This window comes from Notolepis coatsorum (genome assembly GCF_963971535.1).
Source record: "Notolepis coatsorum genome assembly, chromosome: 3".
Classification (NCBI taxonomy): domain Eukaryota; kingdom Metazoa; phylum Chordata; class Actinopteri; order Aulopiformes; family Paralepididae; genus Notolepis; species Notolepis coatsorum.
The window spans coordinates 14,439,068-14,502,172 of NC_140167.1; the positions used below are offsets into that span (position 1 = coordinate 14,439,068).

Consider the following 63,105-nt stretch of genomic DNA (forward strand, 5'->3'; position numbering starts at 1 on the left):
TGCCGAATCTGGGTTGCACATGATTTGTGGAACTCCCTCTGGTGTTGTGGGCGTGGTATTCACTGACCTTTGGGAAGTATTTCGACATGTACATGGGTACCTGTGTGGTGTAGTGTATCTTGTAGACCATTGCAAGTTGCTGTACTCTGTCGTCTACTCTAAGCCATCCTAGGTTGTCAAAGTGGGCAGGGGTGAGGTGGGTTCTAAGAGTAAGGTCAAGCAGTAGTCTGACCAGTTTGTTTTGTGATGTTTGTAATTTTGTTTTTAGCGCCTTTGAGGTGCTTTGGTACCATGAGGTGCAAGTAGTGATGCACGATATATCGGCCGCCGATATAATATCGGCCGATATGGCCGTTTTTTTACACATCGGTATCGGTCCGATATCAATATAGGACCGATATAAAAAAAAAAAAAAAAACCTTTTTTTAATATTTTTTTTTTTTTTTTTATCTTTTTTTCCTTCTTTTTACATGTTTTGGCCTTAAATAGTTTCAAAATATCAGTAATTTCTGAAAATAAGTTACAAAAGTAAAAAAAAGTATGCGTTTTGGAAAATAGCTCTTTATTTGATTATCATAAAAAAGTGTTTTCTATACAGAGATATCGACATCGGTAAATATCGGTATCGGCCAGAACAGCAATATTAATATCGGTTATCGGTATCAGCCACAATTTTCACATCGGTGCATCACTAGGTGCAAGCATAGTCGTAGTACCCTTGAATGAGTGCTCCTGCCAGAGTCTTTAGGGTATTCTTGTTTACCAGAGAGGAGATCCAGTACAGGAATCTAGTTTGTTGGTTGACTTTTTTGATTACATTGGATGCCATTTTGTCACAGGAAAGATTTGCCTCTAGGATGGAACCCAGGTATGTAATTTCATCTTTCCTTGTGACAATATTGTCACCCACTGTAACTGAGAAGCCGTCGGTCTTGCTGAGTTTGTTATTTGAACCAAAGAGAATGGACTCTGTTTTACCCAGGTGTAATGATAGTTTGTTATCAGCGAGCCAGGTGCAGATTCTGCCTAGTTCCGAGCTGAGGGTTTTTTCAACCTGTAACTTGTTCTTGTCAGAGACCAGCAGGGCTGAGTCGTCTGCGAACAGGAACAAGTTGCAGTCACAAGCTGACGACCCCTGTGCAGTACTTCAACCATCAGCCTGTGTTTCTGCATGAGTAAGGCATAGAAAGCACCCATGGTCTGACACACACACACATTCATGGTCTCTTTGTTGAGCTGAACATACGCACACACCCATGGACTGTATTCCAAGTGGAAAGTACACCCATACAAACATACCCAGTCATCGACTCTTGGAGATAAGCATGATACAGTAACAGTACACTTATGTGGTTACACTACAACAGAAGATACTATGTGGATTGTTGAAATGTTGAAATGGTGTTTTGATACAGAATTTGTTGAGAAATGGGCGGCTGGGTGGCGCAGCGGACATTGCACTCGTCACCAACGCAAGAGACACCGGGTTCAAATCCGGCTGTCGGTGTTGCCTCCGGCTTGGGCCGGCCGTCATACTGGCTCAATTGGCAGAGTCAGCGGGTGGAAGTCGATGGGTGGTAATCTGGACGTTGTGGACAGCAACTCCTACAGGTCGGTTGGAGGACGCCTGCACAGCAGAGACAGGAAATAGCGGGGGTAGTGTGAGCCTCCCACACGCCACACCTCGCCAATGAGAGTGAAAAGATGCGACAGGCTGCCTCCTCGTGTACCGGAAGGGACACGTGATGCAAGGCTTCTATCCTCCCTATGACCGACCTGTGGGGGGCATATGCGAGCAACGTTCAAGACAGGGGAGGGGGAAATTGGAAACAGCGAAATTGGGATGGGAGAAAAATAGAAAATAAGGAGAAAAAGTGGATAAAAAAAAGATTATTTGTTGTGAAATACAAACGTTTCTGTAGTTATTAGAATAACCTAAATTGCTTATGTCAGGACGAGTTCTATTTTTGAAGGGGAGTGTGTAGTACTCATGAAGGAGAGTAATGTAGAAAGACATATTTCATGCATGTGCTTTGTTGTGTTTGGAGTTCAACACGTTATTCTGTGTACAATGGAAGTGACAAGGGTTTTCTATTGTTATTTTCTATTGTTATTAATGTATAAGAAGTATATTATTATTTTCAAATGCTTTGTTTACATTTATGCTGTTTTCTATTGCTTGGGTCTCTGCCGAAGACTTCGCAATCTTCTTTGAGGAAAAATTGGAGAACATCCGCAGCTCCTTTCCCCCACCCATTCCAAATGCTGAATCGAGAACCTCATCCTTCACTCTGTCATCTTTCTCTCCCATTACAGAAGCCGAGACCCTGACACTGGTAACGTCGAACCGCCCGACAACATGCCAGCTGGACCAGCTACCCTCCCCACTCCTCCAGACCATAGCACCAGACATCCTCCCATTCCTAACTGCAACCATCAACTCCTCACTCAACTCAGGGGTGGTCCCAACCTCCCTAAAACAAGCCAGAGTCACGCCACTCATAATAAAAAAAAAAACTGAACCCCACCGCCATAGGCAACTATCGTCCTGTCTCACTTCTCTCCTTCCTTTCTAAAACACTTGAACGTGCTGTATCCAACCAACTTACTGCTTATCTCTTACAGAATGACCTCCGACTTAGACCCTAATCAGTCTGGCTTCCGGACTGGCCACTCCACAGAAACGGCCCTCATTGCGGTCACAGAGGCACTTCACTTAGCAAAAGCGAAAGGCCTCTCCTCTGTCCTGATTAGCCTAGAATCAGATCTATCTGCAGCCTTCGACACAGTCAACCATCAGATCCTCCTCGCAGGAATGGGAGTGGCCGGCTCTGCGCTGACATGGCTGACATCATACCTCAATGACCGCTCCTAACAAGTGTCATGGAGAGGGACCCTGTCGGCCACCCGCCCCCTGCGGACGGGTGTCCCCCAGGGCTCGGTTCTAGGACCCCTTCTCTTCTCCCTCTACACTAAATCACTGGGTAACATTATCACGTCTCATGGCTTCTCATATCATTGTTATGCCGACAATACTCAACTCTTCCTCTCCTTCCCTCCCTCAGATATCCACGTCTCTGAGCGGATCTCGGCCTGTCTGTCGGACATCTCCGCCTGGATGACGACCAACCACCTCAAACTGAACCTAAGCAAAACAGAATTGCTCCATCTGCCGGCCAAATCCTCCCCCCTGACCGACATTTCCATCACAGTCGAGAATGCAGCTGTGACCGCGTCCCCGACCGCCAAGAACCTTATTGGTGTTGTCCTCGACGACCAGTTGAACTTCTCTGCTCACATCGCAGCGACAACCAGAACCTGCAGATTCCTCCTGAGCAACGTCAGAAGGATCCGCCCCTTCCTGACAAAAGAAGCCACCCAACTCCTCGTCCAATCAACAGTCATCTCCCGCCTCGACTACTGCAACGCACTGCTAGCTGGCCTCCCGGCCACTGCCACCAAGCCTCTTCAACTCATTCAGAACGCAGCGGCCCGCCTGATCTCAAACCTACCGAAGTCGGCCCATGTCACCCCACTTCTTAGGGACCTGCACTGGCTCCCAATTGCTGCACGAATCCGCTTCAAGGCCCTCGACCTAGCATACCGTGTGGCAAAGGGAACCGCTCCCGCCTACCTCTGTTCAATGGTCTCTCTACACACCCTCAAGACCCCTACGCTCTGCATCTTCTGGCCGCCTCAGACCTACTCCTATCCAAGCCCCGGGAGGGTCATCAAAGAGAAGTCGCCTATTCTCAGTCCTTGCCCCACAATGGTGGAATGAACTACCCACCCGTTAGGACAGCCGAAACCCGTCCAATCTTTCGCCGTCGACTAAAGACGCACTTCTTCAACCATTATCTGAATAAAAAAAATTATTATAATAAAAATATCTAACCCTAACTAACCTTACTGTCATGCACTTGTCCTAATAAACTAACCTACACTGCACTCAACACTTTGATGAACATTGTTACTCAGCTGATAGAGTTGTGCCCTTCCTGATGACTTGTTGTCGTACAGAACTTGTAAGTCGCTTTGGATAAAAGCGTCAGCTAAATGACTAAATGTAAATGTGAGAAGAGGTGATCCATGAATAGGTGCTCGATTGTACTTGCCTTGCAAGAGACTGACTACTTGGAGGGGGAGCACACACCTGCTTCTCATTCATTACACAAATGAGAACAGCATGTGTTTGTGTGGTTTTTCACTCTCCCCTATGCAGGTAAGAATGTGAACAATTGTGTTTTCGTTTGGTTGCTTGCTACTGTTATTGCAAATTTTTTTGGTCCACTTTTTCTCCTTATTTTCTATTTTTCTCCCATCCCAATTTTGTATTGCCAATTCTCCCCTCCCGTCTTGAACGTTGCTAGACTATGCCCCCCACTGGCCGGTTGTAGTGAGGATAGAGGCCTTGCATCATGTGTCCCCTCCGGTACGCGTGAATATTAAAGGCAACCAACGCGTGAATATTAAAGGCAACCAACTTGTGTTCGGCTTTTCTCTGATTGGCCGCGCCCCCCCGCCCCCACGCGCAGGCAAGCGCAGCCGTCCCACGTCCCAAATGAAATCCAAAGAGCAAGCGCGGCAGCGCGGCAGCGCGGGCAACCAACTTTGTGTAGTGTTGGGCTGCTGTTCCAACGCACTTGTGTTGGGCTGCGGTAGCAGTGGAGCGCTGCTGACTGATTATTATGTTTCGCGTTTTTAACAACCAACGGTAGATTCACTCGTCACTGTACATGTATAAACAAAGCCCATACAGTTATGAAATAATAAACACTGTTGTGTTGGGCTGCGGTAGCAGTGGAGCGCTGCTGACTGATTATTATGTTTCGCGTTTTTAACAACCAACGGTAGATTCACTCGTCACTGTACATGTATAAACAAAGCCCATACAGTTATGAAATAATAAACACTGTTGTGTTGGGCTGCGGTAGCAGTGGAGCGCTGCTGACTGATTATTATGTTTCGCGTTTTTAACAACCAACGGTAGATTCACTCGTCACTGTACATGTATAAACAAAGCCCATACAGTTATGAAATAATAAACACTGTTGTGTTGGGCTGCGGTAGCAGTGGAGCGCTGCTGACTGATTATTATGTTTCGCGTTTTTAACAACCAACGGTAGATTCACTCGTCACTGTACATGTATAAACAAAGCCCATACAGTTATGAAATAATAAACACTGTTAGGACTCGCAATAATAAACACTGTTACGACTATCTGACTCTTAATAATAAACACTAGTGTTAGGACTATCTGACTCTTACTAATAAACACTGTGTTAGGACTATAAACACTGTTAGGACTATCTGACTCTTAATAATAAACACTGTTACAGTGTTAGGACTATCTCGAGTCACGCGTCACTACTGTAACTAGAAACTCTGGGTGTCACTGTACATCAGTAACGTTATTTCGCGTTTTTAACGTCAGCGGGGCGATGCGGTGGTTTGTCGCCGGCTTCCGTGCACCGCCGCCGGCTCTACTCGGTCCAGCTCCAGCAGCAGCGGCCGTTCCTCCGTTGTAGAACGAAGCCCTTCAATGACAGAGCTCTCATATTTTGCGAATGCATAAACTATGTCTTAAATTATGGCTATGTGTCTAATATGGCTGTCGCTTATCGGTGGCAGCTTACTAATAGTAGCGATTTTTATTGTTTTGTCATGACCAAACATAATCCCAACATAGATAGGAGGTGTACTGTATGTCAAATGTCGGTCATGTGGTGGAAGTGTTTAGTACAGTCACACAACAGAACACCGCTGGTTCGACCAGCGCTTTTGCCGCGTCTCTCTTTGCGCGAGGGCGTGTGCTAGTGGATTGATTGATTGGCCGTGTGGCCAATCAGACAAACGCTGAACGAAAAGCTGAACACAAGTTGGTTGCCTTTAATATTCACGCCTCCGGCACACGAGGAGGCAGCCTGTCGCATCTTTTCACCAGACAGCGCGGCGAGGAGTAACGCGTGGGAGGCTCACGCTGCCCCCGATGCTTCCCGTCTCTGCTTTGCAGACGTCACCCAACCGACCTATAGGAGTCACTGTCCACAACGTCCAATCCCCACCCATCGACTTCCACCGCTACCTCTGCCAATTGAGATAGTATGCCGACACCGGGATTCGAGACCGGAGTCTCTTGCATTGGTGACGAGCACAATCTCCGCTACACCACCCAGCCGCCCCTACTGTTATTGCTTTGTACAGTACATGTTGCAGTTTGTGAACATGCTAAGTTCAATGTATGTAATTTACTGTTTTCTTATCAATTATACTTGTCCTATGGATAAAAATTGTCCTTTCAAGGAAATTGGTTAAAGGGAAATGTCATATATGTGGTTATTTGGTGAAGGAATTAGTTGAAAGGAAAGTCATATTTGTGGTTATTTAGTGAATACTACTGAGGAAAAAAGGCTAGATATATATAGAGAATGTTATGTGACCGTGACATTGACTTTATTTATGTGAATTTTGGTATTTGTAGATTCTGCCTTGACTGAACAGATTTGTATTTGATATTGGCATTATTGTGTTTAATTCATTACACAAATGAGAACAGCAGCATGTGTTTGTGGTTTTTCACTCTCGCCTATGCAGGGGGTGCAACAGAGGTGGTACACGGGCTGGAGGCGGTAAAGTACTTGTACATCGTTACAATACTTAAGTACTGTTTTGGGGATTTGTACTTTACTCAAGTATTATTAGGTTTGTATACTTTTACTCAATTGCATTTCAGAGGGGGAAAAAAACACTTTTTACTCCTTACATTTAAAATGCAGACCTACAAAGTACAAATCTCACAGGTCCAACTATTTTAATTAGTATATTTGTTTATCTGGCCGAAGTCTAGGGTGACCAAATCCGTATGATCCAAATGCAGGACAGCATGTCGATTTGGGGACAGTTTGTTGAAATTGCAGGACAGTACTGAATATGTATGCAAGAATCATGTTTACATAATGTATTCATCATTTTGATCAAAATATAAGCATTTAATGTATTAAAAACAAAATATTGTTGTGTCTTAATTGCTTATTATACTATTAATTATATAGAAGACCATACCATGCACTCCAACATGCTGTTAAATTACCTACCAATGTACCGACCTCTAGAGGTTCCAGAGTCCTATGGCTATAAGATGTACATGTCCTGTGAGCTCTCTTGTAATGTGATACTGAAGTGCATACATTGTCACACTGGCTTCCTTGATTCTAAACCTGTCCAGAACACTAAAGTAAAAAATTGTCATTCAATGATAATCTGACAAATTTTTTTACAATTATTCAAATAAAAATAAGAATTCAATTTTATTAACATTTGAAGTGTAAATATATATATATATATGTACAGGATGTATAATAACATGAGTATAGGCCTACAAAGAGTGTTATCCTGCATAAGTGAAATACATATAATATACAAATTAAAACAGCAGTGAACAATAGGAAACAACTCATCTAAGTAGCCTATGGGGCTAAGCAAATGGCTGTAATACTATGTAGCACCCTGAATATTCGACTATTATTCAGAAGTGCTGACTTGCCTTCTATCTCCCCTTTGTGCACAAGGACATCTTAACTAGTTTCCATTGATATTCTCTCAAACAATGACGCGGGTTTCTCCTTCTCTCACCGGCTGGAATATGGATTATAAACAGTAAACTGACTCATATTCAATCCACCCAGTTCTTCCTGTGGGGCTAGTTGGCGGTACCAGCAGGGGGCGGCGGTGGCAGGCGGAGCGCACGAGAGAGGCATGGAGAAGCAAGTCAACTGAAACGGAAGTGGTCTCCTCCATTGCCTCCTCCTCACTCCAGCTGTTCAGCTGCTGTGCCGCATGCTCCTTCCTGCGGCCTTCTGGGCATTCAGGAGCTGCCTCTTGGCGGTCGCCTGGTCCACCGCCCGCTGCCTCCTGCGGGTCACCCGGGCCGCCGCCAGCTCCATCACCTGGCGCCCCTATCTGCCTCCAGCAACCCCTGGAGCTCCCTTCTGCGCAATGACAGACGACAGTCTCCATGAAACAAGAAAGCGATCTACAAACAAACATCCAGGGCTGCCTCCATCTCTTCTCCAGGGCTGCCGCCAGCTGCCTCGTGCGGTACATCTCCTTCAAGCGAGTCAGCATTTTCGCATCATCCACAATTCTTTCTGGGGTTAATGGGGGCTTCTGGATTTTCCCCAGGAAGACGATGCTGTGAAGAATCTGTTGTGACAAATACAAAAATGTATCAAGCCGATAAGGTGCCATACAAATTCCCTTAAATGGTTTCCTTACATGTTAAGACATTTACTGCAGTGAAAGAAAGAATATAAAGAGATTTTACAGTTTAAACATTCTACAGTTACAATGGAGACTGCACCTGTGACAGGGATTAAAGCAAAAAAAAGTCCGTCTATTTTGCCCGAAATAAGTGCCTGTTGTTTTTTTCCCCACAAGGGGTCAAATGCATCTAACATGCTTTCCATCCTCGCCATTCCTTTATGCCCACGTCGCGTTAAATACCGAAATTAACGTTGCGTTAGCGTGAGCTAACTAAGCTAAGCTGATAGAGCCATAGAGAGGTCCACTAGGGACTGGGAAGGAGGGGGGGGGTTACATTCTCAAGATAGCCCCACTAGCCGGTACTGCACCTTCTGACTCCCAATATGCCTTTTCCAGCCAAAATACAGCACTGTGATAGGATATTAATATCAAAAAAAAAAAAAAAACGAACCAAAAACAGTGAACAGGAGGTCTATTTGTATTAAAAACAATAGATTGTTTTTCATTTAAATGTCTGGAAGAGATCAAAAATTTAAATGTCAAATGATATTTCCATTGCCTTTTTTTTTGTTGATTTAAATGTTACTGATTGTGTTAAATGGGCATATAATATCGTCTCATATCGATCGCAGGCACCTGTATCGTATCGTATCGTGGCAGACTTTGTGATATCGAAAAATATCGTATCGTTGTCCAAAGAATCGATATCGTATCGTGATGAAACTGGTGATTCCCACCCCTAGTATTTACCACATGGAGAAACAAAAAATTATTGAATTCGACATTTACGTTTTCTAAGCAAATATACTCTGAACTATTTTTCGCCGAACCACTCCTCTCTGGGCTCAGTGATTTCACGTCACCAGTGCTACTTTCTAACGTGACGCCAGTGTTTGTTTACATTTTAATTTCATTCAAAGGATCCGAACCGATTGAAGTTTATGGATACCATGACTAGTTTTCATTCATGTTTTTAGATGGAAGGCTGTATTCCATCTGTCTACCGTTAGCGAATATTGTGAGATTGATGAATAGGACAGTCACAACGTTGTGACTATCGACCTACAGGGTTTAGGCGAGTGAATCCACACTCGTGGTATTATTATAACTAATTTATTGTGTAACGCTAGCCCCTTAACACTATGACGACCGGAGCCCCGCAGCGATTTAGGCCTGAGACAGAAGATTGTAAACAAACCGATGTACTTTCTAAGAGCTTTATATATCATTTATTGCTATCTGTCCATTCTCTGTGTCACTTGAGTGCATAAACCGTGCCTTCATAATGGCTTAAAGAAAATAAAAATCCATCGGTTGGTTGTCATTTTATAGCGTCGTGAATATAAGGTATATCGCGCTTTTCGTCTAGGCTTTTCTGCAGGAGGCTGCAAAAAAGGCTAAACGTTGGCGCCGTTATATCAAACGCCATTTCTGCTGTATATATACGAATGAAATAAAACAAACTGCGTAGCATCCGGACTATTACAGAGCATCTATGGATGAAACGGGGGCGGCGGGGAACGCCGATCAGTATTATTGATTAGCAATAGAGTGTGCGTTCCGGTAGCCAATGTCAGTAGTCTATAACCTATGTCCAATCCAGCTGTAATTTGGGGTAATATTATCCTACCGTCAGGCCATGTGATCACCGGCAGCATTTCCTCACCAGTCATCGGATTCTGGTAGATCGATATGCACATTGGCTAATCATAAATCCCATTATTCCACGTTGAAAAAAACGTTCGGCAAGCTGATCCAAGATGGAGGGTCTTCTTTTGGAATCAAGGATCTATGATCCGCCCACAGGACTGTAAAAGCATTTTTATTTTATTTTTTAAATCCCATCAATGATACTGCAGTGGAGCAATGGCGCCCCTAAGCGGATCTGGCCGGTACTGCATGTTTCGAAAATCAAATATGTGGAAAGATCCTGCTAGTGGATCGGGTACCTAATAAGCGTTATAAATATGGAATAAAACAATAACAACTCGTCACGAGTATACTCGTGGCTCTGGACCATAACGCATGGAATCGAAACACGTATATACTCGTGAACGGACGCCATAGTGTTAAAACTTACCACAGTCGGGCGGCTAGGTGGTGCAGTGGGCAAGGCGCTCACCACCAATGCAGGAGACGCTGGGTTCGAGCCCAGCTCTCCGCATTGCTATCAGCTTGGCTGGTCGTTCATACTAATACTATTGGCAGTATTAGGGGGTGGGAAGCTGATGGGTGGGGATCGGACGTTGTGGACAGCGACTCCTACAGGTCGGTTGGTGCGCCTGCGCAGCAGAATCAGGAAGCAACGGGGGCAGCGTGAGCCTCCCACGCGTTACTCCTCGCCGCTGAGAGATCGCGCTGTGCAGGTGAAAAGATGCGACAGCTGCCTCCTCGTGTACCGGAGGGGACACGTGATGCAAGGCTTGGTCCACATTGCAGCCGACCAGTGGGAGGCATGGTCTAACAACGTTCGAGACAGGGGAGGGTAGAATTGGATGATACGAAATTGGGATGGGAAAAAAATAGAAAAATGGGAGAAAAAGTAGATATATAAAAACAAAACAAAAAAATAACTTACCAGTCATGGTATCCATAAACTTCAATCGGTTCGGATCCTTTGAATGAAATGAAAATGTAAACAAACACTGGCGTCACGTTATAAAGTAGCACTGGTGACGTGAAATCAGAGCCCAGAGAGGAGTGGTTCGGCAAAAAATTGTTCAGAGTATATTTGCTTAGAAAACGTAAATGTCGAATTCAATTATTTTTTATTTATCCACGTGGTAAATACACAGGCCACAACATGTTTACAGGAACGTTTTGGAGTTGTATTTGGAATGTATCTTGTGACTGTAGGGGACTATAGGGACTTCAGGGTAAAGGTCTGACCCACTTCCAGTGATGAAGCTAAGCTACGCTAACGGTGCGGGCGTTCCCTAAGCAGAGAGACAAAAAAGGTATGTATCTTCTTGTCCGTTGCTGGGATAATACAGTGGAGATCAACTTTAGAGCGTTACCATTCTGTTGGTCCAAAAAGCTGTGGTAACGATAGCGTTAGCTTGGAGAACCGGAGAATAAGCACGCCTCGTCTGCCGCCAGCTCCCTCCCTTCCCTGCCTCCAGCACTCCCTCGAGCTCGCTCCTGCGCAATGACAGAATGACAGTCTCCATGAAACAAGAAAGCGATCTACAAACAAACATCCTGGCCTCTCTCTCACACGTCACACCCTGCAAATACACAAAACACGTGAGTTTAAAACCATAGCAGCGTAAAATTACGCTCTGGGAGCATTAGAATATGGTGTCAAGCCAGTTTATCTTTATTTAAGACTGATTGTACCGGGCAGCTCCTAGTGGCCAACAGTGTCAGACTGTGGTTGTACTGGGCAGCTCCTATGTGAATGTATGTAACAGAAGTGTGAGTGTGAAGCAGGGCATTGCTGAGAAAGAGCACCCAAGCTCTGTGAACCTACTCATTAAAAATAAATTTTTCTGTGTTTGTCCACAAGGCGGTGGTGCTGGACAGGATGAGGACCGAGAGAGGTGGAGAGATAGGGAGATGGAGAGAGGAGAGGGAGAGAGACAGGTTGGGGAGAGAGAGATGGAGATGGAGAGAGACAGGTTGGGGAGAGAGATTGAGAGAATTTTTTATTTATTTTTTACTTTGACGATTATCTCCCCCCCCTACCTCAATGGGTCTCCATGAGGGCCTCAAGCTTTGCCTCCTGATCTTCTCCAGCTCTGCCTTGTTCCCCTCCCTGATTATCACCTCAATTTTTTTGTCGCAAAGCACCCTCATGCCGGTCTCCAGGGAGACTGCCAGCTGCCTTGTGTCGTCTCCTCTCCTGGGCCCTCATTCATCAACGTGTCTTACGCACAGATATGTGCTTAACCTGTGCGTACGACCATTTCTAAGCAAAGAGTGGGATTCATCAATTTCAACTTGAACTTGACTTCGTGCTTATGTGTACGCACAGCTCGGAGCACACTTAGCTGACGCCCAGTGGTAGAATATCGTTACTACGGCACAAGCGCTCCTCAGTACATGCATTCGTTCCAACGCGGAAATAAAGACACTGGCGCGTGTTCTGTATGACCCCCGTAATTCATTATAGTTCATTGTGAAATAGCGATAGTAGTGTCATTATTGTCAAACCCTAAACAGCATCAATATCTGAATGTAGGATGCAGGATGGTTAACGTTGCATTTGGCCGATACGTTGTTGGCTGATAAGGAATGCATGACTCAGGCCTAATCTCATTTAATTAAATTGTAATGTTATTATATCGGTCATCAAAATATCACTTAAATGCAGGTGATCACGGTTATCCACTGAAGCCATGCGTGGCTAGAATCGTCCCTGACCAACAACGACCCAATTGGAGCGCAGATTGAAAGAAAATCAATCAAGAGTTTCAATATACCCAGGTGTTCTGTATGACCCGTAATTAAATTAGCGACATGAGTGTAATCGTCGGAAAACCCTATAAATTACATTTGGAACATGGATTTCAGAACGTATTCAGCATGGATAACGCAGTCCTTGCATTGTTGCATGATTTGGCAATGGGCCATGGTGCGCTCCGCAGGGAGCGCGTCTTCAGGGACAGGGCAGACCCGTTTGCCGAGAGCACAGAGTGGCTCATGAGCAGATTCCGCTTCCCCAGGGAAATCCTGCTCGACCTGTGCCAGAATCTGGGACCCGTATTGGAGCGCCAAACAAGGCGCACACATGCCATCCCCGTCCACATCCAAGTCCTCTCCACCCTGGGATTCTTGGCCACCGGGACGTTCCAGCGGGAGATCGCAGGAGATCGCGGGGGATCTCCCAACCCTCACTCAGCAGGATCATGCCCAGTGTTGGATGCCATCATGTCCCTAATCCCCGACTACATCAAATTCCCATACACACACGCACAGCAGGTTGAGGTCAAGAGGGCTTTCCACGCCATTGCCGGTTTCCCCAACATAATTGGAGCAATAGACTGCACACACATAGCCATCAAAACACCATCACAAAATTAATTCAATTATGTTAACAGGAAGGGGTTCCACTCGGTAAATGTCCAAGTGATCTGCGATGCCCGTTTGGCACTCCTAAATGTCGTTGCCCGGTGGCCAGGAGGAACCCACGACTCGTTTGTGGTGCAGAACAGCTCTGTGGGCATTAGTCTCCAGGCTGGGGTTGTTGAAGACGGGTGGCTTATTGGTGAGTGTTACACATTTAGGCCTATATTTAATTAAATTGTAATGTTATTACTGGTATCTGTAATCAAATTCTATCTCTTTTAATGCAGGGGATCGTGGCTATCCACTGAAGCCATGGCTGATGACGCCGCTGACCAACCCCACTACCGAACAGGAGCACACCTATAACCGGGCGCACGCACACGAGTCACCGTGGAGCGTGCAATTGGTCTCCTGAAGGGTCGGTGGCTCTGCCTGTCTGGCACGGGGGGCACACTGCAGTACCGGCCTGAAAAGGTTTGCAACATCATCGTGGCCTGCAGTGTGCTCCATAACATGGCCATCAGGCATGGCATCCCGCTGCTAAACCCAGAAATACCCGACGACCCCATGCCAGACGTGGAACAGCCACCTCCAAACGCCACTGGAATGCAGACAAGAGCTAGGATCATAGAGAAGTTTTGAGTGAGTCTACCCCATGCACTGTAAGAACTGCGATTTGGGTCAATTCATATTAATTAAGTAATCATTAGTAACCTATACATAAAAAGAAAAGACTGTCGTTCGAAATCGAATTGAGCTGATTTTTGAATTGCATTGTACAGTTATAGTTGAATAGAAGTAGCTGACAGTTTAAAAGTGACCAGATGACACTCAGTTTACCGTGCATGCAGGGTATCAATCAAACTTCAAAAGAACGGAACGAGAAAAGGCATTCATCCAGCTAATAATTATTTGATTATAATAATGACACCAACGCCAAAAGTGGTTACGGTCTTTATTCATCCTTGTTGTCGGCGAGTTTCCGGAGACTGTCGCCGATGCCCGACAGACTGTCGCCGATGCCAGTCAGGACCGCGACCAGCTGGGGCAGGTACTCGGTCAGAGTCTGGCGTGTGAGCCTCTGCTCGTCCCTCATGTCGCTCAGGAGGGTGATGGTGGTCCCCTGATTGTTGAGGACGGCCCCCGTAAGGACGACCGGGTCCGGGTGGGCCCTCTGCGCGCCGAAGGGGGTCGGCTGCAGGACGCCTCCTGCTCCTCCTGGGTGTCGACGGGATCGGGATCGATGGTCAACTCAGCCGAGTTGCCTGTGGAATGAATAGGCAATTTAATAATGTTTTATTTATTTGCTAGCAAGGTTCGGAACCATACGGTTGAATATTGTTTCAAATAAATGAAGAGATTCTTGTCATGTTCCTCAATAAAATCGTTGACGACAAAGTTATTTCTATGCCAGTCTTCTTTACTGATGTGACAATTCCTGTATGAAAGGTGCTATACAAATGAAGTGTATATTATATTATTACCTTCCACCTGTTGGCTGGATGGCCCAGCCACATCGTAGGTGTCGGTGGTGCGTTCAATGCCAACCACCGACTCGTCCCCGATTATGCTGGCTATCCTCATGTCCAGCGGGGACAGCTCACTCCGACTCTGAATTGAATTGATTGAAAGACTGTATTAACAGGTTGCAGAATGGGTACAATGCAGTACGGCTCAATACACACAATTGTTAAGGGGATGCAGACCAGATCAGGCAGACCTGCCTCCTCCTCACTCCAGCTGTTCAGCTGCTGTGCCGCATGCTCCTTCCTGGCGGCCTTCTGGGCATTCAGGAGCTGCCTCTTGGTGGTCACCTGGTCCACCGCCTGCTGCCTCCTGCGGGTTACCCGGGCCGCCGCCAGCTCCATCACCTGGCGCCCCTATCTGCCTCCAGCAACCCCTGGAGCTCCCTTCTGCGCAATGACAGACGACAGTCTCCATGAAACAAGAAAGCGATCTACAAACAAACATCCAGGGCTGCCTCCATCTCTTCTCCAGGGCTGCCGCCAGCTGCCTCGTGCGGTACTCCCTCCGTGTCTCCTGCTCACTCCTGATGGTCCAGCTGTGCCGCCAGCTCCTTCCTGGCGGTTGCCTGGTCTGCCGCCAGCTCCCTCGTGCGGCGCTCCCTCCCTGCCTCCAGCACTCCCTCGAGCTCGCTCCTGCGCAATGACAGACAGTCTCCATGAAACAAGAAAGCGATCATCTACAAACAAACATCCTGGCTTCTCTCTCATACCCTGCAAATACACAAAACAGTTTAAACCCATAGCAGCGTAAAATTACGCTCTGGGAGCATTAGAATATGGTGTCAAGCCAGTTTAGATAAATGTTTTATCTTTATTTAAGACTGATTGTACTGGGCAGCTCCTAGGTGTGAATGTATGTAACAGAAGTGTGAGTGTGAAGCAGGGCATTGCTGAGAAAGAGCACCCAAGCGCTGTGAACCTACTCATTAAAAATAAAATTTTGTGTTTGTCGACAAGGGGGTGGTGCTGGACAGGATGAGGACCGAGAGAGGTGGAGAGATAGGGAGATGGAGAGAGAAGGAGGGAGAGAGACAGGTTGGGGAGAGAGGGAGATAGAGAGATAGGTTGGGGGGAGAGAGAGGGAGATGGAGAGACAGGTTGGGGAGAGAGAGGGAGATGGAGAGAGGAGAGAGAGAAAACCCCTCCCTCAAATTGACTTTCACGATTATCTCCCCCCCCCCCCCTACCTCAATGGGTCTCCATGAGGGCCTCAAGCTTTGCCTCCAGGGCTGCCTCCGTCTCCCCCCTGATGGTCGCCTTATCTGCCTCAATTTTCTTCTGGACCAACGCCAGCTGCCTCTTGCCGTTCAACTGGACGACCTCCATCTCCTTCTTGGTGGTCTCCTCCACTGCCTCCTCCTCCCTCTAGCTGGTTGTCTCCTCTCCTAGTCTCCTCCTCCCTCCAGCTGTTCAGCTGCTGTGCCTCCAGGAGGCAGCTGGTGGTCTCCTCCACTGCCTCCTCCTCCCTCCAGCTGGTTGTCTCCTCCACTGCCTCCTATTACAATTAGCATTTTATAAAGTAGAACTGTAATGTGTACTTTCCCAGTCAGTGCTAAGTGCAGCATCACTTTTCACATCAAAACAAAAGTAGAACTGTAATGTGGACTCTCAGGGTAAGATCTATATATAAAAAAAAAAAAAAAAAAAAAAAAGATCAGGGAAAGATCTACAGGGACAGTCTCAAAGATCGACGGGTTGGTGACCACTGCTATAGATAGACCACCACTAGTCACTGCAAAGGAATCTTAGGGTTGTTAAACCTCTATGTGTGCTGATTAGTCAGAACGGTAGTCCACCAGCTGCCTTGTGTCATCTCCTTCTCCCTGGATGGGTCTCCCTGAATGCCACCAGCTTTGCCTCCAGGGCTGCCTCCGTCTCCCCCCTGATGGTCGCCTTATCTGCCTCAATTTTCTTCTGGACCAACGCCAGCTGCCTCTTGCCATTCTCCTGGACGACCTCCATCTCATTCCTGGTGGTCTCCAGCTCAGCCTCCTTCTCGCTCCTGCTGGTCACCCTCTCTTCCTCAAGTGCTGACCACGAGGGTAAATTTACCTCTGACAAAAAAGATGTGGCGGAGGGGCTGAACACGTACTTTACATCAGTGGCAAATAATCTAGTAAAAGATCGCTCCCTGCCTCCAGCTCTGCCTCCAGCACTCCCTCGAGCTCGCTCCTGCGCAATGACAGACGACAGTCTCCATGAAACAAGAAAGCGATCTACAAACAAACAGCTGGTGGTCTCCTCCACTGCCTCCTCCTCACTCCAGCTGTTCAGCTGCTGTGCCGCATGCTCCTTCCTGGCGGCCTTCTGGGCATTCAGGAGCTGCCTCTTGGCGGTCGCCTGGTCCACCGCCCGCTGCCTCCTGCGGGTCACCCGGGCCACCGCCATCTCCATCACCTGGCGCCCCTATCTGCCTCCAGCAACCCCTGGAGCTCCCTTCTGCGCAATGACAGACGACAGTCTCCATGAAACAAGAAAGTGATCTACAAACAAACATCCAGGGCTGCCGCCAGCTGCCTCGTGCGGTACTCCCTCCGTGTCTCCTGCTCACTCCTGATGGTCCAGCTGTGCCGCCAGCTCCTTCCTGGCGGTTACCTAGTCTGCCGCCAGCTCCCTCGTGCGGCGCTCCCTCCCTGCCTCCAGCACTCGCTCGAGCTCGCTCCTGCGCAATGACAGTCTCCATGAAACAAGAAAGCGATCTACAAACAAACATCCTGGCTTCTCTCTCATACCCTGCAAATACACAAAACACGCGAGTTTAAACCCATAGCAGTGTAAAATTTGGCTCTGGGAGCATTAGAATATGGTGTCAAGCCAGTTTAGATAAGTTATCTTTATTTAAGACTGATTGTACCGGGCGGCTCCTAGTGGTCAACAGTGTCAGACTGTGATTGTACCGGGCAGCTCCTAGGTGTGAATGTATGTAACAGAAGTGTGAGTGTGAAGCAGGGCATTGCTGAGAGAGCACCCAAGCTCTGTGAACCTATACCCTCATTAAAAATAAAATGTTCTGCGTTTGTCCACAAGGGGGTGGTGCTGGACAGGATGAGGACCGAGAGAGGTGGAGAGATAGGGAGATGGAGAGAGGAGAGGGACAGGTTGGGGAGAGAGGGAGATGGAGAGACAGGTTGGGGAGAGAGAGAGGGAGATGGAGAGACAGGTTGGGGAGAGAGGGAGATGGAGAGAGAGAGAAAACCCCTCCCTCAAATTGACTTTCACGATTATCTCCCCCCCCCCCTACCTCAATGGGTCTCCTTGAGGGCCTCAAGCTTTGCCTCCAGGGCTGCCTCCGTCTCCCCCCTGATGGTCGCCTTATCTGCCTCAATTTTCTTCTGGACCAACGCCAGCTGCCTCTTGCCGTTCAACTGGACGACCTCCATCTCCTTCTTGGTGGTCTCCTCCACTGCCTCCTCCTCCCTCCAGCTGGTTGTCTCCTCTCCACTGATCCCAAATAATGCTGATGGGTTTCTTTGTTTTTAATTCATTTGGCAAGCATTTCTATGAGGCCTAAAAAGTTACCATTGCTTTCATCATAAAGCTTAGAATTGGTTCCTCTAAATGCCAAATTATGTTCTGCCAGATATTGAACGGCTGCGACAATACGGGTTAGCGCGGCATGCCAATGCGCTTTCTCTGTTCCATTTCCCTTTGTTCCAACGCATATATGCCCGTATTCGTTTTCCAATCGTGTTGTTGCCTCTCTCCATTTTAATGCATTTGCGATATCATCTGGGGATGTTTCGTGGGATTTCAGTACAGCAGTTATATGAATCCAATCATTGATGCCCTTATCAGATAGTTGTGTTGCACTCTTCAAGGTGAAGAGTTTGCAGCAAAAACAAAATGCTTCGTCTAATTTCTGAGAATAGGTAAGCCACTTTCTTTAATTCGTTTCCCCATTTGCTAGTTTTCGGATGAACAAAGCCTCGCTAAAGTGTCTTGTTTTCCTTGTTCTTCGGATAACAAAATCCTGGTTTCGGCTTTTGGGGACCTCTTCAAACGATCAGACCTCTGTTCAATTTCACTGGCCAATTACCGACATAGTCATACGTCATGGCATCAGACACCATTTCACTCTCCGACCATCAACTTGGGCTGGCTGCTTGTGCAATTGCATCTTCCTCCTGAGGGGTTAATAAGTAAGTTAAGTTATTTATTTATTGTTTACCCAGGGACAGTGCACATTAACCAACATCTTCAGTTTCCACATCAATGTAAATGTGCCAGAATTAGCTAATGAGCTAGTTTTCATCTGTAGTCCCTGCCTACCATGATGCATGTCTTTATGGTCGCCTCGCCATCCTCCTCATCTTCACTGCTCGTTGTGACCATCGTTGTTGTCACCCGATGGGGCTGGGCAGCCCTGCTTGTGCTGCTGCTGCTGCTATTAATTGCATCTTCCTCCTGATGCTGAGGGGTTAAGTAAGTTAAATTATTCATTTATTTTTTACCCAGGGACAGTGCACATTAACCAACATCTTCACTTTCCACATCAATGTAAATGTGCCAGAATTAGCTCAATTCACTCTGGCTCACTAACACACGACAAGACTGGAGAAATAGACGTCACGTAATGATTTTTATAGGGGGGAGGAGAGGAACTCTCACTCAAAACCCTGCTTTATTGCATTATTTGCATAAGGGGCTTTCATGTTTTTCCAAAAACAAAACGTAATTACTTAGTTTCATATTCAGATGTGTTCTTAATTATATCTTCTATTTCATCATCCAAACAGCCAAATATGCATATTTATTGAAAATAGTAGCAGTTGTGTGGTAAATTAATTAAAGACTAAAATACTAGAAAATCTATTATTAGTTATTATTATTATTATTGGCATATTACTAAATTGTTATTATTATCACCATCATCAAATAAACGAACGAATGCTTCCCCAAATGTTGGCTATACTGAAAATTGCTTAACTTATATTAGGCCCGTCAATTGTGGTAATAAAGACTACGATATATATATATCCCAAATGAAAAAGAGAAACAAACAACAACTCAAGGATAAACAGCTCGAAGAGGACTTCGGAGATGGAGAAATCCGCATTTAGGAATAATGCTTTACAAATTCGACAAGCAATACGAGTCGCCATGCAGGCAGGACGTATATTTCCCAAAATGGTCCCCAAAAAAAGGTACACGAAATGGAGGATATATTCCAAGCGAAATGAAATACCTTTGATATCTTTCTGCCACCAGCACCGACATGTGGTTGAGTATCAATATGATTCCTTATGAACGATGCACAGCTCAAAGAGGACTTTGGAGATTAAAATGTAAGCTGGCTATGCTTCTCCAAAGCACATAATTCCCCGCGAGGCCCTGGCTTCGGTCGGGACCCGGGTCGCTGATTTTTGTGATAAATAAATTTATCAAATGAACCTCTCAGCGAGGTATATTGTATTGAACACTTTTTTTTTTATTTGCTTTCTTTCGTTAGATCATTCCCTGAGGCAAATTTCCGCCCTTTATCGCGTTCTCTCGTCGACATTGTGTTTAAACAAATGTACCACCACTCTGACTCAGTCACATCCCCCCTTCTACACACCTGTGACCACCAGTCCACGTGCCAGCGCTTAATGGCTGCTTTTTTATATAATATAGCATGCCGCTTGATAGATGACGCAGACAGCCCGCCCTAGGCTACCTACCATGCATGATGTCTTTATGGTCGCGGCGGCCTCGCCATCCTAGTCATCTTCACATTTGTGACCTGGGGCTGGGCAGCCCTGGTGCTGCTATAGCTTCGCTTGCTATAGCTTCTCCAAAGCATAATTCTTCCCATTTTCGGTTGTCCCGACGGCGAACATGTTCAGGAATGATCTTTTGAATGAAGAATGGAAGGGGGTCTATGTAGAAGACGTCAATGCTGCTTACAATACTTTTTTGAATATCTATCGGACACTTTACGATAGGCACTGCCCAATGGTTCAACATAAACAAAAAAGTAATGACAATAGAAAACCCTCTCTTCCTCGTGCAGTGCCTCCAGGAGGCAGCTGGTGGTCTCCTCCACTGCCTCCTCCTCCTCCTGGTGGTCTCCTCCACTGCCTCCTCCTCACTCCAGCTGTTCAGCTGCTGTGCCGCATGCTCCTTCCTGGCGGCCTTCTGGGCATTCAGGAGCTGCCTCTTGGCGGTCGCCTGGTCCACCGCCCGCTGCCTGCTGCGGGTCACCCGGGCCGCCGCCATCTCCATCACCTGGCGCCCCTATCTGCCTCCAGCAACCCCTGGAGCTCCCTTCTGCGCAATGACAGACGACAGTCTCCATGAAACAAGAAAGCGATCAACAAACAAACATCCAGGGCTGCCTCCATCTCTTCTCCAGGGCTGCCGCCAGCTGCCTCGTGCGGTACTCCCTCCGTGTCTCCTGCTCACTCCTGATGGTCCAGCTGTGCCGCCAGCTCCTTCCTGGCGGTTGCCTGGTCTGCCGCCAGCTCCCTCCCTGCCTCCAGCACTCCCTCGAGCTCGCTCCTGCGCAATGACAGACAGTCTCCATGAAACAAGAAAGCGATCTACAACATCCTGGCTTCTCTCTCATACCCTGCAAATACACAAAACACGTGAGTTTAAACCCATAGCAGCGTAAAATTAGGCTCTGGGAGCATTAGAATATGGTGTCAAGCCAGTTTAGATAAGTTCTATTTATTTAAGACTGATTGTACCGGGCGGCTCCTAGTGGTCAACAGTGTCATACTGTGATTGTACCGGGCAGCTCCTAGGTGTGAATGTAATGTAACAGAAGTGTGAGTGTGAAGCAGGGCGTTGCTGAGAAAGAGCACCCAAGCTCTGTGAACCTGCCCTCATTAAAAATAAAATGTTTTGTGTTTGTCCACAAGGGGGTGGTGCTGGACAGGATGAGGACAGAGAGAGGTGGAGAGATAGGGAGATGGAGAGAGAAGGAGAGGGAGAGAGACAGGTTGGGGAGAGATGGAGATGGAGAGAGGAGAGAGAGAGAAAACCCCTCCCTCAAATTGACTTTCACGATTATCTCCCCCCCCCTACCTCAATGGGTCTCCATGAGGGCCTCAAGCTTTGCCTCCAGGGCTGCCTCCGTCTCCCCCCTGATGGTCGCCTTATCTGCCTCAATTTTCTTCTGGACCAACGCCAGCTGCCTCTTGCCATTCAACTGGACAACCTCCATCTCCTTCTTGGTGGTCTCCTCCACTGCCTCCTCCTCCCTCCAGCTGGTTGTCTCCTCTCCTAGTCTCCTCCTCCCTCCAGCTGTTCAGCTGCTGTGCCTCCAGGAGGCACCTTTCTTTCATTCGTTTCCCCATTTGCTAGTTTTCGGATGAACAAAGCCTCGCTTAAAGTGTCTTTTGTTTTCCTTGTTCTTCGGATAACAAAATCCTGGTTTCGGCTTTTGGGGACCTCTTCGAACGATCAGACCTCTGTTCAATTTCACTGGCCAATTACCGACATCGTCATACGTCATGGCATCAGACACCATTTCACTCTCCGACCATCAACTTGGGCTGGCTGCTTGTGCAATTGCATCTTCCTCCTGAGGGGTTAATAAGTAAGTTAAGTTATTTATTTATTGTTTACCCAGGGACAGTGCACATTAACCAACATCATCAGTTTTTCCACACATCAATGTAAATGTGCCAGAATTAGCTAATGAGCTAGTTGTCATCTGTAGTCCCTGCCTACCATGATGCATGTCTTTATGGTCGCCTCGCCATCCTCCTCATCTTCACTGCTCGTTGTGACCATCGTTGTTGTCACCTGATGGGGCTGGGCAGCCCTGCTTGTGCTGCTGCTGCTGCTTTGCATCTTCCTCCTGAGGCTGAGGGGTTAAAAGTAAGTTAAGTTATTCATTTATTTTTTAACCAGGGACAGTGCACATTAACCAACATCTTCACTTTCCACATCAATGTAAATGTGCCAGAATTAGCTCAATTCACTCTGGCTCACTAAAACACGACAAGACTGGAGAAATAGACGTCACGTAATGATTTACATAGGGGGGGGGGGGGGGGGGACGCTCGCTCAAATTATTTGCATATAAGGGGCTTTCATGTTTTTCCAAAAACAAAACGTAATTACTATAGTTTCATATTCAGGTGTTCTTAATTATATCTTTTATTTCATCATCCAAACAGCCAAATATGCCTATTTATTGAAAATAGTAGCAGTTGTGTGGTAAATTAATTAAAGACTTTAGAAAATCTATTATTATTATTAGTTATTATTATTATTGGCATATTACTAAATTATTATTATCACCATCATCAAATAAACGAACGAATGCTTCCCCAAGTGTTGGCTATACTGAAAATTGCTTAACTTATATTAGGCCCGTCAATTGTGGTAATAAAGACTACGATATATATATATCCCAAATGAAAAAGAGAAACAAAGAACAACTCAAGGATAAACAGCTCGAAGATGACTTCGGAGATGGAGAAATCCGCATTTAGGAATAATGCTTTACAAATTCGACAAGCAATACGAGTTGCCATGCAGGCAGGACGTATTTCCCAAAATGGTCCCCAATTTTTTTTTACACGAAATGGAGGATATATAATTCAAGCGAAATGAAATACCTTGGATATCTTTCTGCCACCAGCACCGTGTACCTTGAATAAAAATTCAGTCTGTTGACGCTCCTACTCCCCCTAGTTACTTCAGCTTCTGTTTCGCAGCAGAGAACGAGAGAAGATGGCAGAAGTCGCCCCAGCTCCAGCTCCCGCCGCTCCGGCTAAGGCTGCCAAGAAGAAGGCAGCTCCCAAACCCAAGGCGGCAGGTCCCAGCGTCCGTGACCTGGTCGTCGAGGCAGTATCTGCTTCTAAGAGGAGTGGTGTGTCTCTGGCTGCCGTAAAGAAGGCTCTGGCTGCCGGTGGCTACGACGTGGACAAGAACAAGGCCCGCGTTAAGACGGCCATCAAGAGTCTGGTGACGAAAGGAACCCTGGTCCAGGTCAAAGGTACAGTTTCTACGTCAAATGTATATACTCCCTTTTCTTGACTCCTTCTGTATCACAAACAGTACTGTATTTGCAAATCTGGTATGTCATAAATGTATAGATGTAGCAGTACTGACTATCTGTATGTCATGTATGTCATATATGTCTATATGAATTGAAAATGGGGGACCCTGATGGAAACAAGACAAACGTCTTTCTCAGGTCTGCATCCCCTTAACAATTGTATGTATTGAGCCGTACTGTATTGTACCCATTCTGCAATCTGTTAAATAAAGTTCTCATTCATTCATTCATTCACCGACATGTGGTCGAGTATCAATATGATTCCTTATGAACGATGCACAGCTCAAAGATGACTTTGGAGATTAAAATGTAAGCTTGCTATATGCTTCTCCAAAGCACATAATTCCCCACGAGGCCCACTCTGACTCAGTCACATCCCCCCTTCTACACACCTGTGACCACCAGTCCACGTGCCAGCGCTTAATGGCTGCTTTTTTATATAATTAGCGTGCCGCTTGATAGATGACGCAGACAGGAGACAGCCCACTAGGCTACCTACCATGCATGATGTCTTTATGGTCGCGGCGGCCTCGCCATCCTCCTCATCTTCACACGTGTGACCGCCCTGGTGCTGCTAGCTTCGCTTGCTAGCTTCTCCAAAAGCATAATTCTTCCCATTTTCGGTTGTCCCGACGGCGCGAGGCCCCGTGGCTGTAGCTTCTCGGTCCTGTCGCTGATTTTTGTGATACATTTATCAAATGAACCTCTCAGCGAGGTATTGAACACTTATTTTCTTATTTGCTTTGTTTCGTTGATCATTCCCTGAGGCAAATTTCCGCCCTTTATCGCGTCGACACTGTGTTTTACCACCACGCCGTCGCTGACTCTAACATCCACCCTTCTACACACCTGCAGTGTGACCACCAGTCCACGTGGCGTTATTTCTTTCCTTAGCCGCATTTCTGGCAGACGCTCTCTGATTGGCCACTGACTGACGCTCTCTGATTGGCCACTGACATGTTTTCCCAATCGCGTGACGAGCTGTGTCTTTGCCCATTTCCGCCTCGAACAGCCTGCAAACTACCTGGCGTTCTATCGCCATGCTCTAATAGGATGTTTGAATGAGAGAGGTTATAGGGGGGACCCTGATGTAAACAAGACGAAAGTCTTTCTCTGGTCTGCATCCCCTTAACAATTGTGTGTATTGAGCTGTACTGTAACTGTACCCATTCTGCAATCTGTTAATAAAGTTTTCAATCAATCAAGCAATTGAGGTGTTGAAGCTTCATGGTGGTTCATTTGCTCTACTGTGCCATCAAGTGGGCAATAAATGTAGAACAGGCAAAGTGATTATAATGATACAATGGCTTTGGTGTGAAGCTTTGATGTGTTGATGTGATGATGATGCCAATAAACAAATAATATTGTGTCTGTTTTTCTAACAGAATGATGGCAGGGACAGAGGAGAAAGTGCTTGTGTTACTACAACATTCTATTCTTTAATATAGTGTGTTTTTCTAACAGAATGATGGCAGGGACAGAGGGGAAAGTGCTTGTGTTACTACAACATTCTATCCATTAACACATGCATATATACTGTATATATATATACTTAATTTTTTTTATATATATTTCAATGTATTATTACAATTATTTTATTTAATTGTCATGTCTTATTGTTTGTTATCCTCTCATCATCCTTATTGTTACTGTCTTGTTTCATGTGAAATAAATACAAAAAAAAAAAACATATCTATTAGTGTATGTATAACTGACAGTATATAGAGGTTGGTCATGCTGACATGGTAGAGGAGGATCATCAGTATATGAGAGGTTGGTCATGCTGACATGGTAGAGGAGGATCATCAGTATATAGAGGTTGGTCATGCTGACATGGTAGAGGAGGATCATCAGTATATAGAGGTTGGTCATGCTGACATGGTAGAGGAGGATCATCAGTATATAGAGGTTGATCATGCTGACATGGTAGAGGAGGATCATCAGTATATAGAGGTTGGTCATGCAGACATGGTAGAGGAGGATCATCAGTATATAGAGGTTGGTCATGCTGACATGGTAGAGGAGGATCATCAGTATATAGAGGTTGGTCATGCTGGTAGAGGAGGATCATCATTGTTTGTCTTGGCAAAAAAGCCATCGGGAGAGCCAAGTGCATGAGGCGAGAGAGGGTAATGCATTAGTTCTTGGAGGTTGCTGGGCAATGGCATATCCAGATCCAAAGTAGACCTTGAACATCTCCTCCCTCCTTCTCTTGTTGAGGTACTGGCCCAGAAAGCGGAGTCAGAAGAGCAAAAAGCTCTTAATAAGGAGGCAGATTATGCAAAACATAAAGTGGATGAGGAGGATGGAGAGTACGAGTGTGATGAGGATGGAGATTAGAGATAGACTTTGACGATCTATTTGATGATGATGATGATTAGTAGTTTAGGTTTTAATGTTGTGCCAACAGAGAAGATGTACTGTAATAGTACTTTGTTTGAACCTTAACAAAACATATTTCACTGGATTTCAAATTGTATAGGAAAATGTGTTAATTTGTCTATGTAGGACGAATTAGTCTTTTCACATTAGTCTTCCACTTTTGGCCTTGTTTACACAAAATCTACAATATTTAGGGCATAACAGCATGATACAATCTTTATTAACATTGTATTACCAATATTAACCTCAAATTGATCTCATCTGATGGACTACATTTGAGTAAAGTGGGAAAATAGCGATGTGATCTGTTAGATTCTGATCAAACTGGCCAGTATCACGTCTTCGTCTGTTTGGCTCTCCATCCAATTCCTCTGCGTTGTGTACTTTTAATGGTCCTGACGTCTCCGATACTGGTAGATAAGATCCTTATCTTCCCCCATTAGTGCAATCCATAAACCATAATACTCCTCCACTTCCGTAAGAATTCGACACTTCGACAACGTGAGATACCTTGTGAGGAAAAGCGTTGTTTTATTTCTCTAAACAGAAACCTCATAATCAGATGTTATCAGATGTTATCAAATTGTATCGTCCTTGAAGAGTCTATTCTAATGATCTTTCGGTGTGTTCAGATTGTCCTTTTGTGATTCAGTCCAATAGTGTTCAGGCCTGTTCGTTAGCCTAAGACCATCCTCGTGGTAGCCGAAGCTACTGATGTCGTGACATTCTTCCTCCCCCCCCCCCCCCCCCCTCTCTCGTGATGAGAGGAGAGAAGGTCCTCTGTGTGATCTCAGTCCTACTCGCTCTCGGTCAGATTCTAGTCTGCCCTACCCGGAAACACCGTTCGACTTATAGGTCTTCGTCGTAGCAACGACGGCCCCCCGCCCCTCTCCTGGTTGTCATGCGACGTGCTGTCATGACGACTGCTAACCTTTCACACCATTAAACGTTTCATCCACTGTTGCATTAAAGAGGTCACCCCTCTCCTCCTGCTCTGGGCCTACACTCTGTTATCTATGTTCTTACAAGGAATGTAAACATTCGGCTGGCTGCTAAACCTTCTGCAGTGATGGCTACTGCCTCTTCTTCTATCACCGTTTTCTAAAGCGAACCATGCACATTTCATTACCACCGTTTTTAGCTGTGGTCATCTCTCCCCAATCTATACATCACATACATTGAAAAAGCACAGTTTTCTCTCAATCCCCCCTTGATTCTTATCACCCCTTCAGAATCATAAATCATTATTTGGGTTTTCAATTAATTATGCCAAAAATAGCCTGTGGTTGAAGCAAACCAACCTCGTCTCTCGTGCACAAGAAACGAAGACGGCCCACGGTCAACCCAGTGATCCTGCTGCCTGATGTCTGTTTGCGCCCCCCTTCGTGCACAAAGGGAACCGAAACCGACCACCAAAACCAACAACATCCAACGACTCATAACCATTGGAGCCCCCCTGTCTGCTCCCAATAATTATATCCTGTTGTTCTACTGTTCTCAGTTATATCTACCTTCTATATATATATATCCTTCTATACATATATCTTATATATGAATCCTCCATTTATATCTCATACTCCTAATCAATGAACACAGGACTTCTCGCTGTTGTCTCGTCTCTCGATCTCCTGCTTGACTCTGAAAGGAAGTCCCTGTTTGTTCATGATTCACCGCCCGTGCTCTGTTGTTTCAAAACGCTCTCTAAACAGCATCTCCGCCGTGAAGGCCCCTCCGATGTCTGCCTCGTTCTCCCCTGGGCAACACCGCCTGCGACCGCTGGACTCCGCCTCGTCGGTCATCTCCGCCCTGTCGGTCATCTCCGCCCTGTCGGTCATCTTGGTTGAGGCTCATCTCCACCGCCGCCGTCTCCTCCCTCTCGTCGTGGATCATCTGTGTACCAGGCTGCTGTGCCTGGCCCCTGCGGCTTCCTCCTCCTCCAGTCTGTCTCCTGGCCATCTCCATCGCTGTCGGTGTCATTCCCCCCTTGAAAGCAGAAACACAACACCGGCAGTCTTTCTGTACACTCGACCCTGTGTTTTCTATTAGTCTACCGTGGCTTTGGGCCTGCAGCTCGTTCTCTATATATTTTTTTTCCCTCTGCAAGCCCCTGCCATGGCCACGCCCTTTCAGACTGTTGGACGGTGTGAGTGTCCTACAGCCCATGGCGCTATTTGTTCTCTATTAGTCCCCCACCTTCTCAACACCCATATCTAATCCTACAGGGCGGTTCCCTGTTTTGTTGTCTTCCGGCGTGACACCAGCAGCTAAACGATACCCACTCGGCGCTCTACGTTTGTCCCACGGTTGACCCCCAGCGCGCGCCAGTTCTTTCTGGTGACGTGTCCCCTCAAGACTCTGCCTATTTATTAGGTGTGAGAAGGCCCCACTGGAGATCGAACTCCCTCTTATTTCATAATTAAACTTATTTAATTAACCTGTATATCGATCTTATTATTATGATAATAACCTACAACCGAGCACACAACATAAGCCCTGTCCCCCTATCTTTTGGCATCCCACGCACTTGGTATCCTCACGCACGGACCCTCTTCCCGCCTCTTTGTGATAACCCAAAAACAGTGCAACAACCAAAAAACCCAAAATCAGGGCCTAAAACTATTTGCATCGCTCTAACATACAACAGAGCAGGTTGGTTCCCTGCTCCTAACTCACATACGTACTCGTACTATCATCTAACATACAACAGAGCTGTCCGTCGCCCTATACCCTACGGGGCTGTCTACCGTCGCCCTGGAGCTGTCACCGTTGCTCTATACCCTACGGGGCTGTCTACCATCGCCCTGGAGCTGTCACCGTCGCTCTATACCCTACGGGGCTGTCTACCATCGCCCTGGAGCTGTCACCGTCGCTCTATACCCTACGGGGCTGTCTACCATCGCCCTGGAGCTGTCCCGTCGCTCTATACCACACTTTGAGTTCCTTTACAAAGTTCTACATACACCACCGTGTATACACACAAGCAGTTGGTAATCTTGAAAAAATTAAACTCCTTAATTAACTTAAACTCTAAATATTCCCCTATGGGTAATGGAAACTCCCCAGCACTACCCCCCCTCCGCCACTAGGTGGCGACCTACTCCTCCTCCATGGTGTTTTAGTTGACGTGTCACTTCCTGGTTCTTTATCTGTTGTTATCTCCTCGTGGTGCTCACGGCCATTTTGACTCGCTCATAATGGCTACTCTCTCACAAAAAAAACGAACGCTGCCCCTCCTTCCAAGGCCTAAAAACACTGCTGTTTTCCTCTCTTTCCTATCCATTATCAGGGGACGCTTTCTCAGACTAATACTCTTGCCTGATCGGACATAATACACACTGGTACAATCTCCTTTCGACTTTCCTTCTGTTATGAAAACAGTCCCGCCATAACAATTTTTCGATCTGATTCAAGCGCCCCCCCCCCCCTTTCCTCATCTCGCATTTACCCTCCTTAAACCAAAACTGTGCAGCCTGCCTCGTTTGCTTTTCATTCTCTGTAGATAACACCCTCGATTTCCACCATGGCTCTCTGCTCATATTATCACAGCTGGCATTCTCTGTGTCGAACTAGAAATGTTTACGTTTACGGATTCACTATCTGTTCGTTTTTATTTGGCGTTAAAATCAAAACAACCGTGTGCACAGTGAACTCACATTTTTGATCGGAGCGCTGTTTCCCCTACAGTGCTGGTTCGCCTCCTGACCGCTCGACTCGCCGCTCTCTCCCAGGGCTGACCGGCCTTGCTTCGATCATGATTCTCCCACACATTGATGACTGTTGTCCACTGTCGCCCCATTATTGAAAAAGTCTTTATCCGTTGTTCTTATCTCTTGCTTTCTGGCTGTCATCAACAACCAACTGTTCCCGTTGTTTTAATCTCTTGCAAATCCGGGTCCCAACGGCATCATCTGTTAGATTCTGATCAAACTGGCCAGTATCACGTCTTCGTCTGTTTGGCTCTCCATCCAATTCCTCTGCGTTGTGTACTTTTAATGGTCCTGACGTCTCCGATACTGGTAGATAAGATCCTTATCTTCCCCCATTAGTGCAATCCATAAACCATAATACTCCTCCACTTCCGTAAGAATTCGACACTTCGACAACGTGAGATACCTTGTGAGGAAAAGCGTTGTTTTATTTCTCTAAACAGAAACCTCATAATCAGATGTTATCAGATGTTATCAAATTGTATCGTCCTTGAAGAGTCTATTCTAATGATCTTTCGGTGTGTTCAGATTGTCCTTTTGTGATTCAGTCCAATAGTGTTCAGGCCTGTTCGTTAGCCTAAGACCATCCTCGTGGTAGCCGAAGCTACTGATGTCGTGACATTCTTCCTCCCCCCCCCCCCCCCCCTCTCTCGTGATGAGAGGAGAGAAGGTCCTCTGTGTGATCTCAGTCCTACTCGCTCTCGGTCAGATTCTAGTCTGCCCTACCCGGAAACACCGTTCGACTTATAGGTCTTCGTCGTAGCAACGACGGCCCCCCGCCCCTCTCCTGGTTGTCATGCGACGTGCTGTCATGACGACTGCTAACCTTTCACACCATTAAACGTTTCATCCACTGTTGCATTAAAGAGGTCACCCCTCTCCTCCTGCTCTGGGCCTACACTCTGTTATCTATGTTCTTACAAGGAATGTAAACATTCGGCTGGCTGCTAAACCTTCTGCAGTGATGGCTACTGCCTCTTCTTCTATCACCGTTTTCTAAAGCGAACCATGCACATTTCATTACCACCGTTTTTAGCTGTGGTCATCTCTCCCCAATCTATACATCACATACATTGAAAAAGCACCGTTTTCTCTCAGATCTAAACATTTCCAGCTTTTTTCGCATTTTCTTGTCCTGAAATAGAATCAAGATGTGTTTGAATCTTAAAAATAAAAAGTTTACTGAATTCCTTGGGTCAATATTGTTTGGGGAAATGTTTTAATTTGTTGTTAACTTCAAAAGTTATGCTGTTTTCTTTTTCAGGTTTTCGTTCAGGATAGGTGTAATAAAGGGTTAAAAATAAACCCCATGGGACATTATTTCAACCTGTTACTTGTTAAAATCTTAAAATAGACACTTCAAGGATTAAGAAAAAACAGGTGGCGAAAAAAAATCCAGACCATGTAGGTGGACCTATGTTTCCATCTAGACTATTTCACATGTACTTTATACGTGACAAATAAAAACAAAACTTGAAACTTGAAACCAAGTGAAGCCCAATCTCAAGGTGATTTTGTTTTACAATGTTAATTGCCTGTTAACGTTTGTTAATGGCAATAAAATAAATTATAAATCGTATTAAGGGCTCTTCATGCTCGAGCAACTGCAACGCGACTGCGACACAAGTGAAGCATTGATTGATTGAACATTTTATTAACAGATTGCAGAATGGGTACAATACAGTACAGCTCAATACACACAATCGTTAAGGGTATGCAGACCAGAGAAAGACTTTCGTCTTGTTTACATCAGGGTCCCCCATGGGTGGGTGGGTGGGGTGGGGGAGGGGGATGGGTAGGCGGGGTGGGGGTAACTGTACATTGGATTATCGACGAAACCTTACTTGGTCCAAGAAGAGGGTCTCGTGTATTAGTGGGTTAGGACATTTACTGTACATTGGAGGGGGTTGGGTTAGGACATTTACAGGGCCCAGTTTCGAATTGCAGTCTCCCGTAGGTGCTCCTTGAGAGTGGTTTTAAAAGTGGGTAGTGATTCACATTCCTTTACAGCTGTGGGTAGGGCGTTCCACATTGATGTGGCATAATTGCGAAACGTGTTTAGTCCCTTGTTTGAGCCGAATCTGGGTTTAACATGATTTGTGGAGCTCCCTCTGGTGTTGTGGTCGTGGTATTCACTGACCTTTGGGAAGTATTTTGACATGTACATGGGTACCTTATCTTGTAGACCAGGCCCATTGCAAGTTGCTGTACTCTGTCGTCTACTCTAAGCCATCCTAGGTTGTCAAAGTGGGCAGGGGTGAGGTGGGTTCTAGGGGTAAGGTCAAGCAGTAGTCTGACCAGTTTGTTTTGTGATGTTTGTAATTTAGTTTTTAGCGCCTTTGAGGTGCTTTGGTACCATGAAGTGCAAGCATAGTCGTAGTACCCTTGAATGAGTGCTCCTGCCAGAGTCTTCAGGGTATTCTTGTTTACCAGAGAGGAGATCCGGTACCGGAATCTAGTTCGTTGGTTGACTTTTTTTATTACATTGGATGCCATTTTGTCACAGGAAAGATTTGCCTCTAGGATGGAACCTAGGTATGTAATTTCATCTTTCCTTGTGACAATATTGTCACCCACTGTAACTGAGAAGCTGTCGGCCTTGCTGAGTTTGTTATTTGAACAGAAGAGAATGGAATCTGTTTTACCCAGGTGTAATGATAGTGATGATAATGATAGCATAAAGGCAGAGTGTCTGCAACATTGTTGCGTTGTCGATGTTGTGTCGCAGTCGCGTCGCAGTTGCTCGAGCATGTAGAGCCCTTAAGGCCAGTGGTTCTCTATCTGGGGTCTGTGGAGGTTCCATGAGGTTCATTTATCCATTTTATTCGCTAGAAGTGAGAGTCTGTAACAGTGACTACGGTTTCACTTCCTCCACTGTCTCCTCAACTGAAGACAATTCTGAACTTGATTATATGGAACAACAGCATTCTGCCCTTTGACAAAATCTAATCAAATGCTCATCTTTTTCACAGGGGTCCTTGTCATGAAAAAGATTGGGAAAAACTGTATTAGGCTGTATGGAATTGTTGAAATGGGTGTATTTCCCCTTTAAGAAAATTCAAAGAGACATACAAAAAGAAATCCATGAAAGTTTTTATTCAACATTCTTTTTCATATTCATTCCAGATTTGTATAAATTCAAGTACATTCCAGGTGATGTTGAACCATTTCAGATTTCACAGAATGGTCTAGGTAGAAAGCGACAGGATGGCAGTCCCATTAGCGTGACGATAACACGCTTTATATTGCATTGTGTAATAATCTTGTTTAAAAAGAGAGAAATAAAATTCTAAAATCTTGTGTTTAAACCAAATTATGCGAGAAGGTGACATCATTGTGCACTACAATAAAAACATCAGGTCACACTTATAAAGGACATGCTCCCAGAGTCCCTTTTTTTTACCCTTTCAGGTGTATCTTGTTTGGAATGTCATTAGAATGTTCAATTATCAAAATTCTCATCAGATCTTTGCAAGCTTGTACACTCGAAGGGTTTAATTGAGTATTATCAACCTCTGAGGATAAACTCAGAATTCAGCAACATTTTCGTAATTATATAAAAACAGTGTACTGCAAAGGTGACATCAACACGTAGCCTACTAACCTTAAAGATCCCTCCACACATGTTTTAACACTTTAAAATGTTGTATATTGAATAACAATTAGTTTGGTGTGGTTTTTCCACTAAAATGTTTCAGTAAACTGCTTAAATGGGCTTAGCAGCATCTCTACACCCTTGCCCTCATTGAGAATGCAATGATCTATGAAGACCTTAAAGGGGAACTATTTTACTATTTCTTTCACTATTTGGGCACTTTTACACAATTCCTGTGAGTTTATGGAACACCTCTGTAATTTTTTTTTTAATTCATTGTTTTGTATTTCTAATCAAGTCCTCAAAAACAGCATTTTTCTACCTGAAGATCTTAAGCTGTTTTGAGACTGGGCTCCTAAACCACTGTGTGGCCTTCGAAGCATCTGGGACATTAACATGCAGTGGTGTCTCTCTGACATCACAAATCAGCACATTTTCAGATGACTCAGTTCAGTGAGGGTGAATATTGTGAGAGGAGAATTGGAAGAATGCGCCAATATGAGAATTAGAGACATAGATCATATTAATATAAGTCCACATAGCTAGGAAACAATGCTAAACACTGAAAAAGGCCATTTATAAGATAGTTCCCCTTTAAGCAGAGAAAGTGTTGATATGAAAATAACAGTCTATTCTTATTTCTGACCTGATATTACATCAAGGGTCAACATTTTAGTTAGCTATAGACTAGATGGATATCCAGGTGGCATCTCTCGCAGGGGGAACGAATCTAGGAGGACTGAGCTTGTGTGGAACTTTTAAGGTGCCAGAAAGGGAGATAAGTAAGGAGCGGTTGATAACAAATGGGCATATTATGCCAGAGAGAGAGAATATTGGTGTCTCTCCGGTATTTCAGCTTGGAGTAGAGAGGGATTTTTCGGTCTCCTTCTTCAGTGTTCAGCTCACACAGAGAGAACCTGAGAGCAACCTAATTGTAACAATTTAGCTGTTTATGCCAATAAACCTGTGTTATAAAGAGAATACCGGGAGCCTGTGTGTCTTATATATGATCTCAAGGGGTGACTTTACTTCAACATCCGACAACACAACGCAGAGTCCCATCCTGAAGGAAGACAGGATAAGTAACATGAATTAAAAGTCAATGAAATCTAACACTTGTGACAAAGTTTCAGCGTTCAATCTTGCTCTGTTTTTAGAGAAAACGAGTATAAAGAATGGCAGTAACTACAAAATCACTGGATAGTCAAATAAGAAGTTTTTCTCAGTTTCACTGTTTGCTTAACTGTGGTTAGCTTATGCAGGGCATTATAGTCCAAGTCATGCCTCCAAGAGGAGTTACCTGTAGAAAAAACACGTTTTTGAGTGGAGGGGACCTTTAAAGTTTGACACACTAATAAAAAAAAAAAAAAAAAAAATCTAAGGTCCCTTTACAACCTGAAACAGTTCCACAATTCAGCAACATTCTGACAAGATTTAACTTGTTTAGAGTTTTAGGCAAAGACCCACAGTGAAGATCTAATTCCCTTAAAGATGCACTCTAGTGTGCAATTATAACATTGATCGAAATACATTTTTGACCATTTAAAAAAAGGGCTGTGTAGCCTCGTCACATCCACCACTAAATGACATTCAGGTTACCTGTGCGTGGTTGAGACTAGACTACACAGTCCTCTTCACAAATGATTGAAACTCTCTTAGTGCATCTTTAACAAACAGCTCAAAACCCTCATTGCGCAAAGTTTCTCAAAGCCTTTAACGTTCAGCAACATTTTCATATGTGCGTATAAAGTACATTTTCCAGTCATACATAATAATAAACTAAACTTGCTATAATATAAAATAAGAAAAAATAAACATTGGCTCAATGAATCAATCATCGTGAATTTGACCTTTTTGTTAGAAATGGTTGAGACAACTTTATGAAGCTAACTTAAAATGCACAAAATATTTGCAAAAATTCAACTGATATCCAGCATAGGCCCATAATCCATGGCAATAATTGCTAAATGGTGCATGTAGTGATCCTACAATCATGATAATGCTCACAAAATAAATTCTTAAAAGCGCTGCCTAGACTTGGGCAATTTGGCAGTTGAAAAACAATTATGTCAGTAATGTAAATGTTCTTTCAGCTTATTTGGTTCAGTTCTCTTTCTTTGTTTCGCAGATGTCTCTTGCGCATCTTGATTATCCACTGAACGGTGAGTTTAGCGAAATTAGCAGCCTTGAAGAGAGCCATGAACACGCCACACAGAATGGCTATGGAGTTCCAGGGATTAGCAGTCACTATCTGTTAGAAATCAGAAAAATAATGCCACAGTGACTATGGATATACACCGTGAGGTTGGGATAGGTGGGTTCAAACTCCTCCCCTTCTCATTTCCCATATACAAATCACATATTATTAGTCTGTCTGTCAGTCAATACACTCTGAGCATTCAATTTGTAGACTACCTTTATCTTAAAGGAACACGCCAACGTTATGGGAAATGCGCTTACTGTCTTCTCCAGAGTCAGACAAGAAGATAGAGACCAATTTCCTCCCTGTGCGTTCAGTAGAAAGCTATCCGGCTGCAAGCTAGCCTAGCTTAGCACAAATGAATGGAAGCGGATAGGGATCAGCTAGCCTGGCGGCTACGTGGCGTAGTGGGCAAGGCGCTCGCCACGAAATGCTGGAAACGCTGGGCTCGTCAGTTCGAGCCCAGCGCTCCACATTTGCTTTCAGTTTAGCTGGTCGTCCGTACTAATACACATTGGCCGTATTAGGGGGTGGGAAACTGATGGGTGGGGATCGGGCGTTGTGGACAGCGACTCCTACAGGTCGGTTGGTGCGCCTGCGCAGTAGAATCAGGAAGTGTCGGGGGCAGCGTGAGCCTCCCTTCTCTGTACCCGCTCGGTGGTGAAGGAGGCTGGAGCTCTCTCTGCTGTCTCGCTGTCTCGCTGTCAACGCTTGTCAATGCTTGTCTGACTCTGCTACCGGAAGAACTCACAGCAATAAAGTCTATATCCTAGCAACGGCTGTGAGCCCATAGCAACGCCGCCCTATCTCTTAATTAAATGGAATGTTGGCGTTATTCCTAGCTATGAGTGACCTCGACTGGGCTTCTTATCTCGCTTCTAGCCACCCTGGCTCCCTGCCCAGAGTGCCCTGTCTGTCTCTATCATTTCAGAGTTTAACACACAGAGGATACGTTAAAAATAAATATCTGTGGCGGCTAGGTGGTGTAGTGGGCAAGGCACTCGCCACCAGTGTGGAGACGCTAGGATTCGCGTGTTCGAATCCAGCTCTCCACATTGTTTTCAGTTTAGCTGGTCGTCCGCAGTAATACACATTGGCCGTATTACGGGGAGGGAAAACTGAAGGGTGGGGATCGAACGTTGTGAACAAGCGACTCCTACAAGTCGGTTGGTGCGCCTGCGCAGTAGAATCAGGAAGTGTCGGGGGCAGCGTGAGCCTCCCACGCGTTACTCCTCGACACTGAGAGATCGAGCTGCGCAGGTGAAAAGATGCGACTGCTGTTACCTCAAGTACCGGAGGGGACTTGTGCTATGTATGACTTAGTCCACATTGCAGCCGGCTTGTGGGAGGCAAGAAACAGCGTTCGTGACAGGGGAGGGTTGAATTGGATGATACGAAATTGGGATGGGAGAAAATATAGAAAAATGGGAGAAAAAGTGGATAAAAAAAAAAAAAAAAAAATATCTGTATAGATTACATACACATATGAAAACCATCGATGTCTCTCACCATTGACATAGTCATTGACCATTGACCATATTCACACACAGTGGCAATATTGCTCTTTACTCATAAGAGAAAAATTGCCACTGTGTGTGTGAATATGGTCAATACCCAGTAAGTATCCATGGCAGGTCTGTACATAACATTGATCAATCTAGATACAATACAAGATCAATCTAACAGATAGATATTCTTTATTGTCTCTTTAGACAACGTTTGTGTCTTATCTACACATGTACTGTATATCGTGGACGTTGGTTTCCAGTCGGAGAACGTCGGTAAGAACCGAGAACTTACCAGTTTGATTTCTTGCGTATAAGGATCCCGCCATTCAAACACGACAAAGAACAGCTGATTCGTTCTCTCTGACTGGGGCCTTTTGTCGTTGAATTTCACCACACCGGACTGGAGAAGCCAACAAGATAAGATAAGTAAAACATATGGCCTAGTCATTGACCATTGTTAGATTATCGTGTTCTCGACTAAAGACGCACTTCTTCAACCATTATCTGAAATGAAAAAAAAAAATGAAAAAAAAAAATCTAACCCTAACTAACCTTACTGTCATGCACTTGTCCTAATAACCTAACCTACACTGTAGCACTCAACACTTTGATGAACATTGTTACTCGGCTAATAGAGTTGTGCCCTTCCTGATGACTTGTCGTACAGAACTTGTAAGTTGCTTTGGATAAAAGCGTCAGCTAAATGACTAAATGTAAATGTAATGTATATGGCATTAAATCCACATATGTACACAACGCTTACAAGGAATCTGCCATATATGGCTGGAGTAATGTTTATCTTTCTCCCATCTCCCATAACAATTTTGTTGTTATGCCAATTTCCTCCTGGTCATTGCGCTGGGGAGGGTGTAGACTATACCACATGCCTCCTCCGATACATGTGGAGTCACCAGCCGCTTCTTTTCACCTGACAGCTAGGAGTTTCACTGGGAGAGTTTCACCCTATCTCCCCCAGATTCCCCTCCTTGCTGAACAGGCGCCCCGACCAACTAGCAGGAATGGAACCCGGCTCTCTGCGGTGGTAGGCGAGTGCTTAGACCTCTACACTGCCCAGCCGCTCGCAACCAGTAATCTTAACATACAGTATAAAAAAAACATAGATGAGGTGAGTAAGATATGTGACACTATGGGCAGGATCCACAAAGAATGGATTCATTATGAATTGAAAATGGGGGACCCTGGTGTAAACAAGACGATGGTCTTTGTCTGGTCTGCATCCCCTTAACAAGTGTGTGTATTTGATTGATTGAACATTTTATTAACAGATTGCAGAATGGGTACAATACAGTAAGGCTCAATACACACAATTGTTAAGGGGATGCAGACCAGACAAAGACTTTCGTCTTGTTTACACCAGGGTCCCCCATTTTCAATTCATAATGAATTGTAAGTAGGGTGCAAATAGCACCATGCAATCCATTCTTTGTGGATCCCGCCCTATGTTTCTTATAAAACCTTCTGAAGGCAGAACTATATGTTTCTCATAAACATTTGACATATGGGATTTGTAAAAAGAATTGCCATCGCAGGTAAAAAAAAAAAAAAAAAAAAAAACACAGGTTAGCGGTACTGTACCTCTTGTCGAAACTCCACAGCTTCACTCTTTTTACCAGATGTCTTCACCAAAGACATCTTGACCCAGGTCCTGAACCCCCCGGAGAAGGTCCACATGGAGTAGTTCCTCTCAGAGTTCACCATGAAGTCGGACTGATCTCCGCTGGAGAGGGAGAAGGCAGAGCTGAAACCTTTCCCTATTTACCTGCATGTGAGTGTGCTGCTCGTCAGTGAGATTGACTTTTTCATCCCACCAATCAGAAATGACACCAATCGAGACAATCGATACTTCACAACAGTTTTTTACCTTTTCGTCAAATCGCTGTAGTTGGCGAAAAGCATGTAAGTGATGGCACTGAAATCCTGTTCCGTTTCATTCTGACTGAACTGCATGAAGATTAGCTCTTTGTTTCTGACATCAGACGGGCCTTTGACCACCAGGGCTTTTTTCTATGAAAGACAGTTAAGCATTGGCTGTGGTACAATGCTTTTTAAACAGAGTCATCACAATGGTCCGGTTTCAAAGGCACAAATAAAGACCATGCATGGTTGTCTTTACTGTAACTGGGTCCAATAAGTCCTAACCGTGTCTAATAAGTCCTAACAGTGTCTAATAAGTCTTAAGGGTATCTAATAAGTCCTGACAGTGTCTAATAAGTCTCAAGAGTGTCCTAATAGTTGTAAGAGTGTAATAAGTCGTAACAGTGCCGTCTAATAAGTCCTAACAGTGTCTAATAAGTCCTAACAGTGTCTAATAAGTCTTAAGAGTGTCTAATAAGTCTTAACAGTGTCTAATAAGTCCTGACAGTGTCTAATATGTCCAAACAGTGTCTAATAAGTCTTAAGAGTGTCTAATAAGTCCTAACAGTATCTAATAAGTCTTAAGAGTGTCTAATAAGTCCTAACAGTGTCTAATAAGTCTTAAGAGTGTCTAATAAGTCTTAACAGTGTCCAATAAGTCCTGACAGTGTCTAATATGTCCAAACAGTGTCTAATAAGTCTTAAGAGTGTCTAATAAGTCCTAACAGTATCTAATAAGTCTTAAGAGTGTCTAATAAGTCTTAACAGTGTCTAATAAGTCCTGACAGTGTCTAATATGTCCAAACAGTGTCTAATAAGTCTTAAGAGTGTCTAATAAGTCCTAACAGTATCTAATAAGTCTTAAGAGTGTCTAATAAGTCTTAAGAGTGTCTAATAAGTCCTAACCGTGTCTAATAAGTCCTGACAGTGTCTAATATGTCCAAATAGTATCTAATAAGACCCGACAGTATCTAATAAGTCCTAACAGTATCTAATAAGTCTTAACAGTGTCTAATAAGCCCTAACAGTATCTAATAAGTCTTAACAGTGTATCTAACCTCTGTTTGATTTGTGAACGGGCTGATGTAGGTCACTTCCTGAATCACACAGTCCACTTCTTGAGGTGTTCCTGGATCCACCAACGGTGGGATGTAGTCGTGGTAATGGTGGTTGCAACTCAACAGCTGAGCTTTCCCAGGGTACAGAGCAATCCCTGTGTACAAAAAAAGACAATACAGAGAATACACAATGCATGATGATATGAAATGACAATTTCAAAATGATTATGTGAGAGTATAGGGCTGTCTCGATTACCATTTTGGGCTTCAAAGCTTCAGCAGTAATTCATAATTAATTATCATTGAATAATCAAGCTTCATTATTCTCGCAGGAATGTTTAAATGCGGTAAATGAGAGCTGTGCGGGGTCGACAGGTTTTCTGAGAGTTCATATGATGTTGTGTTGTCTGACAATAATTGATTCTCAAAATGAATGTTGGATTATTATTTCTAGAAGCTGTTTCTTACACTGATGTAGGCACATTTTTAGAGGGGTAAAAAAACAACCAAAATAACCAGGGGGCGACAGTTGTTCAGGAGGTAGAGCGGTCGTCTGGTAATCGGAAGGTTCCCAGTTTGATTCCCGCTCCTCCCGGGCAGCTATCAAAGTGTCCTTGAGCAAGACACTTAACCCCTAACTGCTCCTGATGAGCAGGTTGGCACCTTGCATGGTCGCCTCCGCCGTCGGTGTTCGAATGTGGGTGAACGTGAGCAACAAAATTGTAAAGCGCTTTGGATAAAAGCTGCTATATAAATGCACCATTTACCATTTAAAAAACGATGCATTCAAATAGTGATTTCGACATTACGTAATTACCATGGCAGCGGTTGAAGCTGGGAAGCATTATGTAGCAGTAATCCCCCCTCTTTTAACATCGACAACTAGCTCAACTGGTAGCGCTGCCTTGCTGTCCATCCTGCGGTCCGTTGGTGACAAGTTCGATTCCCTTCAATTTTTTTTTAATTTTTTTTTTAACATGCATTCTTTCGCCGGTTAAGTTTAGGCATGTTAACTTTAAGCATTGTTTCGGAGTTGGTTAAGGTTAGAAGGGTTAAGTTTAGGCGCTGTTAAGGAGCTGGTTAAGGTTAGAGTTTGTCTTAGAGAATGGCAATATTCTTTCAGAGTTGATTAAGGTTTAAGGTTAAGGTTAGGCATTGTTTCGGAGTTGGTTAAGGTTAAGGTTAAGGTTAGGCATTGTTTCGGAGTTGGTTAAGGTTAGAAGGGTTAAGTTTAGGCGCTGTTAAAGAGCTGGTTAAGGTTAGAGTTTGTCTTAGAGAATGGCAATAGACAGCCTATTTCCGCGCTGCAGCTCTCTCGCGCTGGTCACATGGGCGTAGTGGCCAATCAGAGAAACGCTAAACACAAGTTGGTTGCCTAAAATATTCACGCCTCCTGTCTGGCAGCAGGTCTCCACGCCCTTATATGGGCTTCTTCCTGTTTCCACCTCATCACCACTCTGTCTACCTGGGCCGCGTCTACACACCCGAGACTCATCATCAACGAGCCAGGATAAGAGGCCTGCACCCCTGCCACTCCTCGTCTTGGTATATATATATATATACATGCTGCATAGCACCTGAGGAAGCAATAGCGAAACGCGTTGTGCAACAATAAAAAAGCAAAAACCAGTCCTGTGGAGTGTGCGGTCCCTTCTTTCCCTTGAAGGTATTCTCCTTTTAGTTTATATATATATACATGTGTATAGTGTAAGTCGTGACCTCTGTACCTGCCTCGTTCTAACCCCTGTTCTTCTGTGTGTAGGATCGCACACCTCCGGCCTATATACCCCCACCCGTGGACTTCACCAGCCTGGACGAGGCCCGGGATCTCATGGATATACCTCACTCACCTGTATTCCCTCACTACCTGCCTTGTCACCTGCCGGGTGTATCATTAAATACCCTAAACCGCCTCATTCTCCTGTGCCTTGTGTTCTGCTCCTGGGTTCCGAATAGACGCCACCCTAACTAACACACCTCTCTTAGTAACATCTGGCAGCACCGCCCCAGTCGGCAACACCTGCTGTTTTGCCTTATATTATCGCCCCGTTCAAAACCATAAATAATATCCAGCTTCCAGGGTTCTTACATATCTCGATGTGATTTATCTAGAAATATCTACAGCAAGAACTCTAGGTGTCAGTGAAACCAAAATTGCAATGTGGTTAGAAGTGGTGGAGAGAATAAAAGCTAGCATATGAATAGTAGTGCCTGGTTAGGAGTGAATGATAATGGATGGATTATCCAAGTGGGGGTCCGGGGGGGGGGGGGGAGCGAGCGAGAGCATATGTATGTAGGGTATTAGATAGCAAGTATTAGGTGTATATCTCATATGTTACATTTTTTTTAAATTGTGATTTCATTGGACGTGTACTGTTAATTAATGCTTGTATATCTAACTGTATGTTATGTTTAAAAAATAATAAAAAAAATAAAACACAAAAAAAAAAAATATCCAGCTTCTTACTGTCTGTCTTACTGTCATTTGACTATTATGTACCTTACTACTATGTTACTATACTTATACTACTACCTATCATGCTAATATGTCTATACTACTATACCAGGGGTGGGCAATTAACTTTTACAAGGGGCCACATGAGAAACCTGAACTGTGTTGGAGGGCCGAACCAATGATAACTTGAACTTAATTCTGCTCAATATTCATTATCTCCCATTGTAAAAATTTACCGCGGGCCGGACACGGACGCCCAAAGGGCCGGAAGTGGCCCGTGGGACGTAATTGCCCAGGTCTCAAGAGTGTAACACTCAAGTCTGACACTGTTTGACAAACAATGTTATTGACCCTTAGCTGCCAGAGTTGTACCCTTCCTGCTGACTTGTTGCACAGAACTTGTAAGTGGCTTTGGATAAAAGTGTCAGCTACATGAGCGAATGTGAATGTGAATGTGAATGTGTTCATTCATTTATACAAACCGGGGGCTGAAAAGCTGTCGACCTCTCTGTAAGTGATGGACGTGACCGGGTGGCTCAGCTTCACCATGAAGTCGGTGATGGTCTGATAGGCCAGGAATATAGCCACCGCGGTCAGCAGCAGGTAGATGAAGATGAGCGCCACAGTGAAGACGTTCCTCAAGCAGGCTCTGCTCAATCTCACCGAAGGACTCCTTGCCCTGATGTCATCCTCTACTAGGAGACACAACAAGGAAAAGGAAATAATGCGTAACATCTACGGCGTTAGCAGTGTCACACCTAAACACATCATTTTTATATTATACCGCGTCAATACTTCACAAGTATTGGGATTAGATGCAGTTTTCTTTCTCCCCATAGGTTATTCGTGGTGGTGGCAAGCTTGGACCAAGGAAACTATAAAAGAAGGAAGGGTCATCATCACGTCAGAATACCAGAGTTCTATGCTCTGCTTGCTTGGTGCCAGACGTTGTCAGTTCTATTGAAGCCTGTATCAAAATTCAAAATATACCAGCTATCTGAGGAAATATACATCAACCAATATTATGTTATATAAATGTTAGCTAGTTAACAATGCAACAAATTGCTGATGATTCTGACATCCGAGGTAATAACCTGTTTAAATGACATAAATGTCATAAACAAGGAGATGGCTGATCCCATTCAATGTTGGCTGAACTGAACATTTCCACACTTGGCACCAATGTGCGTTCACACGCTACACAGTATGTATGTAAGTAAGTAAATCAAGTTTATTTATATAGCACCTTTCACAGACCAGGGTCACAATAAAGTGCTTCACGTATAAAAACATCAGTAAAGTGCAAAGATAGCAGCAAGTTAAAAGAAAAAATATATAAAAAAACGTGAAAGAACACGAAAAACAAAACAGATAAAAAGACATAAAAGATTTACACAGACATAGTTAGCCAAAAGCCTGTTTGAATAGCACAGTATTTAGCTGCTTTTTAAAAGTATTTACAGAGACCACAGATCTTAGGTCCAAGGGCAGAGCATTCCATATAGCCTGGGGGCCACGATTTTGAAGACTCTGTCATCTTTTGTTTTTAATCTAGACCGAGGGACAGCCAACAAGCCCTGGTCAGACGACCTGAGAGATCTACTCGTGGTGTAAGGACGCAGTAGGGACAGCCAACAAGCCCTGGTCAGACGACCTGAGAGATCTACTCGTGGTGTAAGGACGCAGTAGGGACAGCCAACAAGCCCTGGTCAGACGACCTGAGAGATCTACTCGTGGTGTAAGGACGCAGTAGGGACAGCCAACAAGCCCTGGTCAGACGACCTGAGAGATCTACTCGTGGTGTAAGGACGCAGTAGGGACACCCAACAAGCCCTGGTCAGACGACCTGAGAGATCTACTGGTGGTGTAAGGACGCAGTAGGGACAGCCAACAAGCCCTGGTCAGACGACCTGAGAGATCTACTCGTGGTGTAGGGACGCAGTAGGTCGCAGATGTACGCAGGTGCCTGACTATGGAGTGCTCTGTATAGGTGATGACCAGAACCTTAAAGTGGATTCTACATTTGATGAATACACAGTGACGTGATGACCCTTCCTTCTTTTATAGTTTCCTTTTACTGGGACAGGTAATACACGGTACAGAATTTTGTAAATGTCATTTGAAAAATGTCAGTAGCCTATCATTTATTAATATTTTAGCATCTTTTCTGAATATTTCTTTTAGTTTTTATTGCAAAATATCATACGATTGTATCAAAACAAATATATTATTCTAGATTCAACTATAGCAACCTTTATCAGGGTAATCATTTGTAATAGTTTCTATAAGGAGAAATGAGCTGTTCTTCACTATCAGTTTGGGAAATGTATTTATGTTACAGTTAGACCCATATGGGAAATTAACTGTTTTCACCGTGTGAAATGCTGCCATTGGGCTCCTGCTCATCAACAGGTTCCTGGAAAAAGTCTGGGGTCTGTGCATCATCATCATCATCATCATCATCATCATCTTCTTCTTCTTCTTCACCATCATTAAACTGTAAAGATTGAAGATAGAAAAATGTTAGTGTTCCTGCCTATAGCACCAAAGATTAAATATAAATGGGTCCAAATGTAAATCTTCTCAAAAGACAGCGTTTTAGTTGCCATCAACGTCCACCCCAAATTAAGCGTGTCTTGTTATTTTCAATGGTTTCAATATTTGTGAAAACACATGTTTTGGACCGTCTGTCACAGACCAACATGTATTCAAACCAAGGGTGTGTTTGCTCCACACCCTTGTTGGTATGATATTATCTGGATGAAATTGGCTTGGAGAGAATGACATTTGTTTATTATAATAATGAATGAATGAATGAATGAATGAATGAATGAATGAATGAATGAATGAATGAATGAATGAATGAAAACTTTATTTAACAGATTGCAGAATGGGTACAATTTTACAGTACGGCTCAATACACACAATTGTTAAGGGGATGCAGACCAGAGAAAGACGTTTTGTCTTCTTTACATCAGGGTCCCCCATTTTCAATTCATAGTGACATTTATGACATACACAACATACATGACATTTATGGCATAGGGAGTAGGGACATAGTCATACATGACATACAGGTATTTAGTACTGTATAACGACATAATACTACTAAAAGTACCAAGTAGCCTATACGAAGTAAACGACATACAGACGGGTGTGACTCATATCTTTACGCAACAGCCTCAATATTGTCAGCTGTGCTGCAGTCACATGATAATAACTGCTCAACAGACACTTTTCTGTCTGTTTATCAGCCCTTTGTTTTTCACGTGAGATCAGACATTAGCGCGGTATCGGTTAATTGGTTATTATTAAGGCAAACTTCAAACGTATAACTTTCAGGATTCCACTTATAATTGCACTGTGGTGGAATAATCTTTAACCTGTTTACCTCTTGGTATGATGACAGCTCTCTCTCTCTCCTGATCATTCCGATGTTATTACTTCTTCCAATGGATTATCAATCAGATAGAGTCGGGGGCTCCTCTCTTCATTCAAAGTGACCAACAACAACAAGTATTATCCACACACATTTTCTCTGTTGTTGTGAGACTGAACACAATTATTTCCCATAGAAACGCAACCCAAGAAGAGACGCCGGGGTTTCGGTCAAAGTATCCTCCCTTGATAATTAACAAGCCTCCACTAGCAGCTACTGGCCGCGCTCCAATAACACCAACAGATTCCTTCCCTTCCTTCCGCCCTTGTTTCCTATCTCTCTGGTTACTTTACTTTACTGCTCGACCAAAACACCACAAGTTATAATGGACAAGACAAGACAAGCCTCTGGCCCCGCATGGCTATTCATCACAGGGGGTTATAAAACACATGTCACATGCATGTCCAACAAGTTACACTGGCAGCAGTTGTGGAAGAAGAAGTACACAGTTCCTCCTTTTTTTACATAAGTAAAAGTAGAAATACCCAGATAAATGTGTACTCTGGTAAAAGTCCTCCATTCAAATTCTACCTCAGTAAAAGTAGAGAAGTATTTGCTATTGGATTGTACATAAAGTATCTAAAGTAAAGGTACACATTCTTAAATTATGTTTGTTTATTCCAGTCAGTGCCTGGGGGCATTCAAACCTTGATTCATTGACCTCTATATGTTATGTTAAAGTGGTGTGTGGTCCAGTTATGCTGCTCTGATTAAAGGTTATATGTTAAAGTGGTATTGATTGATTGATTGATTGATTGATTGATTGATTGAAAACTTTATTAACAGATTGCAGAATGGGTTAATTAAGCTCAATACTTAAGGGGGTGCAGACAGTGGCGTCCTTTAAGTAAAAGGCAGGGCTGGCGAGGAGGGGGGGGGGGGTTGAAGGGTGGGTTTCCCCCCCTTGGTAGATTTTTTTTGTCAAATCAGTTGTGCAATAGTCACTTTTGGTGAGTTGTTTCTATACAATTCAGTTATATGACATTTAGGTATGACACAGGACTACACAAGCATTTTTAGTATAGAAATGTGTCAACAGACTAAAGCAGGGAACCACAATATTTTGCATACGAATTATGCAGAATGTAATATCTATTACTTTTCTTGCAATTGAGCCAGTTTTCCTTAGGTACGGTTTTGAGGTGTGTGTTCAACAGAATGTAGTATCAAAAACACATTCACAAAAAGTATGGGTTACTGAATGCTATTATACTATTATAATCATTATCATCAGTATGGGTTACTGAATGCTATTATACTATTATAATCATTAAGCCAGACCTTACCTGTGTCCCTGTATCACTTGTCTCTGCTGCCCTTTGATAAAAAAAAACGTCCCTATGTCCATTTTCCTTTTTTTTGGGCATATTTCAGTTAGTCACAGTAAAAGTCACCTAGTAAAAGTGAGATAATTGACAATATCAAAACATGCTATGGCTGTACCGAATAGTTCGAAGCTTTTTTTTTTTTTTTTTTTTTACATTTTTATTTGCCAAGGTATGGCGAGTGCCATACCAAATGGACGCCCCTGGATGCAGACCAGAGAAAGACTTTGTCTTGTTTAAATCAGGGTCCCCCATTTTCAATTCATCTTAACATATATGACATACACGACTTACAGATAGACAGTACTGCTACATCTATACATTTATGCCATACCAGATTTGCAAATACAGTACTGTTTGTGATACAAAAAGAGTCTAGAAAAGAGATATACAGTTGACGTAGAAACTGTACATTGGAGGAGGTTGGGTATAGGTGGGGGGGGGGGGGGGTTGGGTGGGTGGGTGGGGGGGGGGGACTGTACATTGGAGGTGGTTGGGTTGGTGGGGTGGGGGGTTGGGTAGGAGGGGTGGGTGGGGGACACTGTACAACTGTACAAGCAAAACTGTACATTGGAATATTGACAAAACCATACTTGGTCATTTACTGTACATTGGAGGGGGTTGGGTTAGGACATTTACAAGGGCCAGTTTCTAATTGCAGTCTCCCGTAGGTGTTTTTTGAGAGTGGTTTTGAAAGTGGGTAGTGATTCACATTCCTTTACAGCTTTGGGTAGGGCGTTCCACATTGATGTGGCATGCGAAACGTGTTTAGTCCCTTGTTTGAGCCGAATCTGGGTTTAACATGATTTGTGGAGCTCCCTCTGGTGTTGTGATCGTGGTATTCAGATCGTGTGGTCCAGTTATGCTGCTCTGATTAAAGGTTATATGTTAAAGTGGTATGTGGTCCAGTTAATTATGTTGCTCTGATTAAAGGTTATGTTAAAGTGGTATGTGGTCCAGTTATGCTGTCCTGATTACATCCTCTTGAAGTTGACACGCTTCAAATGTGAAAGTATTTAATCTTCACATTTCTGCCTTGTTTTCTATGCAAAATCTTTTCCTTCAAAGTAACTAGTAACTGATGGGTTCGAACTTCATATAAATAGTGGAGTTAAAAGTACAATATTTCCTTTGAAATGTAGTGGAGTAAAACTTAAAGTATAAAGTTCCCTAAAATGAAAATACTCATGTAAAGTACAAGTAGCTAAAATGTGTAAGTACTACAGTACTTGTAAAACACATCATATTTTTTGTTTATTTAAACGGATCCCCATTAGCTGATGCCTTAGCGGCAGCTATCCTGGGGTCCAACAACATACATACACAAGATAACATACACTATAAGAAAAGCATATATCACAAAGAAAATTAATCATAGAATAGAGTAAAAACATGTATCATATAGAAGAAAGGAAATGTAAAACAGGAGATGAAAAAACACGAGATAAAATCCAGTTATACCAAAATAAAACAATTTATCAGGGTGTGCATGCATTCCAGCTGCTGAAGAATTTTAGTGTGTGTGTGTGAGTGTAAATAGTGTTTAAGATTTCTTTTAAAACTAGCCTTTCCTTCATATTCCGACCATTGCTGGGAAGACAGTTCCAGGATACTATCGCCCTATAAAATACCGCCCTTTTCATCAAATTAGACTTAGGTAGAGGTAAATTAATTAATCAATATGCGTGTTCAACCAGTTACCCTGCCAGTGGGGATAGTAACATTGATTGATTGATTGAAAAGTTTATTAACAGATTGCAGAATGGGTACACTACAGTACAGCTCAAAACATACAATTGTTAAGGGGATGCAGACCAGAGAAATACTTTCGTCTTGTTTACATCAGGGTCCCCCATTTTCAATTCATCATATGACACACACGACATACAGATAGACAGTACTGCTACATCTATACATTTATGACATACCAGATTTGCAAATACAGTACTGTTTGTGATACTAAAAAAATCCAGAAAGAGTGTATATACATTTGACATTGGAGGTTGGGTAGGTGGGGTGGGGTTTGGTGGGGCTGTACATTGGAGGTGGGGGGGGGGGGGGGGGACACTGTACACTGTACATTGGAATACTGACATACATTTGACATAGAAACTGTACATTGGAGGAGGTTGGGTAGGTGGGGTGGGGTTGGGTGGGGCTGTACATTGGAGGTGGGGGGGCGGGGGGGCACTGTACATTGGAATACTGACAAGGCCATACTTGGTCTTCACTGTACAACTGGGTTAGGACATTTGTAGGGGCCAGTTTCGAATTGCAGTCTCCCATAGGTGTTCTTTGAGAGTGTTTTTGAAAGTGGGTAGTGATTCACATTCCTTTACAGCTTTGGGTAGGGCGTTCCACATTGATGTGGCATAATTGCGAAACGTGTTTAGTCCCTTGTTTGAGCCGAATCTGGGTTTTACATGATTTGTGGAGCTCCCTCTGGTGTTGTGATCATGGTATTCACTGACCGTTGGGAAGTATTTTGACATGTACATGGGTACATTGGTCGTGTAGCGTATCTTGTAGACCAGGCCCATTGCAAGTTGCTGTACTCTGTCGTCTACTCTAAGCCATCCTAGGTTGGCAAAGTGGGCAGGGGTGAGGTGGGTTCTAGGAGTCAGGTCAAGCAGTAGTCTGACCAGTTTGTTTTGAGATGTTTGTAATTTGGTTTTTAGTGCCTTTGAGGTGCTTTGGTAACAAACATGAGAGTAAAGAGCCATAACTCGAGGTAACTGACGTGTTGAGGTAAATGGAAAGGTATATCATTCTGCCATTAGTAGTTTAAAGTTTAGTTTTATTTGTCACATATAAGGTACTGTACATGTACATTACAGTGAAATGCTTGGTTCTGCATGAGCCCCCTGCGATTGTGCTTCATACAGTAAAAAGTAACAATAATAAGGCCAAACACTATACAAAATATATATTATACAAACTAAAGTACAACCTAAAGTACAAAATTACACAATGCAAACAATCACGTACAGAATGCAGCTTTTTTTTATGCAAAAATGAGGTAGGGAGGGATGTATTGGAAATCGTTTAGTGCACACCATTTGCGCAGCATTATGGACTAAACTCGACTGTATATGATCCCCGTGAACATATTTGCGAATCACATGCCATGTCGACTGGACTCTTCGAGGAAGTCATGCAAGGTTTCGTTTGAACGCTTGTTGTGAATGATCGCTGAGTGAGGCGAGGAGGGGAGACAGAGGGAAGAGAGGGTCAAGAAGAGGACACAGGAATTCAATGTCCCCTTCCTTATCAGCTTGTCCAAAAACAAACTACTGTCCCGTCGTCATGGCAACAGCGCAACTTTGTGTCCTCCTCACGTTGTTGACTGTTCTCTGTGCGACGTTGGCAGACGATATTAAATTAAAACACAAACCAGCCTCGACACCTGTCCGCTTGTTAACCGAGGAAGATCTGAAAAGACACGATGGGAGTGAGGTAGGTAGGCTGCTTTTCAGGTACAAGTTATTACAACCACAATTAAACCCTGCCATGTTTATAGTTGCGGTTTGCGTGTGAGAGCTGTAGTGATTTATCTCTTCCCCTTACTCTCCCTGTGATTGTTTCAGGAGGGACAACCCATTTACATGGCTATAAAAGGAGTGGTGTTTGATGTTACCATGGGAAAAGGTAAATAAGACAAACGGGTCCCCCACCCTCAAAAGGTTATCGCAGAAACTCTGGATTAGCTAAGAAGGTGTTCAAGGAGGGGCGCTAGTACTAGAACTAACCATCGCACTTGTTATGACAGATATAAATCTACTACAATCTTTTCTTATTTATATATTATATTCTTTTAATAATTTTTCATAGATTTTAATGACAGAAATCTATTTAACATTTTCAGGGAGGTTTTGATTCTGCTCATTTTGTGCCTGTATAATTGTGCCAACTTTATCATGTTATGGCTGCCCATGTCTATTTTGTGTCTACATAACTGCTGTGAAGCACTTTGGGCTGCAATTATTGTATGAAAGGTGCTATATAAATAGTTTATTATTAATATTATTATTACTGATAATAATTTATAATGTATTTAATGATGTGTACTATATTTATTGTTCAGTGAAATGTTTGTCTTTATATTCTATTATTATTATTATTATTATTATTATTATTATTATTATTATTATTATTATTATTATTATTATGGTCTTGTGTGGTGGTTTCACTCTCGGGGATTAATAAAGTGTATCAATCACTCATTCAATCAATCAATCAATCAATAAATAAATTGATGTTGTATTTTCAGAATTCTATGGGAAAGATGCACCTTACAATGGCTTGGTTGGTAAGGACTCTACAAGAGCTGTGGCCAAAATGTCCCTTGATCCAGAAGACTTGACATCCGACACAGTGAGTTGGCAACCAAGCACCAAAGGGGTGGGGTGTATAACATAAAATACCACATCATGGGGACTATTAGCTAGGATTAGGAACCTTTTCTTTTGAGGTATGTTGTTCCCTCACGTGAACTGAGTTTGGGGAGCATTTTTACCGTTTTCACAAGGTAATTTCATTAACATCCTTGTTGGAAAAGAGAACGACTGCCAGAATTGTGATACTTTTGATAGAAGCTGGGACTGGACTTCTTTTAAGGTCGCTTCATTGTACTATAGTAAATAACCCCATGTCTAGTGTCCCGCTATTGTCCTATGTGCTATATTGTACTTTGTGCTACACTATCCGTGTGTTGGCTTACTGTTGTCTTATTGTCTGATTGTACTGTCTTGTCCTGCTCTGCCTTTTTGTATTATACATCTTTTATGCTTTTGACTGTACAGCACTTTGGTTGGCTCTTGAGTTTTTAAATGTGCTTCATAAATAAATTACTTGACTTGAAATTACTTGAAAAATGTCTTCCCTTTTTCTGGCATTTTACGAGTCTTCGGGGACATTATGGACCCCGGGTTCTCTGTTTATGTCCTACTCTGGTGGGGACAGTGGTTTCTGAAGTATAGTTAATCATGCACATCATCTGATTAGGTGCTGGGTTGATGTGAGGATCGATGACAGAACAAAGCATCGAAACCCAAACACTAGGTGCTCCGATACGCCTGTATAGATGATTAACCGCTGAGACGTTTCGACCCGACTGGGTCTCCAGGAGCCACGCCTTTCCCCTTTAGGATTAAAAGGTCAAGCAGATCTTTTGTGATTTCACGAAGTCTGTCTCCAGTATAGGCTTTGCACAGAATGTCTGTGTAGTTCTATGTCTTCCAACATGGCTGCCTGTAACCATCAGTAACCACTTTCAAAAGAAAATACCAAATGTCCGTCCAGTGGTAGTGGTAGAGTAAGTAAAACACGGGAAAAGCATGATATTGCTGTTCCACTGTGACTTGTTTACAAGAGCCAGTAATAAGACACCCATTTAGTAAATCTTTGTTGATCTTATATATATATATATTATATATGTCAACACATAGCAACAGTTGTTTTGCACATAGCAACCATTGTTTCTTTCAACATGGAGGACAAACGGGTGTTCTAAACATTCAGTGAAAGGCCTTTTTTCATCATCAATTGAGCACTTTCATGCTTTTCGTTTCCCCCCGTAACAGATTAGATTCTTGGATCTATGGGACAGAATTGTTCATGTGAACACATATTGATTCAATATTCCAATAAAATTGTGTTTTTACAAGCATTTATTCAAATTGCCACTGAGCATATCCATCAAGTAAAAAAGAATATCCTTACAAAAAAATCATCATGGTAGGTTGATGGTATTTTTTGTTTCACCATGGTACCAGCTGTTGTAAAAATAATTGACCATGGTAAAAGTCATGGATCACCACGTTACCAATGTTGCACTTAAATAATACCATGATATAATCTCATTTGAATCATCATTATACTGATGGTAATATCATGGTATCCTGGTAAAGATGATGGAAATGCCAATGGAGTAACGAGAGCTCACCCCCCCCCCCCCCCCCCCCCCCCTCACAGACGGGCCTGACCGAGGAGCAGCTGGAGTCTCTGGACGGTGTATTTGAGGGGACGTACAAGACAAAGTATCCCATCGTGGGCTACACAGCGACGCGGATCCTCAACGAGGACGGAAGCCCCAACCCAGACTTCAAACCAGAAGACCAGCCTCACTTTCATATCAAAGATGAGTTTTGATATTTTTCGCCGACCTTTTGCGAAGGACAGTTTCTCTGTTGTCGTCTTTATCATGCAGACGGGTGGTCTGGTACTTCTTTGAGTTGATTCGTTATAGAATAGTTGATCGTTTTACAACGAAATGGCAGAGAGATGCGACAGCACAGTATAAACCAGAGGCATATGGGATTATTCTAGAAAATGTATTTTTTTCTTTTTTGCCTTTTCATCTTTTCTCCCATCCCCCAATTTTGTCGTTTTGCTAATTTCCTTCCTGGTCGTTGCGCTGCCCTACTGTTGGTCTGGGGAGGGTGTAGACTACCACGTGCGGCCCTACTGTCAGTCTGAGGAGGGTGTAGAGTAGACTACCACATGCTGCCCAACTGTCGGTCTGGGGAGGGTGTAGACTACCACATGCTGCCCTACTGTCGGTCTGGGGAGGGTGTGTAGACTACCACATGCTGCCCTACTGTCAGTCTGGGGAGGGCGTAGACTACCACATGCTGCCCTACTGTCAGTCTGGGGAGGGTATAGACTACCACATGCTGCCCTACTGTCAGTCTGGGGAGGGTGTAGACTACCACATGCTGCCCTACTGTCAGTCTGGGGAGGGTGTACTGTAGACTATCACATGCCTCCTCCGATACATGTGGAGTGCCAGCCACTTATTTTCACCTGACAGCGAGGAGTTTCACTGGGAGAGCGTAACACTCGTGGAGGCTCACGCTACTCCCGACCGACCAGTAAGAGTCACTGTTGCAACGACCAGGACTCACACCCCACCAGCTTCCCACCCGCGAACATTGCCAATTGTGTTTGTAGGGATGATTTACAAAGCCGGAGGTACCGCTGCCGGAATTGAACCCCAGGTCTCTGCGGTTGTAGGCGAGTGCTTAGACCTCTACACTACCCAGCTGCCCCAGAAAGGTTTTTATTTTTTATTTTATATTGACCTTCGCCCTATAGGCAGCTACAGTAGACTATGCGGTTGGATACAGAGGAGGAGAGTACTGATATACTTAAGTAAAAGTACCAATACCTCAGGGAAATATTTTACTTGTGGGTGTAGGAGTACTTGTGTAGAAAATGACAATCAAGTACTTATTTACTTTACGATAATAATTTTTTTGAGATTTTGTGCATTTTCTACAGTTGTTCCCCCAAAACTAACTGGGTACTTATTTTTGGCGTGGTCTTTACAAATGTTTTGTTTTGTCATTATACTGTAAGTCCAAGGTTTGGTCGAATTGTCCCTTTTTAAATCATATTAACAAAGCTAGCATCAATTATGAGAGGATCAAATCCATCTCAGTAGTAGTAGTGCGACAGTGGCTCAGGAGATAGAGTGGTCGTTGAGCAAGACACTTAACCCCTAACTGCTCCTGATGAGCAGGTTGGCACCTTGCATGGTCGCCTCCGCCGTCGGTGTGTGAATGTGTGAGTGAATGGGTTAAAAATGTGAGGAACAAAATTGTAAAGCGCTTTGGTTAAAAGCGCTGTATAAATGCACCATTTATTTGAAGACCACAATTATAACATATTCCAGTAAAAAGTAGAAGTAAATAAAAAGACGCAATTAGAAGTAAAAGTATAGTCTTTTAAATGTAATCAACAAGTTTTCATCACTTACAAAATTCCATTCAATTGCAGTAACTGAAACTATAGTACTTGTAATTAGTTACATCCCACCTCTGGTTGCATTATAGCTGACCTAGCAGTCACAGGCCCAGGTGTAAGAAGAACATTCTTCCTGGATATTCAAGACCAGATAGCACTCTATTGTACATAATTGACCTACAGTATATGTCAAACCCGCCCTCTTTTCCCGATCCTCCAATTGCAACCGTTGTGTCCCTCGGACAAGTTTGCGATTGGAGTTGTGATTGGAGGATCGATAAAAGAGGGCGGGGTTTGCAATAGGTCAATTCAAAAGTAGGCGGGACTAATGGACACAGTGATTGATGGGCTGAAACCAAGGTTACACTTGTTTGTTTTGTTTTACAATGTTATAGACACGTGTACATCTCTCTCCAGTCATGGCCATGGGTGAAGATACAATTGTTGATTTTCTAAAGGTAGACCTGCACAAAGTATTACTGCCCAGAACTGATAACAAATATTCTTTATTTTGGTATCCACTTTTTCTCCTTCTTTTTCTGTTTTTCTCCCATCCCAATTTTAGTCGTGCCAATTCCCCCCCTCCCCTGTCTTGATTGTTGCTCGCATGTGCCCCCCACTGGTCGGTCGTAGGGAGGGTTGAAGAATCTATCGCATGTCCCCTCCGATACATGCGGAGTCAGCCAGCCACTTCTTTTCACCTGCCAGCGCGGACTCTCATTGGCGAGGTGTAACGTGTGGGAGGCTCACACTACCCTCGACATCTCCAGTCCTTGCTGTGCAGGCGCCCTGACCGACCTGTAGGAGTCGCTGTTTACAACGACCAGATTACCACCCATCGACTCCCCTCCCGCTGACTCTGCCAATTGAGTCAGTATGACGGCCGGCCCAAGCCGGAGGCAACGCTGACAGTCTGTGTCTCACGCGTTGGTGACGAGCGCTTAGACCGCTGCGCCACCCAGCCGCCTTGATAACAAATATTCTGATACTAACAGATACTCTGTGCCGCCGGTCTATCTTTTGAAAGTCCACCCTTTTCATCTATTTTAAGAGTTCATAAACTGATGTTCTGCCAATGTTTAAATTATTAGAAGCCAACTTTTCTTTAGTTTCTGCTGGATTTCTTTTTGTTGTAACTTCTTCAAACAATGATTTAGTTATTAAAGTGTCTCAATCTTGAACCTCTCTGTTTTTGTCTCTCTATTCACCATTGTTATATTTTTTTTAAACAGCCCATATATACCTCTCTCCTGCCATGTCCAAATAGGATGTAGCCTATAAATAGTCCCTCTTGGGTTATATAGACTCTCTGCTCTGATCAAAGTTCACGTAGGTTATTGCGCCGGGGCAGGTGACAGGTGATAGTCCTGGGGTGGAACCCCACGGATACGAAAAATAAGAAGAAGAAAAAAGCGATCTCTCCGTCCACCTACCTGGTCGGACGGAGTCGTCATAGCGGGAGGTGGGGCTGTCGAATCTGCATCAGATAACCGTTTTAAGTCAAGCCCACCACGTAAGTGTTAAGTAATCTACAGCTCAGTTCAAAGGACGGAAGCTCTACCCTTGACTGTGGCAATCGAGTGCAGCAGTGCTGTGTTCTTTAACCAGGTCCCTCTGTGAGCTCAGTCAGGTCGGGGGAAACAATCGCTTGTCGGAGCCGGTTCACCGTTCACAGCAAAGATGCCCAAAACGGTAAGCTTTTCACACTTATTAATAATAATAACAACGTGAGTGGATGATTATTTTCCATCGCCAGCTTGGTTTTTACTTCTGGTTGAAAGGTGAACTGAATAGTGGGGGGAAACCAGTGTCTTAGGTCACCTCTGTGTACAAGTGTGTGTTCCAATCAAAAGGTTGAGGTTAGAAATTCACTCTTTTAAAAGGTTATTGCAGAGGAAATGTTGCACCTGTGGAGAATAGGAATTCATCACAGAACACAAGATCCACTGGCCATGGTTGTCAAATGTAATTTGTGCCATTTTCAGTACCTTATGATTGATTACTTCAGTTCCTAATATCTTCAATTCCCTACAGAATACGCTTTCTTCACTTCGCTTTCCTTCACAGGGTTTCATTCATTCTGTTCACAAGTAGGAGACGTTTTGAAGAGGGATCAAGCCTTCTTGGAACTTACTCATTAACTAAACGTCGAGGAGTTTGACCTTATGGACCACGTGCATTCACTGCCGTGTGATAGTTACTACATGGCTATAGGATTAGGCTGTGTGCTCTCCATCGGCAGATCGTAATCAATGGAACTTGCTTTCGGTGGCCAGGGTGGAACTACTTGTCACCGGCGAGAATGATATCCACAGTACAACAACTTATGACTACATGGTTCAATGGACTCTCAATTGGTTCATTCTTCCCTTTTTGAAGTCAGGCACTGATGATCCACTTTCCATAGTGTGACCTTTTCCGGTTTAGGAATCTGTTTAGGCTCTTGTTTGCTGTAGACATCCTGAATACCCCCCCAATCAGAGTTCCTGAAATATACGGAACTTACCTTTTATACAATACTTGGTGATAAGAAGCACCACAGTCGGCCACTCTGTAGATGAGGAGTGGAGCAGCACTCGATACTACTACTACTACTTCTCTTATCAACGTACCAAGGAGAGAGCCTGGCCTTAGGGGTCACACTGACATCTGACTCCGTTTCTTTGGCAGCTCCTCTGACGCGATTAAGCGCTGCAATTTATTAACGTCATTAAAACACATACAGCGTACCGGCAGGTCCTGAATGTAGCTGAATTCCAGTGGCATTGATGTGATTTCAGGCCTATTATAAGAATTGTTCTGTTTTAGTTTTTTTGACACAACTTGTGAACATTAAAGGAACACGCCAACATTTTGGGAAATTAGCTTATCGTCTTCTCCGGAGAGAGACAAGAAGATAGATACCAGTTTCCTCTCTGTGCGTTCAGTAGAAAGCTATCTGGCTGCACGTTAGCCTAGCTTAGCACAATGAATGGAAGCGGACATGGCCGGTTAGCCTTCGGCAGAGGTGTTAGTTGGACAATGCCTAGGCTAACCGGCCATGTCCGCTTCCATTCATTGTGCTAAGCTAGGCTAACGTGCAGCCAGATAGCTTTCTACTGAACGCACAGAGAGGAAACTGGTATCTATCTTCTTGTCTCTCTCTGGAGAAGACAATAAGCAAATTTCCCAAAATGTTTACGTGTTCCTTTAAGTGTACATACTGTGTACAGTAACAAGGCAACAGAGAAGTACGACAGTCAGTCTCAGCGAAAGACCAGAACCACCTCTGGTTATTGATCATGAAGCGACATGCATACTATTCCATTCCGGGAGTGTACATTGTAAGTCAACGAGTTCAAAACAAGAAAGGCCACAGTTGGGGCCGTGCATTCATCAGGGTTTTACGATGAGCGAGGTGTTTAGTGCATAATGGTCATGCGACGAAGAGGTGGACACTCTGCGGGTTTTGTAAATGGATGTTCAAGTTTTAGTTGCCCAAGTTTCAGTTATCTTTATAGCTCCCGGGGCGTGTTCTAGTGTAAGTTCATAAAAAGAAGACGTTGTGTAACCCGTCGCAAGCCCAAGCCTTCAATGCCGTCGGGGGTCATTGAGCACTTTGTGAAATTGTCACAGTGCACATTACAATTGTCATGTTTTCCATTCCGGGGAAAAAAAAAAATCAAACAATCAAAGGACATCTCGTATGACATTGATTGAATAAACACAGATTGAACGTATTTCCTTAAAGGGGAACTATCTTATAAATGGCCCTTTTCAGTGTTTAGCATTGTTTCCTAGCTATGTGGACTTATATTAATATGATCTATGTCTCTAATTCTCATATTGGCGCATTCTTTCAATTCTCCTCTCACAATATTCACCCTCACTGAACTGAGTCATCTGAAAATGTGCTGATTTGTGATGTCAGAGAGACACCGCTGCATGATAATGTTCAGGCGAGGCAGTGGTTTACCATTGTGGTTGGAGCCCAGGCTCAAAACGGAGAGGAGATCTTGAGGTAGAAAAATGCTGTTTTTGAGGACTTGATTAGAAATACAAAACAATGAATTAAAAAAAATAAAAAATTACAGAGGTGTTCCATAAACTCACAGGAATTGTGTAAAAGTGCCCAAATAGTGAAAGAAATAGTAAAATAGTTCCCCTTTAAATCGTAAGGAAGGTAGCAATACACTCGTAGATTAGTTAACCAAATACTTGGTCTTCTAAAGGGGGTTAAACTTATTTGTAATGCAGAGGTCTAAAGGCAACTTGGCAAACAGTGTGTATTTTGATATTTTAATCTGTTCCAGAGCAACCTTGTGGCACTTTGCAAGGGTGGTCCAAAGTCTAATGAGATAGCAAGCAATTACGGTTTATGAACAATCCACTTCACAGCCCCACATTAAAGGTTGAAACAAAACTAGTTGAGACAAATGGCAACATTATTTATAAGTCTCTGACCTTTGAAGTGTGAAGTGTCGAGGGATGATGTGCAACGTTTGAAAGATGTCGAACTGTTATAACTTGGTACAGGAATACAGGGTTGAGGTGTGTGTGTGTATGTATGGTTTGGAACATTACAAGCAAGGATCAGAGCAAAATGTATATTCTATATTTACTGCATATATATATATATATATATATATATATATATATATATATATATATATATATACTGTATATATATCCACTTGTCTGAATATAACTGCATATAACCCCTCTATATACTTACTTATATACCTGCAAATAACCCATAGCTCTGTATAAGCATGTACAAATGCTGTATACGGTATACATATATTAGGGCTGACCCCTATTAGTCGATTAGTCGACTAATCGGTCGAAAGGAGCCGTAGTCGACTAGCCAACCTCTTAGTCGAGGAAAGAAAAAAAAAGGTATAATATATTTATATATATATAGTATAAATCATTCTTTCCAAAAGAAAAGAGGCCTAGAAGCGTGGCTAACGCTAATGGCACGCATACCAGAGGCTAACTGCCTACGAAAACAGGCACAGAGGCACTGAAAGAGGATTTCACCCATCTAATGAACACACTAGAATAGAAAAATATCAAGATGTATCCATCAGTGGACCAATTGCATGCTTTTGCAGAGGACAAGAATCCTTCAGTCGACTCCTTCAGACATTAAGCACACAGCCCAAATGGAATATTTTTTATATTATATATATATATATATATATATTCTTTTGTCAAGCAATAGTCGACTAACAGCACATTTTGGCCAATCATAGTCGCCCATCCAAATCCTTAGTCGGGGACAGCCCTAACATATATATATATTTATTTATTCTCACCACCTATGTATACCTATCCACACCTGTCTGCGTTTACCTGCACATACAGTATAGTAGTCCTTTCTGTAATCTGTAGATACTATATCTATATTTGTACATATCCTACTTTTATTAGTTATGTTGCTGGACAGTATGACTACTACCAGAATGTCTTTACACCTGTATCACTGTACATATTAATACTACAATTATATACATACATCTGATTAGCACTACACTGAGTAGTACTAATTTGTATATTTTGCACCCAATTTAATTGTATATTGCTGTTGCACTTTACTGCTACATTTGCACTCTGGTTGGATGTCAAACATCTTTTTGTTGTATTTTATTGTATTCTAATCTATTCTAATCTAATCTAATCTAATCTAAATGTTTGGACCACAATCAAAAGGGGTAATAACAAGGGGAGGCCGGTGTGCATGGAAGCAGAGGTTCTCAGACGTTGTATGGCAACAGATTATATTCGTAATGACCTCTTTTCTACCCAGGTCAATGTTCGGGTCACCACCATGGATGCGGAGCTGGACTTCTCCTTCCATCCCAACACCACCGGGAAGCAGCTCTTTGACCAGGCGAGTGCTCCAGAATACAGAGGGATCGTATCCGTCAGGGCTGGCGCAAGGTTTTCGGTGGCCCTCTAAACGTAGTTCCTTTCGTTCCCCCCCCCCCCCCCCCCAAAACACTCCAACCACAACACCAACTAAGATGAGATAAGATATTCCTTTATTGATCCCCTTGGGGAAATTCAGGCATCATAGCAGCATCGGGAGGGGGGAGGGGTGGTACAGGTAGTAGAAGCCATGGTACAGGTCATAGAATTATAGTACAGTGGAGAAGTAAAAAATAGAATAAAAATAGAATAAAATAAAAAAGGCAGTGTAAACAATATGACAATATAATTAACACTGGACATGTGCATATGGGCAACAAGGTGCAGGATGAGGGTATGTATGCCCTCTCAGTTATATTTGCCCTACAATAAATATAGTTACAATATATATAATCTAATAATCTAAATCGAATCTAATATATAATAAAAAAATGCAAAATGCTAAATATATGCTCTGATGTATACACATAAGTATACACATAAGTATATGCATAAGGTGTGTATGCCGTGATATACATCATACGTTATATATTGCACATTGACTTATCGTGTGGCCCTGCTGGTTGGGTCCCTAAACAGTGGTCTAGACTGCTCTGATATTTGACGTCACATTGTCGGATGTCGGTGTGACTTTCTTCCGTTCTTCCCCTTCTCTCCTATAGGTGGTGAGAACCATCGGCTTGCGTGAAGTCTGGTACTTTGGGTTGCAGTTTGTCGACACCAAAGGATTCATCACTTGGCTGAAGTTTGATAAAAAGGTAAATTGCGGGTTTGAGTGAGTGAGTCTGTGTGGCACTTCCACCACGTTTGGTTAATGACAACATATAGATTACTCTCTTCTCTCTTCTCTTCTCTTCTCTTCTCTTCTCTTCTCTTCTCTTCTCTTCTCTTCTCTTCTCTTCTCTTCTCTTCTCTTCTCTTCTCTTCTCTTCTCTCCTCTTCTCTTCTCCGCTGAGGAACTTGATGTTTAAATGTATGTGTCGACTATTATTAGAGTAAAAAAAAACAGGATAATAGGTGCCATTACTGAACAAAGCGATACAATGTACTCCTCTGGTTTGTGGGAACATTGGAATCGATGCCTTTATGTATTTTAATCTACGTTGTTGTCCTTGTTTTTGTATAGTTTTTATATGTGTAATATGGACCTTGAGTCTGGAATAAAGTCTTCATCATCATCATCTTCTCTTCTCTTCTCCTCTCTTCTGTTCCTCTCTTCTGTTCCTCTCTTCTCTTCTCTTCTCTTCTCTTCTCTTCTCTTCTCTTCTCTTCTCTTCTCTTCTCTTCTCTTCTCCTCTCTTCTGTTCCTCTTGTCTCCTCTCATCTGTTCTTCTCTCTTCTCTTCTCTTCTCTTCTCTTCTCTTCTCTTCTCTTCTCCTCTCTTCTCCTCTGTTCCTCTCCTCTCTTCTCATCCCCATCCTGTCCTCTCTCTCTCTCTCTCTGCCCCGCTCAGGTCTTACTCCAGGAGGTGAAGAAAGAGACTCCGCTCCAGTTTAAGTTCCGGGCCAAGTTCTACCCCGAGGACGTGACGGAGGAGCTGATCCAGGACATCACGCAGAAGTCCTTCTTCCTGCAGGTGAAGGAGGGCGTCCTGGGAGACGAGATCTACTGTCCCCCAGAGTCCGCCGTGCTGCTCGCCTCCTACTCTGTCCAGGCCAAGTTCGGGGATTTCAACAAACTGCTGCACAAGCCCGGCTATCTGACGGCCGAGCGCATGCTGCCCAAGAGGTGAGGGGGCGGAATGTGCAGAGTGGGAGGAGTCAATGCTGAGTGGGAGGAGTCGGGCTGAGTGGGAGGAGTCAATGCTGAGTGGGAGGAGTCGGGGCTGAGTGGGATGAGTCGGGCTGAGTGGGATGAGTCAGGGCTGAGTGGGATGAGTCAGAGCTGAGTGGGATGAGTCAAGGCTGAATGAAATAAGGCTGAATTCATATACAGCCACATATATTTTGGATTTGGTTACGGTAAATGTGTAGTTTGAGGGGGTTCCAGGACGGTTGTGACATTTTCTTGTATTGTAAAATATTCCCTTGCATTCGCAAATCAATCGATTTAAGATGAGGAGGAGGTGAAATAGTGAATTCTCCAAAGAAATATTTCTACGGACA

The 63,105-nt window shown here is 43.8% G+C and overlaps 3 protein-coding genes and 2 long non-coding RNA genes across 6 annotated transcripts in view; 2 read left to right on the forward strand and 3 right to left on the reverse strand.

Annotated features, from left to right (window-relative positions):
* Nucleotides 1-14,442: 14,442 nt before the first annotated feature.
* On the reverse strand, nt 14,443-15,106 carry LOC311225244. Its single transcript, XR_014619491.1, has 3 exons — nt 14,994-15,106; nt 14,758-14,884; nt 14,443-14,538 (listed from the first exon to the last, which is right to left on the reverse strand). It is a non-coding gene; the product is annotated as an uncharacterized lncRNA (long non-coding RNA).
* A 2,993-nt stretch (nt 15,107-18,099) lies between these two features.
* LOC311225655 lies at nt 18,100-23,479 on the reverse strand. Of its 2 annotated transcripts, none has more exons than XR_014619520.1 (3): nt 23,355-23,479; nt 19,069-19,209; nt 18,100-18,923 (listed from the first exon to the last, which is right to left on the reverse strand). It is a non-coding gene; the product is annotated as an uncharacterized lncRNA (long non-coding RNA). The 2 variants fall into 2 exon arrangements; XR_014619521.1 differs by lacking the exon at nt 23,355-23,479 and adding an exon at nt 20,460-20,512.
* Nucleotides 23,480-33,017: 9,538 nt separating this feature from the next.
* pacc1 (proton activated chloride channel 1) lies at nt 33,018-46,141 on the reverse strand. The gene is made up of 8 exons (XM_084309919.1): nt 45,969-46,141; nt 44,951-45,074; nt 43,060-43,272; nt 40,123-40,277; nt 39,072-39,214; nt 38,786-38,927; nt 37,482-37,589; nt 33,018-35,732 (listed from the first exon to the last, which is right to left on the reverse strand). Exons 1-8 carry the CDS (start codon nt 46,005-46,007, stop codon nt 35,571-35,573), a joined length of 1,086 nt encoding a protein of 361 aa, XP_084166045.1. The 5' UTR covers nt 46,008-46,141; the 3' UTR covers nt 33,018-35,570.
* Nucleotides 46,142-50,505: 4,364 nt separating this feature from the next.
* nenf (neudesin neurotrophic factor) lies at nt 50,506-56,262 on the forward strand. The gene is made up of 4 exons (XM_084310386.1): nt 50,506-50,797; nt 50,929-50,989; nt 51,612-51,715; nt 53,315-56,262. Exons 1-4 carry the CDS (start codon nt 50,597-50,599, stop codon nt 53,489-53,491), a joined length of 543 nt encoding a protein of 180 aa, XP_084166512.1. The 5' UTR covers nt 50,506-50,596; the 3' UTR covers nt 53,492-56,262.
* A 6,406-nt stretch (nt 56,263-62,668) lies between these two features.
* ezra (ezrin a) overlaps nt 62,669-63,105 on the forward strand; it is a gene marked incomplete at its 3' end in the record, with an annotated part of 18,057 nt that continues 17,620 nt past the window's right edge. Inside the window, exon 1 of the mRNA XM_084309604.1 lies at nt 62,669-62,728. Within this exon, the coding sequence (XP_084165730.1) occupies nt 62,715-62,728 (14 nt within the window). The 5' untranslated portion in view covers nt 62,669-62,714. The remainder of the gene's footprint in view (nt 62,729-63,105) is intronic.

Coding starts and splice junctions, on each gene's coding strand:
- pacc1 (XM_084309919.1), bottom strand. CDS start 46,007: ATGATCAGGAGAGAGAGAGAGCTGTCATCATACCAAGAG. Junction 43,273..44,950: donor CAATGGCAGCATTTCACACG/GTGAAAACAGTT, acceptor TGTGTCTCCTAG/TAGAGGATGACATCAGGGCA. Junction 39,215..40,122: donor CGTTCACAAATCAAACAGAG/GTTAGATACACT, acceptor TGTCTTTCATAG/AAAAAAGCCCTGGTGGTCAA.
- nenf (XM_084310386.1), top strand. CDS start 50,597: ATGTCCCCTTCCTTATCAGCTTGTCCAAAAACAAACTACTGTCCCGTC. Junction 50,798..50,928: donor AAAGACACGATGGGAGTGAG/GTAGGTAGGCTG, acceptor TGATTGTTTCAG/GAGGGACAACCCATTTACAT. Junction 50,990..51,611: donor TGATGTTACCATGGGAAAAG/GTAAATAAGACA, acceptor TTGTATTTTCAG/AATTCTATGGGAAAGATGCA.